This window comes from Bufo gargarizans, chromosome 6 (genome assembly GCF_014858855.1).
Source record: "Bufo gargarizans isolate SCDJY-AF-19 chromosome 6, ASM1485885v1, whole genome shotgun sequence".
NCBI lineage: Eukaryota > Metazoa > Chordata > Amphibia > Anura > Bufonidae > Bufo > Bufo gargarizans.
The window spans coordinates 112,844,968-112,917,056 of record NC_058085.1 but is presented as its reverse complement, the minus strand read 5'-3'; the positions used below and the strand labels follow the sequence as shown (position 1 = coordinate 112,917,056).

Sequence of the window (72,089 nt, the reverse complement as noted above, 5' to 3'; positions counted from 1 at the left end):
TTGTCGTCTAAGATGGGATAACCCCTTTAAAGCTCCATTCACCATTTGTGCGGATAGTCACCTTTCTGAACTGTTTTCAATTAATCAAAATTAAATTCTTAGGGGGGAATTTATCATGAGGGGAAAATTTGAAGTCAGTTTTGCTTGAGTCTGTGTTGGAGTACTTTCAGCCACATTTATCAAATGTCTGATGTTACTTGATTAATTTGTCTTATCCTAAGGGCTCATGCACACAAACGTATTTTCTTTCCGTGTCCGCTCCTTTTTTCTTTTGCAGACCGTATGTGGAACCATTCATTTTAATGGTTCCGCAAAAAAAATGGAAGCTATTCCGTGTGCATTCCGTTTCGCCCAAAAAAAAAATATAGAACATGACCTATTATTGTCCGCATTATGGACAAGGAGAGTACTGTTCTATTAGGGGCCAGCTGTTCTTTTCCGCAAAATACCGAAAGTACACGGATGTCATCCGTGTTTTTTGGGGACTGCAAAATACATGCAGTCGTGTGCATGAGCCCTTAAGGAGGACCTGTCACCATGCCTGACATGCCTGTTTTAATAGCTTCATGCATTCCCCATGTACTAACAATTCTGGAACGTCTATTCTTATGTCTGTATGTTGTACCATCCCTTTATTATTTCTACAAGAAGTTATGAATTAATTACTAGTAGAGGGGAGGTAACCAGTTGGGGGGGGTGTACCTGCACAGACTCGCTCTATCCAATCAGTGCTGCCATTTTCAACTTGTGCAGGTACCACCCCTCTGTACACTTACTGCAGAATTTAGTACATGCGGAATGCATGAAGCTATTAAAAAAAAGGCATGTCAGGAGTGGTGACAGGTCTTCTTTAAACCTAAGGGCAGGGCTTGACACTCTTTCACTCAGCGGATTACCCGCATGGTATCCGCTTGTATGAAAGAGCCCTAACACTTCTGTCTAGAAAAGCTACTCCAGTTTTCCTACTCCACCCTCCTCCTGGAGTGATATTGCGACTTATTAAAAAAGTTGCAATGATAAATCCAGAGTGAAACTCGTTAACATAGCTAACCACACCCACTTTTCCACCCACAATACAAAACTGGAGGGACTGGTATAAAAATGCAAATAGTTGCAAAATTCAAAAAAAAAGTCGCAAAAGCCCTATTTTTTCGACTTTTGGAGGCAAGAATTCTGGAGTAATGGTATGATAAATCAGTGCTTTAGTTTTTTCTTTCCTCAGTCCATTTTCACACAGCAAAATACATTGATGGGTTTTATTCAGCATGAGGGCTCGTTCATACAAACATTCATTTTAATGGTTCCGCAAAAAAAATTGAATGTACTCCATATGAAATCTGTTTCCGTTCAAAGATAGAACATGTCTTATTATTGCCCGCAAATCACGTTCTGTGGCTCCAATTAAAGTCAATGGGTACGCAGAAAAAACGGAACACATCCGTATCCGTGTCTTCCGTATCTGTTGCATTTTTGCAGAACCATCTATTAAAAATGTTATGCCCAGCGCAATTTTTTCTATGTAATTACTGTATATGCCATACGGAAGAACAGAATGGAACCGGAAACACTACTGAAACAAAAAACTGATCCGTTAAAAACAGACCGCAAAACACTGAAAAAGCCATACGGTCGTGTGAACAATCCCTAAAACACACATTTTACATACCGTAATGCTTTTTAAAAAAAATGCTTGAAAAAAGCTTTCCATTGTTTTCAATGGGAACTCTATGCCACAGTTTACATGGGATGTATTAGTATGCCGTGGCATCTCACTTTTTCCAATGCACTTGTCTGCTCTGTGGTATGTATTCTGCAGGCATTTACCGTACGTAGCTGAAAGTGCTGCTGATAAAAGGAATACACCAAAAAAGGCCCCGGATTTCAGAGGCTGGATTCTCTTAAAGGCAGCTCCACATTTTTCTACTTCAAAATGATGCTGTGTGAACATAACCTCAAAATCAGCAACAAAAATGTCTCAAATCTGCATTCCATTGATTTCAATAGGAGTTTTAAACAGGGCTGATTTCATCAGATACCTGAACAAAAGTGTCCTGCCCCATCTACCGTCAGAATTAGTGCCAAAACTAACTCATTAAATCAAAACCAGTAAAATCAAATTCTGATGAGAAAACAAACTGATTTCCGTGGAAGATAAGAAAAATCCATTTAAAAAAAAATGGTTACACTAAGTGCTAGTTCACATGAAACATTTCCCTTTGCAAAAATTTTTTTAGAAAGCCCTCGTCTCATTTGAATGTGATAGACCCTCTGAATGGAGCTAAACGGTGAGCGACACCCGCCACGGTTTCCAGTGGTATCTGTGGCGGGGCTGCTGAAGATAAACTGCAGCATCATCGGTGAGGAATCTGCACCAAAACCTCTGTGTAAATTTTTCTCCAATGTTTATTTTAATGAGAATTTGTCAATGTACATTTTTATTTGATCTCATTCTGTCCCACATGATGACATACCTTCAGACCAAGGCTTCGTGTAGATGATACAAGATACACATCTAGAAATGTGAGAATATCGGTCACATGATCATGTGCTTCCTGCTTTGTCCTTATTAGAAGACACCACCGTGCCGTCTTACTGTGTGCGGGGCCTGTGTGCAGCTGCAGCGCTGCATTGTACTTCTACATTGTTCTTTTTTTCTATTCAGTGTTATTTTAGAATAACATTTGCGCACCGTGTGTCACCATGGCAACACATCTTGGTATAATTCAGCCACAGATACCGACAGCTCAACATCCGTGACATCATGCCTCTCACCAGGAAGTGTAGATGTAGGCTGTGGCAGTTCGTGCAGGAGCCATTGTGATTCTGTATGGCGAGCGTACGGTGAAAAAGGATGCCCTAGTGTCGCGAAGATGTCTGAAATGCAATCATCATCTTCTTTTCCAAGCACATGAAGTGAGCGCACCACAGCCCAATTAACTGCAGAGCTTGTAGCTAGAACCTAGGAAAACAACGCCGATGAAGATGCTCGGGAGAAGCTGACAAAAAGCAGCACTATACAGGTGAAACTCAAAAAATTTGAATACTGTGCAAAGTTCATTTATTTCAGAAATGCAACTTAAAAGGTGAAACTAATATATGAGATAGACTCATTACATGCAAAGCGAGATATTTCAAGCCTTTATTTGTTATAATTTGGATGATTATGGCTTACAGCTTATGAAACCCCAAAGTCACAATCTCAGGTCCCCTTTGCTCAGGGGATATGGATTAATTAGCTGACTAGAGTGTGACACTTTGAGCCTAGAATATTAAACCTTTTCACAATATTCTAATTTTAGGTTGCATTATTGCAATTCCTTTTAAGTTGTATTACTGAAATCAATGGACAATTGCACGATATCCAAATTTTTCGAGTTTCACCTGTATATTATGTGACATCCAAAACTGGCATCCATACGGCACCCCGGCTCAGTCCTCAAGAAATAAGCTGTGTCAACCACCGCACGGAGCAGTGGTGTGGTCAGCACTCCCCCTCCATGTATCTCTATGGACGACTCGGAGATACGCAAGTGCTGTATCTGCGGCTCCCCCATAGATACATGGAGGGGGAGTGTTGACCACCGCTCCGGGCACAAGGAGATCCGGAGTACCATAGAGGAGATCGTGGGGGATCCCAACGGCCAGAACCCCCCGATCAGACACTTATCTCCTATCCTTTGGATATTCATTTGTTCTCTGCTTTTGATCGTCTAATGCTTGAATAAAGCAGCTTTCTTCAACTATATCCGAGTGCCGGTCTTATTCTGTGATCCTATCCTTTGGATAGGGGATTTATTTTCCTATCCCGGAGTACCCCTTTAATATGCAGTGACATCTCAGTAAAGGGTTAATATGCACAGTGACAACACAGTACAGGGCTTATATTCACAGTGCATATTAACACTTTGCATTAACCCTGGCCCAGTTCTCTAAATTGACCCTCCCCACACACACCGCATTTTACTGTACTTGCTATACAGCAGCACATACCTGTCACATCCAGGGCCTCCCAGGTGACGTCTCCTCTGATGTAGATCTTCTCTGTCATCGTCTTCTCCATTCAGTCCGGACACTTCTCTCATCGGCCTCATCTCTGCAGAGTGTGACACACAGACATCTTAGCTTCCTCACATTTCTATCATTATCTCCCAACCTGGAGTCCCCACAGTGTTATCCTGCTGCTCGCTGTGCCCCCCAAATACTATCCTGAAGAAATATTAGTGCTCCCATAGTAATAGTGCTCCTCATAGTCCCACCAATAGTAATTCCCTTCTAGAATGCCCTCATTAGTAACACTGCCCCCTACAGTGCCCCCATTAAGTAATTTGTTTGCCACACTGCCCCATCATGTAATTTGCCCCCCACACTACCCCCATTAAGTAATTTGTCCGCCACACTGCCCCCATCATGTAATTTGCCCCCCACACTGCCTCACAAATTTGCCCACACACTAGTGCCTCATATTATGTAATTTGCCGCCCACCTTGTACTTGGCAAGGACATCAAGGGACATGGCAGAGATACATCTGGACCTGCTGGACGTTTTAAGTCATCCAGTGGTCTGCAAGTTGTTAAAGTGAAACTTTAGAGCGCAACCGCGTCCTCGTGCACGTAATCCTGCGAGACCTGTGACCTCCCGCAGCGGGTCTCTCGGGATTATGCGCTGCAGGACAGATGGTTGTGCAGCGCTCTGAAGTGGCCGATCAGTGGACAGGTATCGGGGGGGGGGGGGGGGGGGGAGAATAGCATTCGGGGCACTGTAACTCAAGCCCCGAATGTTTTGACTTAAGGATACTCCCACCCGACACCGCCGCAAGTACAATTTGTACTTACGGCGGTGTCGGGTGGCAGCCAGAGCGAGGCCCCCACCAGCGCGATGCCTTAGGCGGTGGACTAATGGAAGAGCCGCCTCTGACTGATATTACTGACTAGCCAGAAATGCAAACAATATTTGGCCCTCCATATTTACAAGTATGTCACTGGATCTTAGAATGCTATTAAAATTTTCCATCCCAAGTAGATTTCCAAGATAAAGTTCATTCCTCTGCTTCATCTCCATTATTGTGACAAGTTTAGCTTTAGTGAGCTTTGCTGTTCTATCACATCAGTGACAGGATTAACCTCCTCCCGACCGCCTAACGCAAGGATGCGTCCCGCGGGCGGCCGGGTCATTCCTCCTTGACGCATCAATGAGTCATCTCGCGAGAGCTGAGATGACGCGCAGCTAAGAAGTTGATCTACAGCCTGCCAGCAGCGATCATTCGCTGGCAGGCTGTAGATACGATTTTTTTTTTTAAATCCCAAAATGGTATATTAGACGCTGTTTTGTTAACAGCGTCTAATATACCTGCTACCTGGTCCTCTGGTGGTCCCTTTTGCTTGGATCGACCACCAGAGGACACAGGCAGCTCTGTAAGTAGCACCAATCACCACACTACACACCCCCCCCCCCCCGTCACTTATTAACCCCTGATCACTCCATATAGACTCCCTGATCACCCCCTGTCATTGATCACCCCCCTGTAAGGCTCCATTCAGATGTCCATATGTGTTTTGCGGATCCGCAAAACACAGACACCGGCATTGTGCTTTCCGCATTTTGCCAGAACTATATAGAAAATGCCTTTTCTTGCCCGCAATTGCGGACAATAGGACATGTTCTATAGGCTCTACAAAAAACGCAGTGTTCACCCGATCAGGCCTGATCTTGTGCGCACACTTGCGTTCAGTCCGCCCCACCGCAGTGACAGTTTTTTTTTTTAGGATCTGATCACTGCAGAAAAAACAGTAAAATCGCTGCGGCGCTATAAAGATCCTTTTGAGGGGCATGGCGAGTTCATAGAAGATTTTTTTTTTTTTGGCACAAGTTACCGGAAATTTATTTTTTTGTTTGTTTTTTTCTTACAAAGTCTCATATTCCACTAACTTGTGACAAAAAATAAAATCTTACATGAACTCACCATACCCCTCACGGAATCCAAATGCGTTAAAATGCCCTGTGAAATCCTAAAGGAACTCATTGGAATTTGGGCCCCTTTGCGCAGCTTGGCTGCAAAAAAAAGTGTCACACATGTGGTATCACCGTACTCAAGAGAAGTAGGGCAATGTGTTTTGGGGTGTATTTTTACATATAATTATGCTGGGTGAGAGAAATAACTCAGTAAATTGACAACTTTGCATAAAAACAAATTAAAAAGTTGTCATTTACAGAGATATTTCTCGATATATGTGGCGATACCACATGTGTGACACTTTTTTGCAGCCTAGGTGCGCAAAGGGGCCCAAATTCCAAATTCCATTTTTTACGCATTTGGATTCCAAACTACTTCTCACGCTTTAGGTCCCCTAAAATGCCAGGGCAGTATAAATACCCCACAAGTGACCCCATTTTGGAAAGAAGACACCCCAAGGTATTTCGTGAGGGGCATGTCGAGTTCATGTAAAATTTTATTTTTTGTCACAAGTTAGTGGAATATGAGACTGCAAGAAATAAATAAATAAAAAATAATAAATATATATATATATATATTATATATATATATATATATATATATATATATATATATATATATATATATATATATATATAAAAAAATTTATACTGCCCTGGCATTTTAGGGGCCCCAAAGCGTGAGAAGAATTCTGGAATCCAAATGCCCTCCTAAAAGGTACTCATTGGAATTTGGGCACCTTTGCGCACCTAGGCTGCAATAAAGTGTCACACATGTGGTATCGTCGTACTCAGGAGAAGTAGGGCAATGTGGTTTGGGGTGTCTTTTTACATCTAATTATGCTGGGTGAGAGAAATCTCTGTAATATGACAACTTTGTATTAAAAAAAATGGGAAAAGTTGTCTTTCACAGAGATATTTATCTCACCTAGCATGGGTATATGTAAAAATTTCCGCTAACTTGTGACAAAAAATAAAAACTTCCATGAACTCACTATGCCCATCAGTGAATACCTTAGGGTGTCTACTTTCCGAAATGGGGTCATTTGTGGGGTGTTTCTACTGTCTGGGCATTGTAGAACCTCAGGAAACATGACAGGTGCTCAGAAAGTCAAAGTGCGTAAATTAATTTTTTTGCACCATAGTTTGTAAAGGCTATAACTTTTACCCAAACCAATAAATATACACTTATTGCATTTTCTTTTATCAAAGACATGTAGAACAATAAATTTAGAGAAAATTTTATATAGAAATGTAGTTTTATTTGAAAAATTTTACAACAGAAAGTGAAAAATGTCATTTTTTTGCAGAAATTTCGGTCAATTTTGATTAATATCAAAAAAAGTAAAAATATCAGCAGCAATGAAATACCACCAAATGAAAGCTCTATTAGGGCTCTTTCACACTTGCGTTGTCCGGATCCGTCGTGTACTCCATTTGCCGGAATTACACACCGGATCCGGAAAAACGCGAGTGAACTGAAAGCATTTGAAGACGGATCAGTCTTCAAAATGCGTTCAGTGTTACTATGGCAGCCAGAACGCTATTAAAGTCCTGGTTGCCATAGTAGTAGTGGGGAGCAGTATACTTACCGTCCGTGCGGCTCCCGGGGCGCTCCAGAATGACGTCAGAGCGCCCCATGCGCATGGATGACGTGCCATGCGATCACGTCATCCATGCGCGTGGGGCGCCCTAACGTCACTCTGGAGCGCCCTGGGAGCCGCACGGACGGTAAGTATACTGCTCCCCACTACACTTTACCATGGCTGCCAGGACTTTAGCGTCCCGGCAGCCATGGTAACCATTCAGAAAAAGCTAAACGTCGGATCCGGCAATAGGCCGAAATGACCTTTAGCTTAAGGCCAGATCCGGATTAATGCCTTTCAATGGGCATTAATTCCGGATCCGGCCTTGCGGCAAGTGTTCAGGATTTTTGGCGGGAGTAAAAAGCGCAGCATGCTGCGGTATTTTCTCCGGCCAAAAAACGTTCCGGTCTGGAACTGAAGACATCCTGAATGGATTTCTCTCCATTCAGAATGCATTAGGATAAAACTGATCAGGATTCTTCCGGCATAGAGCCCCGACGACGGAACTCTATGCCGGAAGAAAAGAACGCAAGTGTGAAAGAGCCCTTAGTGAGAAGAAAAAGAGGTAAAATTAATTTGGGTGGTAAGTTGTATGACCGAGCAATAAACCGTGAAAGTAGTGTAGTTCAGAATTGTAAAAAGTGGTCTGGTCATTAAGGGGGTTTAAGCTAGGGGGGCTGAGGTGGTTAAGGCTGCTTTCACACTAGCGTTCGCTGGTCCGCTCGTGAGCTCCGTTTGAAGGAGCTCACGAGCGGACCCGAACGCAGCCGTCCAGCCCTGATGCAGTCTGAATGGAGGCGGATCCGCTCAGACTGCATCAGTCTGGCGGCGTTCAGCCTCCGCTCCGCTCGCCTCCGCACGGACAGGCGGACAGCTGAACGCTGCTTGCAGCGTTCGGGTGTCCGCCTGGCCGTTCGGAGGCGTGCGGATCCGTCCAGACTTTCAATGTAAGTCAATGGGGACGGATCCGTTTGAAGATGCCACAATGTGGCTCAATCTTCAAGCGGATCCGTCCCCCATTGACTTTACATTGAAAGTCTGGACGGATCCGTACTAGGCTATTTTCACACTTAGCTGTTCTATGCTAAAAATAATGCAGACGGATCCGTTCTGAACGGAGCCTCCGTCTGCATTATTATGAGCGGATCCGTTCAGAACGGATCCGCCCGAACGCTAGTGTGAAAGTAGCCTAAAATGTAACGGTCGTTTCATTTTTCTTTTGTTACGTTTGCAGTGCAAGTGATAATTTTGGCGCTGTACTTTATTGATCTCTTAAGTTTTACCTAATGTGTCTTCACAGCACAGTGAAGACACTCCTGGCTCACTGCTAAAACTGGCCATATACACTATAATATATATGTACACACACACTGTCCTGTCTGGCTGACATCGGTGCATTGACAGTGTACTTGCGATCTGCATGCCCTATGCGCTCGCTAACTAACTAGCCACCAGGAGATGCAGATCACTGTCGACTCTCCTGCCCGTTAGTCAGTGCACCAGGCATACAGATCGCACATACACCGCTGACAGTGCACTGATGGCAGCCAGGCAGGGCAGAGTTGTGTGTATGTATGTACAGTTGTGTTCAAAAAAGCTCAAAATCCTTCTAATAGCTTTTATTTCCATACACACAAATCGGGAACACTACATATTCTATTCCAAATCAAAACATGAAGAAAAATATATCAAATTTGTGTTGTTCCTCTAAAAAAAAAAAATTGAAAAGTGAATATTAGACTGTTCAAATTATTTTTTTTTTAAATGCAGTTTTGTATTCTTCTTTACAAACTCAAACATTCACTATATAAACTGAAAAATGATTGAAGGTTTTGCTTTCCTTTGAATCACTTCACTAATATTTAGTTGTATAACCACTGTTTCTGAGAACTGCTGTACATCTGTGTTGCATGGAGTTAATCAACTTCCAGCCCAGGATGATTGGACTACATTCCCCAGTTCTTCTCCATTTCTTGTTTTTGCCTTAGAAACTGCATTTTTTATGTCACCCCACAGGTTTTCTATTGGATTAAGATCCGGTGATTGGGCTGGACACTCCATAAAGTCAATCTTGTTGGTCTGGAACCAAGATGTTGCACGTTTACTGGTGTGTTTGGGGTCGTTGTCTTGTTGGAACACCCATTTCAAGGGCATTTCCTCTTCAGCATAAGGCAGCATGACCTCTTCAAGTATTCTGATGTATTCAAACTGATCCATGATCCCTGGTATGCGATAAATAGGCCCAACACCGTAGTATGAGAACATCCCCAGATCATGATGCTTGCGCCACCATGCTTCACTGTCTTCACAGTGTACTGTGGCTGGAATTCAATGTTTGGGGGTTATCTGACAAACTGTCTCCGGCCACTAGACCCAAAAAGAACAATCTTACTTTCATCAGTCCACAAAATGTCTCTTTAGGCCAGTCAATGTGCTCTCTGTCAAATTGTAACCTCTTCAGCACATGTCTTTTTTCAACAGTGGGACTTTGCGGGGGCTTCTTGCAGATAGCTTGGCTTCACATAGGCGTCTTCTAATTGTAACAGTACTCACAGGTAACTTTAGACCTTCTTTGATCTTCCTGGAGCTGGTTGTTTGCTGAGTCCTTGCCATTTGGGCTAATCTTCTATCCATTCGAATGGTAGTTTTTGGCTTTCTTTTACGTCTTTTAGGTTTTCTTTGCCATTTTAATCATTTTAACTGAGCAGCCTATCGTTTTCCCCTCTCCAATCAACTTTTTAATCACGGTACACTGTTCTTCTGAACAATGTCTGGAACGACCCATTTTACTCAGAATTTCAGAGAAATGCACTGTAACCAGCATGTACAACATTTGCTGCCTTCCTTCCTTAAATAAGGGCAATAATTGCCACCTGTTTTTCAAAGAATAAATGACCTCACTCATTGAACTCCACACTGCTATTATTTTGAACATGCCCCTTTTAATAAGTAATTGAATTACACAGAATGATTAGCATGCATGGCATGACTGTTGGATTTATATTACTCTACTACACCTGCTAGTAGAAATATCATTTCTACCAAAAACAGTGATTGATCAGGTTAGTGATGTCTGACTCGAAAAAACTATATACCAACTATCTGCTGCCAGTGACCAGAGGTGTGTTGCTTTAAATCGACGAAAGTTGAAAGCTCAGTATTTTCAAGGACTGATCATCTTCTACCAGTGAAAATCTCCCGATAAAATAGTGCTACAAATAACGGAGGCATGTTTGGGGAGTAAGAACATCTCGAGGTCTGGCAAAAGGTGAAGTCGATCTATAGGAAAAGTGACTTGCAAGTTATTGAGTAGCGGAACGCCGCTACCTACCCTGTTTAAGCGGGACGCCGCAGTTCCAGGTGTGGGTAAATTGTCATTTGAACAGTGTTTCTTGGTCTCAAATTCATCGGATACTATTAAATTGACTTTCTGCAGGACATTGTGCACAACCGATTTTTATTAGAATCAATTTTTTTAAATCGTTTTTAGGGTATATATCTCTTCTATGGACGTTGGGTCGAAAATTTTATTGAGTATTCACCGATTATTGTATCTGACACACACACTATATATATATATATATATATATATATATATATATATATATATATATATATATATATGAAAAAAGTCCAGTGGGAGCACCACCAGAGTACGGGTGCAAAGTCCAACACAGGGCAGTGGCAAACCCCAAAATTGTATAAAGCGAAGAAGTAGGACTGCACTCCAAAATGTAGTAAAATAGCAGTGATTTATTCACCCATAATATGGCAAGTCTTGCGACGTTTCGGCTCACAAGAGCCTTCCTCTTTAGGAAGGCTCTTGTGAGCCGAAACGTCGCAAGACTTGCCATATTATGGGTGAATAAATCACTGCTATTTTACTACATTTTGGAGTGCAGTCCTACTTCTTCGCTATATATATATATATATATATATATATATATATATATATATATATATATATATATAGAGTCTAAACTTAACAATTCAATTTTCAGTACAATTGCAATATTGTCTATATCCATATGAGGGTGTTATCCATTATATAGAGCTAATTATACATCTTTAGCTACTATTTGTCATTGATTTTACCGTGTGTTGGTTTAATAAAACAAATTTCTTTGTGTACACACATGGTCCCGGATTTCTTTGAGTGCTCTGTCCATATATAATATTTTTCCTCCTTTTTTATCGAGCGAGTGTTCTCGATTGGACGGGTACACCTACTCTGGTGACCAGGTTTCCCTAGTGCGACATTCCAATTGTATTTTGCACAACTGTATATGTAAATATAAATATACTAGCAGAAGGACTCGCACGGGTATATTTCGTCTATTTTATTTAACCTGTAAAAAATATTTAAAATAGACATTTTAAGTATTGCCATGTCCGTATCGACCGGCTCTATAAAAATATCACATGATCCACCCAGTCAGGTGAACGCCGTAAAAAAAAAAAAAAAGTAAAAAAAGACATTTTCTGCTCATCTTGCCTCACAAAAAGTGTAATATCAAGCGATAAAAAAGGCCTACTTAGCCCAAAATGGTACGCCATCTCATCCCGCAAAAAATGAGCCCCCACATAAGACAATCATTTAAAAAAAATAAAAACCAAAATCGATCAAAACTTCCCTTCTGAGTCCTACCATTTGCCCCCACAGCAGTTTATCACCACATATGGGGTGTTGCCGTATTCAGGAGAAAATGGGTAACAAATTATGGGATGCTTTTTCTTCTGTTACCTCTTGTGAAAATGAAGAAATTTGGGGCTGAAGCAACAATTTTATTGGAAGAAACAAAACTTTGATTTTTCACAGCCAAATGTTTCCAACTTCCGTAAAACGCTTAGGGGGTCAAAGTGGTCCCTTTGAAGGGTGTAGTTTCCAAAATGGGGTCACTTTTTGAGTGTTTCCACTGTAGGGGTACATCTGGGTCTCTTCAAATACAGAATGGTTTCTAAAAACCATTTTAGAAAAATCTGCCTCCAAAATCCATATGGCGCTCCTTTCCTTCTGACCACTGCCATGTGCCCATAGAGCTTTTTACCACCACATATGGGGTATTTCTGTAAACTGTAGAATCAGAGTAATGTATATTGTGGTTTATATTGCTGTTAACCCTTGCTGTGTTGAAATAAAAAATTGACTATCATAAAAATTCTACCAAAAAATTATGACATTTCAACTCCATTTCCTTTTAATTCTTGTGGAACACCTCAAGGGTTAACAAAGTTTGTAACATCAGTTTTGAATAATTTGAGGGGTGTAGTTTCTAAAATTGGGTCATTTATGGGTGGTTTTCATTATGTAAGCCCCTAAAAATTCCTTTATAAATGAATTGGTGCTTAAAAAAATGGTTTTGGAAATTTTGTTGAAAATTTCAAAAATAGCTTCTAAACTTCTAACGTCCTAAAAAAATAAAATGTATTTTACAAAATTATGTCAACATAAAGTAGACATATCGGGAATGTTGATTGACATTCAAATTTAGAAAATTGTGAATTTTTCCAAATTTTGGCTAAATGTTGGATTATTTTATAAATAAATGTACAATGTGTCACAAAAAATGGCTTAGTTAAATAAAAGCGTTCTAAAGTTATTACCACAAAGTGACACATTAGATTCGCAAAAAAATCGGTCTGGGATTTAAAGGTCAAAAGTGGCCCGGTACTAATGTCTGTGTGTCATTAAAAGATAGACAGTATCTACTATAAGGCCTCTTTCACACGGGCGAGTTTTCAGCGCGGGTGCAATGCGTGAGGTGAACGAATTGCACCCGCACTGAATCCGGACCTATTCATCAGTTGTGCGTTGCGTGAAAATCACAGCATGCTCTATATTGTGCGTTTTTCACGCAATGCAGGCCACATAGAAGTGAATCGGGCTGCGTGAAAATCGCAAGCATCCGCAGGCAAGTGCGGTGCGATTTTCATGCATGGTTGCTAGGAGACGATCCCTTATGGTTAAAAGGGAAAATAATAGCATTCTAAATACAGAATGCCTAGTAAAATGTCCATTGAGGGGTTAAAAATAATAAACAAATTTAACTCACCCCATCCACTTGGGCGCGTAGAGGTTGTCCTCTTCTTTTTTCAGAACCTGGCAAAAGGACCGTTGATGACGTCGCTGCGCTCATTAAAAGGTCCTTTTGCCAGGTTCTGAAGAAAGAAGAGAAGATCCGCTACGTGACCAAATGGATGGGGCGAGTTAAATTTGTTTATTATTTTTAACCCCTCCATCCCTATTTTACTAAGCATTCTGTATTAAGAATGCACATTTTTTACCTTATAACCATGTTATAAGGGAAAATAATAAAATCTACAGAACACCTAACCCAAACCCGAACTTCTGTGAAGAAGTCTTGGTTCAGGTCTAGGTACCAAACATGCCGATTTTTCTCACGTGCGTGCAAAACACATTGCACTCAAAATCGCATTTTCCCGCGATGCACCCGCCCCTTTAAAAGTGACCTCCACAGCGGCCTGCCCCCTAAACAGTAACATCCACCACTTTATTAGTGACCTCCACAGTGCCCCGTCTCGTTAACAGTGACTTCCACAAAACCCCACCCTCATAACACTGACCTCCATAGCGGACCATCCCCTTAACTGTGACCTGCACCGTTCCCTGCTTCTTTAACAGAGACCTCCACAGAGTCGGCCCCTTTAACAGTGACTTTCAAAGCAGCCGGGCCCCTTTAAAGTGACCTCCACAGCGGTCCGCCCCTTTAACAGTTATCTCTAGAGCGGACACCCCTTTAACAGTGACTTCCACAATACCCCATCTCCTTAACAGTAATTTCCACAACACCCCATTGCCCCAGTGGCCTCTACAGCAATCTGCCCCTTACCACTGACCTCCATAGCGAACCGTCCCCTTAACTGTGACATTCACAGCAGCCTGCCCCTAGGGTGGCCAGAGGTCCGGCTTTCAGACTCCCTGTCCTCTATCCGATGCAAAGCCTGGACGGACACATCACCCTCCTAGCCCTGCAGCTGACAGAAATTGATTTTTACCTTCCTTTTTTCAATCCCCGTCGGCTGCGGAGTGGAAGGGGGTGTGGCTTACAGTGACCTGGGGGCGGGGTTTTTAAGACCATCTTTTCAGAGTGGCCTGAATGGCGACCCCATCGGCCCCCTTAGCGGCAACCTCCAGAGCACTCCACTCCCTTAACAGTGTCCTCCACAGCGCTCTGCCCCTTTAAAGCTGACCTACAGCAGTGAAGAAAAATGGCTGGATTGTTATGAAAACCTGGTGTAAAACTGTGTTTATGTGGAGACTAAGGGCCTGCGAGCTTCTATTGGCTGATAAGGGTAATATGACCAGGCTTCTATTGGCTAATGCATTTTTTGGGAATATCTCAGGAACGGTACGTGCTAGAGAGCTGAGACCCTGTCTAAACCCTTCCCGGACACCTGATATACTTGTGTGCCAAATTTCGTGATTGTAAATGCGATGGTGCGGATTTCTTTAGCGAACATAAACTCAGCTTTATATATTAGATATAGTATTTATGGCCAGTTTTAGCTATATATTAGGGAGGCTGAGAGGGCAGCAGCACTGAGTGAAGTCTTCATTGTTCAGTATTGCTCTGCTTCGTCATGAAAAAAAGCTAAATCCAGGGTGAATAAAAATCAATGATTAAAAAAATAAAAAATAAATCGGATTTCTTTTATTTAAAATCAGATTTTTTAATATAAAATGCTTTTTGAGGAAAATATATTACCATCCAAAGGTTATTTCATTATGAAATAAAGATTACTTTTTTAATTATGTAGAATAAGGCTGTATATGTTGAATTTTTTGGTTAAATTCCATTAATCCATTTAATGTCATGCTCTTCCAGAGGTTTTGTTAGATTATTGGGTAGTTTCTCTGCCTACAAGATATTATCACAGATGCTTGGTTTAATTTTGGAGTTCTCAAAACTGAATTTATAACATGAAAAGAGTTGAGAAAAAGATCTTAATCCTAACTTCTACAAACCTATAAATACAGAATCAACCCCTTCAGTGCTAAGTTTAAAGTTCAGTGAATAGAATATAAACAATATTTCTTCATCACTTTCACTTCAAAATATCACTTTCTTGTGTAGGCTGGGCTGACAGTCTAAGTTTCTTAAAATATATATATTTTCTTTAGCCAAATTAGTTAACAAACATGATTGTTTAAGCAAATAACATGCTGTAATGTTATTGTTTCAGTTGAATAAATCCTATTTAAATTGTTATTATTAAGGTAATGATTATTTTTCTCCTTCCTAAGTACAACAGAAAAATTGTCCAAATATGAATCTTTATGTAAAAAACTATGATTTAAATCAAGCCTTACTGACTAGTGATTTAAAAATCGGTTTGATTTAAATCAAATCCACCCTGGCTAAATCAATCAAGTATATTGGAAAAACTATCAGTAGCTTTAAAATGTTTCTACCGCTTCGTTTTCACATAATTAGGTGTCAGACACTAGCGATCCGCTAGTGTCTGCTCTGCCAAACAATCCTAATATAATAGCTTTTGGGGCGTTTCGCAAAAAATAGAAGTGGTCGGACATTCACTGCGCATGCGCCGAATACAGACACGCACGGCGCATGCGCGAGAAGTCGTCCGCTTGATCGCATTCTGGAGGAGATGGGCGGGCTGGAGGGACGCGCTGAGCGGCGGCATCTTGTGAAGGTAGAGCGATCCTCTAGGTGCTAATGATGCCTCCATAGCACCTAGAGGGTCATTAGCATATCAATATAAGTTTTTTTTTTTTTGCAAAACGGCTGCACAAAAGCTATTATATTAGGATTGTTTGGCAGAGCAGACACTAGCAGATCGCTAGTGTCTGACACCTAATTATGTGAAAACGAAGTGGTAGAAACCCTTTAATATCTATTGGTAAAACACATGCAGCCAAATCTTTCCACGATTGCTTGCGGATGCTTGCGATTTTCACGCAGCCCCATTAGCTTCTATGGGGCCTGCGTTGCGTGAAAAAAGCACAACATAGAGCATGCTGCGATTTTCACACAACGCACAAGTGATGTGTGAAAATCGCCGCTCATGTGCACAGCCCCATAGAAGTGAATGGGTCCGGATTTAGTGCGGGTGCATTCCGGTATTTTGAATGCCAGATCCGGCACTAATACATTCCTATGGGAAAAAATGCTGGATCCGGCATTCAGGCAAATCTTCAGTTTTTTTCACCGGAGATAAAACCGTAGCATGCTGCGGTTTTATCTTTTGCCTGATCAGTCAAAATGACTGATGTATCCTGAACGGATTACTCTATTCAGAATGCATGGGGATATACCTGATCAGTTCTTTTCCGATATTGAGCCCCTAGGACTGAACTCCGTGCCGGAAAAGAAAAACACTAGTGTGAAAGTACCCTAAAATTTTTAAGTTTAAATCCCCCCCCCTTTCCCAATTTTACATATAAAATATATAAACAATAAATAAATAAACATATTACATAGCGCTGTCCAAACTATAAAATTATTAAAAAATATCTCCTATGCGGTGATTATCGCCATTTTTTTGTCTCCTTGTCATCCCAAAAAATAGGATAGGACTGTTCTATTATGGGCCGAATGTTTCATAAAATGCACGTGGCTTTTTTTGGTGTTTTTTTTTTTTTTTTTTGCGCGGTATTGAGTATCGCAATACTTTTTTATGGTGACGAAAGCGAATAAAAATTTTGGTATCAAAACAACCCTATGCCGATCTGATCGGCGTAGCGTTGTCACGATACCAAAATTTTGATTTGGTTTTGATTTGGCGACTAAAAATTTGATTTGGCGACTAAATTTTTCAGTTCAGGAGCCAATGGCTACTAGGTATTTTTTTTAGTCTGGAGCACTGCCTATTTATTGCACAAATTCTGAAGCTGTATTAGTAAAAAAAAAAAAAAAAAAAAAAGTCGGTTAAGAAAGGCAAAATGGCCCCCGTTTTTTTTTTTTTCCCTGATGCATTTCTGAGAAACGGATGTTAAAAACGGTCCCTTTCAATTGTATAGACGCAATAGAACATGTTCTATTTTTTTACGTCCGTTATTCGTGGATTGTAAAAAAAAAAAACTGGAGTGTGAGTAACCCCGTAGACTACCATTGTTCTTAAAGGTGTTGTCTCACATCAGCAAATGGAATTTATCATGTAGAGAAAGTTAATACAAGGCACTTACTAATGTATTGAAATTGTCCATATTGCTTCCTGTGCTGGTGGGATTCATTTTTCCATCATATTATATACTGCTCGATTCCAGATCTGGCACCAGTCGTCGTACTTACACACTATAGGAAAATGTGCCGGCCAGAATCGTGGCAGTGTACATAGGCCGGCACTTTTTACTATAGTGTACAAGTATGACCATCAGTGCTAGACTGTAGGGTGGTCGTAACCCCTGGAAACGAGAAATGTATAATATGATGGAAAAAGGAATCCAGCCAGCAAAGGAAGCAATATGGACAATCAATACATTAGTAAGTGCCTTGTATTAACTGTGTTTACATGATAAATGGCATTTGCTGAAGTGAAAAACTGAGGAGTTGTGACAGCCAATAAAAAAAATAGCCACCACATGTAAATGTAGCTGTACTGGGTGCCCCCATTAGTCTATACTTTCTGTGCCTCTCTAGAATGCAGAGTCAATATGGCGGCCAGTGGTTCTCTAAGTGGACATTTACTGCATGTAGAGAGGCACCAGGAAACAGACCCAGCACGGGAATGGCTGTGTCACACGTGAATTTTGTTTCTTGAATTTTTTTTTTTTACCCGTTCTGCCCCTTTTTAAAGTATTTCTTATCTGCCAGACAGCCCCTTTAAACAGTGTTTAAGAAGAGCATGGCAGCATGTGTTGATAGTTTTTTTTAATAAATTTTTTATTCTGCTGGAAAACAACTCTAAAATGTGAATGTGTCACAGAACAGAATATGGCCTCTTTACTCTTGAGAGAAGAGGACAGCAATGGCGGTAGTGGTGGAGTTACTATGTGACTTGTAAGCCTACTATTTACAGCTGTGCACACCCTGCTAATACTATGCAAACATGATGGAAAGATAAGAATCTTTGCACAAAGGGCGCTTGTCTGATGCACCGCTCAGCTCCTCACCGCACCACATCAGGTATCGCACTGGACGTGCTATTTGCGCAGCACACACATCTTAGTGCTGGTTAGCTTTTAACAAAGTGGAGTATCATCTGCATTCAAGATGGCCAAACACTTTGCCTGAGCCACAAAATTACAGAGGACCATGTTAAAGCAGTTTTCTAGGACTCAGGTACTGATGATCCATCTTCGGATAGGTCATCAATATCAGATCAGTGGGCACCCAATGCCGATGCCCCCCCCCCCCCACTGATCAGCTGTTTGCGGCAGCCACCAGCAATGGAAACTATACAATGTATGGAGCTGGAAGCAGACAGCTCTGTACAATGTATGGTGGCAGCGCCAAGGTACCAAAAATGAGCCAAGCTGCAGAAACTACACAGTGTACGGAGCCTTCTGCTCCTGCTCTTTACCCTGTATAGTTTCTAGTGCTCTGGTTTCCCAAAACAGCCGATGGTGGGGGTGCAGGGTGTCGGACCTATTGTAAAGAATATAAGATACCTACGGTATACACATACATTTTTTATTTATTTTTTGCCCTATAAGACCCCGCCCCTCAAAGTGTGCGTAAAATTTAATGATTTTATGGGGTGTATACTGATGAGCGTGTCCATCATGGAAGTGCTCATTAGTTCAGGAGCGGTGAATGTAGCACTCTGTGCGGGCTCTGTTCTCACCGCTTCCTGGTCGTCTCCTGCAGGCTATGCACAGTGTGAGGATATCGGCACACTCTGTGACTTCACACTGTGCAATGTCTGGTCAAAGCACAACGCAGCAGGAAGAGCTCTGGATTTCAGGAGCAGGGAGAGATGAGTTGACCTTTTTTTTGTGCCTGATTAACATGGGGGTCTGACCTGAGATCTGGGGTTTTTATAAACATTAGTGGTCTGATTGGGGGTCTTATAAACATTAGGGGGGTAATTTATTAAGCTTAAATATGCCTATATTACGCATATTTCAGGTGCAGCTTGTTGCGCCTCAATCTGTGACTTTTCCCCGCTAACGCCAGATCTAAAAAAGTGGAAGGGGATAGGCCAGCAAGCCCGTCTCATTTACCATTTTCTTCACCTGTTTCAGGCGCAGAAAAATGTCTAAATGTCTAGGAAGCTGTCTTAATTTAGAACTGACGGAGGATCCGCCAAAGTTATAATGAGGCAGACGCCTCTTCATAACCTCTGCGGAACCACCGCCAGCTTAAGAGTTTATTAATAAATATGTCCCTAGGAGTCTGATTGAGGGTCTTATAAACATTAGGGGTCTGATCTGAGATCTGATTGAGGGTCTTATTAACATTGGGTGCCTGAGCTGAGGTCTTAAGAATTTTTATTTTCTTATTTTCCTCTAAAACCTAGGTGCGTCTTATAGTGCGAAAAATATGGTAAGTTAATCAATGTAGTCGTTTAAGCCAGTCATCACCTAAAAAGTTGTCCGTGTTCAATAGTTTAGATGAAAGTTCTTATTTTGAAAGATTATTCACAGAAATCTCTCCAGGGGATGGGCTATTCGATTGGATCTGGATAGCCATAGAGCATTTCCTGAAAACAATGGGAAAATAACCGTGAAGGTCTCTATGGTGGGACTCCAACATTAGACAGAATTCTAATTTTTTAACATATTTGTGCGTGGAGAACTATATTACATCAGTCTGTCAGGATAAGGCGACTACTGTCACACTCAAACAGGGATAGTTCTGCCCTAAAACTCCCGGACACGCTATCCCTACCTATTTGCACGATCACCGTAGGTAGTGACCTCACAACTGGACGGCAGTCGCTACACTGAAATACGCATGAGGGCGTAACACATGTAAAAGGTCAAATGCCAGTCAGACAATGAAGTACAAAACCCACCAGAGGCAAAAAAAAAAAAAAAAAAAACAGGAGATCAATACAATACCAAATCATCAGAAGCAAAAAACATAGTGACAATGCCAATCGAGAAAATCCAAGCCAGAGGACAAAAAATTTACCGGAACCTGCACATGCAGGCTCCGGCCTTTTATGCTGAGCGAGGAACAGCTCACGTCTGCGTCCCTGCACGCCGGGTGGAGCTGCCAGCTGAGCTTCCTAGCGCTTTAAGTTCCTGGCGCTCCTCATCATTAGCCTGGGACTCTGATTTTAGACCGGGCCACCCAGCTAACCTGGTTCCCCCAGCAACTGCTACTGCCACACAGAGGCACCGGCGGCAGGGGAACCCTAACGCTATCTATGGTTCATGGAAGTGGGATAGTGATTTAAAAGAGGGTTTATAACAGATTGTATACTTGTCTGAAATGTTTTTTTTTTTATTTGATGGCATTAGGAGTAGGAAAGTGTGGAGTAACGTGGATTTTGGTGTGTAAACAGAGAAATATAACTGCTTTACTAAATGTATGTGAGATAGAACCAACGTGAAGTATATTTTCAAATTTAGCTGTCACAGGTGACAGTCTATTCACTGTATTATTTTCCCTTATAACATGGTTACAAGGGAAAATAATAGCATTCTTTAATACAGAATGCATAGTAGAAGGTCGATATAATAAACATGGGTGGCGTAGTGTGCCCCCCCCAGTATGATAAACATGGGTGGCGTAGTGTGCCCCCCCCAGTATGATAAACATGGGTGGCGTAGTGTGCCCCCCCCAGTATGATAAACATGGGTGGCGTAGTGTGCCCCCCCCAGTATGATAAACATGGGTGGCGTAGTGTGCCCCCCCCAGTATGATAAACATGGGTGGCGTAGTGTGCCCCCCCCAGTATGATAAACATGGGTGGCGTAGTGTGCCCCCCCCAGTATGATAAACATGGGTGGCGTAGTGTGCCCCCCCCAGTATGATAAACATGGGTGGCGTAGTGTGCCCCCCCCAGTATGATAAACATGGGTGGCGTAGTGTGCCCCCCCCAGTATGATAAACATGGGTGGCGTAGTGTGCCCCCCCCAGTATGATAAACATGGGTGGCGTAGTGTGCCCCCCCCAGTATGATAAACATGGGTGGCGTAGTGTGCCCCCCCCAGTATGATAAACATGGGTGGCGTAGTGTGCCCCCCCCAGTATGATAAACATGGGTGGCGTAGTGTGCCCCCCCCCAGTATGATAAACATGGGTGGCGTAGTGTGCCCCCCCCAGTATGATAAACATGGGTGGCGTAGTGTGCCCCCCCCAGTATGATAAACATGGGTGGCGTAGTGTGCCCCCCCCAGTATGATAAACATGGGTGGCGTAGTGTGCCCCCCCCAGTATGATAAACATGGGTGGCGTAGTGTGCCCCCCCCAGTATGATAAACATGGGTGGCGTAGTGTGCCCCCCCCAGTATGATAAACATGGGTGGCGTAGTGTGCCCCCCCCAGTATGATAAACATGGGTGGCGTAGTGTGCCCCCCCCAGTATGATAAACATGGGTGGCGTAGTGTGCCCCCCCCAGTATGATAAACATGGGTGGCGTAGTGTGCCCCCCCCAGTATGATAAACATGGGTGGCGTAGTGTGCCCCCCCCAGTATGATAAACATGGGTGGCGTAGTGTGCCCCCCCCAGTATGATAAACATGGGTGGCGTAGTGTGCCCCCCCCAGTATGATAAACATGGGTGGCGTAGTGTGCCCCCCCCAGTATGATAAACATGGGTGGCGTAGTGTGCCCCCCCCAGTATGATAAACATGGGTGGCGTAGTGTGCCCCCCCCAGTATGATAAACATGGGTGGCGTAGTGTGCCCCCCCCAGTATGATAAACATGGGTGGCGTAGTGTGCCCCCCCCAGTATGATAAACATGGGTGGCGTAGTGTGCCCCCCCCAGTATGATAAACATGGGTGGCGTAGTGTGCCCCCCCAGTATGATAAACATGGGTGGCGTAGTGTGCCCCCCCCAGTATGATAAACATGGGTGGCGTAGTGTGCCCCCCCCAGTATGATAAACATGGGTGGCGTAGTGTGCCCCCCCCAGTATGATAAACATGGGTGGCGTAGTGTGCCCCCCCCAGTATGATAAACATGGGTGGCGTAGTGTGCCCCCCCCAGTATGATAAACATGGGTGGCGTAGTGTGCCCCCCCCAGTATGATAAACATGGGTGGCGTAGTGTGCCCCCCCCAGTATGATAAACATGGGTGGCGTAGTGTGCCCCCCCCAGTATGATAACATGGTGGCGTAGTGTGCCCCCCCAGTATGATAAACATGGGTGGCGTAGTGTGCCCCCCCCAGTATGATAAACATGGGTGGCGTAGTGTGCCCCCCCAGTATGATAAACATGGGTGGCGTAGTGTGCCCCCCCCAGTATGATAAACATGGGTGGCGTAGTGTGCCCCCCCCAGTATGATAAACATGGGTGGCGTAGTGTGCCCCCCCCAGTATGATAAACATGGGTGGCGTAGTGTGCCCCCCCCAGTATGATAAACATGGGTGGCGTAGTGTGCCCCCCCCCAGTATGATAAACATGGGTGGCGTAGTGTGCCCCCCCCAGTATGATAAACATGGGTGCGTAGTGTGCCCCCCCCAGTATGATAAACATGGGTGGCGTAGTGTGCCCCCCCCAGTATGATAAACATGGGTGGCGTAGTGTGCCCCCCCCAGTATGATAAACATGGGTGGGTGGCGTAGTGTGCCCCCCCCAGTATGATAAACATGGGTGGCGTAGTGTGCCCCCCCCAGTATGATAAACATGGGTGGCGTAGTGTGCCCCCCCCAGTATGATAAACATGGGTGGCGTAGTGTGCCCCCCCCAGTATGATAAACATGGGTGGCGTAGTGTGCCCCCCCCAGTATGATAAACATGGGTGGCGTAGTGTGCCCCCCCCAGTATGATAAACATGGGTGGCGTAGTGTGCCCCCCCCAGTATGATAAACATGGGTGGCGTAGTGTGCCCCCCCCAGTATGATAAACATGGGTGGCGTAGTGTGCCCCCCCCAGTATGATAAACATGGGTGGCGTAGTGTGCCCCCCCCAGTATGATAAACATGGGTGGCGTAGTGTGCCCCCCCCAGTATGATAAACATGGGTGGCGTAGTGTGCCCCCCCCAGTATGATAAACATGGGTGGCGTAGTGTGCCCCCCCAGTATGATAAACATGGGTGGCGTAGTGTGCCCCCCCCAGTATGATAAACATGGGTGGCGTAGTGTGCCCCCCCCAGTATGATAAACATGGGTGGCGTAGTGTGCCCCCCCCAGTATGATAAACATGGGTGGCGTAGTGTGCCCCCCCAGTATGATAAACATGGGTGGCGTAGTGTGCCCCCCCCAGTATGATAAACATGGGTGGCGTAGTGTGCCCCCCCCAGTATGATAAACATGGGTGGCGTAGTGTGCCCCCCCCAGTATGATAAACATGGGTGGCGTAGTGTGCCCCCCCCCAGTATGATAAACATGGGTGGCGTAGTGTGCCCCCCCCAGTATGATAAACATGGGTGGCGTAGTGTGCCCCCCCCAGTATGATAAACATGGGTGGCGTAGTGTGCCCCCCCAGTATGATAAACATGGGTGGCGTAGTGTGCCCCCCCCAGTATGATAAACATGGGTGGCGTAGTGTGCCCCCCCCAGTATGATAAACATGGGTGGCGTAGTGTGCCCCCCCCAGTATGATAAACATGGGTGGCGTAGTGTGCCCCCCCCAGTATGATAAACATGGGTGGCGTAGTGTGCCCCCCCCAGTATGATAAACATGGGTGGCGTAGTGTGCCCCCCCCAGTATGATAAACATGGGTGGCGTAGTGTGCCCCCCCCAGTATGATAAACATGGGTGGCGTAGTGTGCCCCCCCCAGTATGATAAACATGGGTGGCGTAGTGTGCCCCCCCCAGTATGATAAACATGGGTGGCGTAGTGTGCCCCCCCCCAGTATGATAAACATGGGTGGCGTAGTGTGCCCCCCCCAGTATGATAAACATGGGTGGCGTAGTGTGCCCCCCCCAGTATGATAAACATGGGTGGCGTAGTGTGCCCCCCCCAGTATGATAAACATGGGTGGCGTAGTGTGCCCCCCCCAGTATGATAAACATGGGTGGCGTAGTGTGCCCCCCCCAGTATGATAAACATGGGTGGCGTAGTGTGCCCCCCCCAGTATGATAAACATGGGTGGCGTAGTGTGCCCCCCCCAGTATGATAAACATGGGTGGCGTAGTGTGCCCCCCCCAGTATGATAAACATGGGTGGCGTAGTGTGCCCCCCCCAGTATGATAAACATGGGTGGCGTAGTGTGCCCCCCCCAAGTATGATAAACATGGGTGGCGTAGTGTGCCCCCCCCAGTATGATAAACATGGGTGGCGTAGTGTGCCCCCCCCAATATAATAAACATGGGTGGCGTAGTGTGCCCCCCCCAATATAATAAACATGGGTGGCGTAGTGTGCCCCCCCCAGTATGATAAACATGGGTGGCGTAGTGTGCCCCCCCCAATATAATAAACATGGGTGGCGTAGTGTGCCCCCCCCCAATATAATAAACATGGGTGGCGTAGTGTGCCCCCCCCAATATAATAAACATGGGTGGCGTAGTGTGCCCCCCCCCAATATAATAAACATGGGTGGCGTAGTGTGCCCCCCCCCAATATAATAAACATGGGTGGCGTAGTGTGCCCCCCCCCAATATAATAAACATGGGTGGCGTAGTGTGCCCCCCCCCAATATAATAAACATGGGTGGCGTAGTGTGCCCCCCCCCAATATAATAAACATGGGTGGCGTAGTGTGCCCCCCCCAATATAATAAACATGGGTGGCGTAGTGTGCCCCCCCCAATATAATAAACATGGGTGCGTAGTGTGCCCCCCCCAATATAATAAACATGGGTGGCGTAGTGTGCCCCCCCCAATATAATAAACATGGGTGGCGTAGTGTGCCCCCCCCAATATAATAAACATGGTGGCGTAGTGTGCCCCCCCCAATATAATAAACATGGGTGGCGTAGTGTGCCCCCCCCAATATAATAAACATGGGTGGCGTAGTGTGCCCCCCCCAATATAATAAACATGGGTGGCGTAGTGTGCCCCCCCCAATATAATAAACATGGGTGGCGTAGTGTGCCCCCCCCAATATAATAAACATGGGTGGCGTAGTGTGCCCCCCCCAATATAATAAACATGGGTGCGTAGTGTGCCCCCCCCATATAATAAACATGGGTGGCGTAGTGTGCCCCCCCCAATATAATAAACATGGGTGGCGTAGTGTGCCCCCCCCCCAATATAATAAACATGGGTGGCGTAGTGTGCCCCCCCCCCCCCAACACCCGAGTATGATAAACATTGGTGGCGCAGTGCGCCCCCAACACCCCAGTATAATAAACATTGGTGGCGCAGTGTGCCCCCCCCCCCTCAATATAATAAACATTGGTGGCGCAGTGTGCAGTGCCAATGAGGGTTAAAAAAAATAAATAAAAAATTAACTCACCTCCTCCAATTGATCGTCTCCTGTTCTTTCTTCAGGACCTGTGGTGACATCACTGTGCTCATCACATCATACATAAGATGATTCATCACCATGGTAATGGACCATGTGATGAGCTCAGTGACATCACCACAGGTCCTGAAGAAAGAACAGGAGACCGGCAGCCACGCGATCAACTGGAGGAGGTGAGTTAATTTAAGTATTTTTTAACCCTCATTGGTACTTCCCACTGAGCCACCAATGTTTCTTATACTGGGGTGTTGGGGGGGGCGCACTGTGCCACCAATGTTTCTTATACTGGGGTGTTGGGGGGGCGCACTGTGCCACCAATGTTTCTTATACTGGGGTGTTGGGGGGGCACACTGTGCCACCAATGTTTCTTATACTGGGGTGTTGGGGGGCACACTGTGCCACCAATGTTTCTTATACTGGGGTGTTGGGGGGGCACACTGTGCCACCAATGTTTCTTATACTGGGGTGTTGGGGGGGCGCACTGTGCCACCAATGTTTCTTATACTGGGGTGTTGGGGGGGCGCACTGTGCCACCAATGTTTCTTATACTGGGGTGTTGGGGGGGGGCGCACTGTGCCACCAATGTTTCTTATACTGGGGTGTTGGGGGGCGCACTGTGCCACCAATGTTTCTTATACTGGGGTGTTGGGGGGGCACACTGTGCCACCAATGTTTCTTATACTGGGGTTTTGGGGGGGGCACACTGTACAGGGAGTCTAAGAAAGAATCGAATGAGTCACTAAGTCGGATCTTTAGATTCTTTTCACCTGTGACTCATTTGATTCTTAGACTCCCTGTACAGTGTGTGACCCAGACTCAGAGCTGCTAGTGCTTGCCTCAGCTCTGATTGGTTGGTGGGTGGGGAGGGGCTGGCAGAAGCAGCTTCCACTCTAGGATCAGATTACACTCCTCCCGAGCCCCTCCCCTCCCTGCTGCCAGCGGCTCTGTGTGCTGTGACTCACTGACTCAGACTGAGGAGAACATCGGCGGCGGGGCAGAGAACTATCAGCTCCTGTGACAGTCGCTGTTCTACTGCAGAGCTGCCGCGGAGGGTCTAGTCGCAAATGGCGACAAGACTAAAAAGTCTTGTCGCCATTTGTAAATTCTAAGTCGCATTGGCGACCATTTTGGTCGCCATCTGGAGCCCTGATAGGGCATTCCAAAACGAGTAGCGGCGCAAGTGCAGACGCTCTGCTTACGCAGCAGAGACTGTACATACACTGCAACACTTCCAGGTAGCAGAGAACGAACAGTCGCTCACTCTTGTGGTCGCAACATGCATGCCTGTCACTGTTGCTCTCCGATTCCATGTACCGGACACACAGGAAATGCCCCCTCAGCCAGCAGGGGACCACTGCAGCCTGTAAATGGCTGAATGGGAGACTCCTGCTAGTTCCTCTGTTTTCATGTGGGAACAGGAAAAGGAGACCAGCAGGGACTAGGCGAGCGTCAGGAACCTTTATGCGCCTTCTAAAAACATTTTAGCCTGCCGGAACTCCCCTTCAAAGGGTTGGCTTGTTGGTAAATACCATTGCAAATAGGTCGTAATCTATTCATTGCGTGACGTTCATTTGTATGTCACATACCACATTTTTTTACCTATACTGTACCACAAAAAGGTTAGTATATAAAATGAGAATGCTCGGACTGGGAGAAAACGTCTGTAAGTGGGTAAGTAACTGGCTCAGTGATAGAAAACAGAGGGTGGTTATTAGTGGTACACACTCAGATTGGGTCACTGTCACTAGTGGGGTACCTCAGGGGTCAGTATTGGGCCCTATTCTCTTCAATATATTTATTAATGATCTTGTAGAAGGCTTGCACAGTAAAATATCAATTGTCGCAGATGACACTAAACTGTGTAAAGTAGGTAACACTGAAGAGGACGGTATACTGCTACAGAGGGATCTGGATAGATTGGAGGCTTGGGCAGAGAAGTGGCAGATGAGGTTTAACACTGACAAATGTAAAGTTATGCACATGTCAAGGAATAATGCAAGTCACCCGTACATACTAAATGATAAAACACTTGATAAATATATCATGGGTCAGTACAGAGATCTCTCCCATCATCTATTTATCCCAGGACTGTGACGAGGGGACATCCTCTGCGTCTGGAGGAAAGAAGGTTTGTACACAAACATAGAGGAGGATTCTTTACAGTAAGAGCAGTGAGACTATGGAACTCTCTGCCGGAGGAGGTGGTGATGGTGAGTACAATAAAGGAATTCAAGAGGGGCCTGGATGGATTTCTGGAGCGTAATAATATGACAGACTAGCTACTAGAGATGGGTCGCTGATCCAGGGAATTGTTCTGATTGGAGTCTGGAAGGAATTTTTTATTTCCCTAAAGTGGAGAAAATTGGCTTCTACCTCACAGGTTGTTGTTTTTTGCCTTGGATGGACAAATGTCTTTTTTCTGCCTTATGTACTATGTTACTATAAGACGCACCTAGGTTTTAGAGGGGCACAATAAGAAAAAAATATTTTTCATGACACCTCAGGTCAATCCACCAATTAGACCCCTAAGGTTAATAAAAACCCCAATAAGACCTCAGCTCAGACACCAATGTAAATGACCCCCAATCAGACCTCAGATAAGAGCCATATGCCTCATACATGACCCCAGTAGTCTCTCTTCAGCCCCCAGCCGCATCCATCAGCCTCAAATGAAATAAAAAATAAATAAATAAAAATATACACTCACCTTTCGTGCTCCGGATGCCGCTGCTCACCTTGCAGGCTCGGTCTTCCCCCCTCTTTAGTCTGCTGTGCTGTGACCGGCACCGTGAACGCTCCCAGGTCTGCACCTGCATGCTGTGTAAACAATCACCACTCATCCCTGCTGCGTCCATAGGGCACAATATGGTGGCGGTGACATGATTCACCCCCATCACCACTGGATGGTCTACCTGTCCAGGCGCAGAACAGAGGTGAATAACATCACTGCTGCCATATTGTGCCCCATGGACACAGTGGGGATGAGCGATTGCTGCTTTTGTTGGGAGGCGTGCCATAACCCCTTGAGAACAAGTCGTATATTTGGTTTTGCTGATAGCTCTGCTGTTTTTCAATGGAGACAGAAACCAAAAAAATATAGTGGCAATTCTGGAGGAGCTGCTCAACCCCTGACACTGTGGCGTGTCTTTTATTGGGGGAGCAACCCGACCGCATGTGGACCGCAGTAATCGACTAACCCCAGCAAATTATGCATACAATGGAGGATGTCGGCGCGGTCCACATGCACCACAAGAGCAAACTACACAGAATGTAGCAATTAATCATATAAAACACAGAGAGAGAATGCACCAAACAGATATAACACTGACTATGCTGGCAAGACATAAATACAGGTATTAAAAGCTGAGACTTTTGCCAATATATTCCAGTCATGGAGATATCGGAGCCCATCATGCACCACGTCACGGTTCTCAGCATGGCAAGGGGTTCCTAACCGCTGCTCTAACTATGGTGTGAACACGGTCTGAAGGTGATATAATTCAACTCGCAGCCAAGCTTCCCACAAATGCCCAGCATGTATACTGCGGTAGTACTATGTGAATGAAGCCAGGCCGCGAGCCACACCCACACCAGACCATGTGATGGAGGTTACCAGGTGCAAAAGAGTGTTAGAACGCCAAGTAAAGGCAAACGCACTCAAATCTAACAAGGCAGAAACCAAAAAACAAAAAAATAATATTGTGGCAATTCTGTGGCCACTATATTTTTTTGGTTTCTGCCTTGTTAGATTTGAGTGCGTTTGCCTTTACTTGGCATTCTAACACTCTTTTGCACCTGGTAACCTCCATCACATGGTCTGGTGTGGGTGTGGCTCGCGGCCTGGCTTCATTCACATAGTACTACCGCAGTATACATGCTGGGCATTTGTGGGAAGCTTGGCTGCGAGTTGAATTATATCACCTTCAGACCGTGTTCACACCATAGTTAGAGCAGCGGTTAGGAACCCCTTGCCATGCTGAGAACCGTGACGTGGTGCATGATGGGCTCCGATATCTCCATGACTGGAATATATTGGCAAAAGTCTCAGCTTTTAATACCTGTATTTATGTCTTGCCAGCATAGTCAGTGTTATATCTGTTTGGTGCATTCTCTCTGTGTTTTATATGTTTTTCAATGGACCCTGAGTTGTCTTGTCCTCATATAATCATCTCAGGAATACCCCAGGACTCAATAAAAGGAGGTGAACCCTCTACTGTCAGCATTCACATGTTCCCTGACCTAACTGCAATATTAGGAATGCTGATCTGAACAGTCCCCTAACCGCTTGCCAACTGCCTGTTAACTATACGACCACTGGTGCCAGCTCTGGAATCGAGCAGTATATAATGTGATGGAAAAATGAATCCCGCCAGCACAGGAAGCAATAAAAACATCTGTGACTGCAGCTGTGCGAGTGGGGAGTCCATAATAGTGACCTCCACATCGCCCCAAAAACTGGATTTTTGTACACACCGTAAAATCCTGTTCTCATAGGATGCATTGGGGGACACAGTACCATGGGTATACGCCCAGCTGACAGCCAGAAACCTCATTCACACATCAGTGGTCCATGGACAGCACACATCGCCATTCATTGTAACGTATGGATCACACCCACTATAGCCTATGGGTCCGTGAAAACCACAGATGCAAAAACAGACACACGGACCCTTTCCAGACATTTTCACAGGGGAATCACTTACCACCTTTTCATGGATTTGAGCACAGACACAGACGTGTGTATGAGGCTTAAAGGGGTTATCCAATCCCTAAAATAACCCCCAGAATGCCCGGCCTCTCCTCCAGAACATACTTACCTGCTGCCTGGCACACAGTGCACCCCCCACAACAGTGAAGAAAAATGTCAGTGTTGTCATAGAAACCTGGAGTAAAAATGGGAACGTCATTGCGGCGAAGATGAAGGACCTGCCAATAAGGGTCACGTGACCTTGCGTCAGAATCTGAATGATCTGCAAGCTCCCATTGGCTAATACGGGTCATATTGCTTTTTTTTTTGTGAATTCCTCAAGAAAGATGTCCTAGAAAGTTGGAACACTCTAAAACCTTTCTAAGCATCTGATGTACCATGTGCCAAATTCAGCGCAGACATGTATTTATATATAAATACCAGCAGGAATTCATGAATGACCAGGACTCTTCTCAGGTGGCCAGGACTCTTTTCCAGGCCTAGTCTGCAATGATTGTGATGTTGGTTCTCGGCAACCACTTACTATTAACTTATAAATGACAGACCGCTGAAATCATCTGTACCTTATTCTGCCGTTAGTATGGGCAGCATAAAGATGATGACAGGTTCCCTTTAAGGGTATGTTCACACCATGGTGTGATGGTAGCGACACCCTTCTAGGCGTGGCTCCCAGGTGACATTGCAGCCAGCTAGCTACATGGGGCCCACTGCATCTGAAAGGTCAGCCAGTGTGAACACATCACTAAGCATTGCGTTATCCCGAATGAAAAATGTGCCCCCAATACCTGGGCCATAGACTCTCCCTGCAAACCTCAAGGACACACGAGGGGCTCTGCCTTCAGAATACACTAGTGCCTCAATTACTGACGTGAGAAATGACGCCAGTGCACACACCAGCCGCAGTAACGTCTCCTCATCACCCTGTCATTGACACCAGGGCGCCATTATCCGGCACTCACTGACATCCTTTACCGCTGACGCTTCTCCCCTTCCCGCCCAGACTCACTTCCTCCCCTCTCCCGCACTGCTGCACCCGATGACGTCACTGCGGTTGCTAAGGCGACAATGAGCTCACCCCCTTCCCCCCTCCTTCTCCCGGCAGCCGCTGGTCCCGCGCTGAGAGACGGGTGATGAGAGGGGAGGGGCTTGTAGGAAGCGGAAGTGGCGGCTAGAACGGAAGTAGAACGGCGTTGAGTCTGCAGAAGGGACAGCGAGGAAGCAGAGCTCGCTCGGGTTAATATCAGCACGTTATCACCGGACAGCAGGTTCTCAGGTGCGGGGGGAGCTCAATGATAGGAGGGGGGATGGGCGGGGCGCGGGCTTCCGGTGAGCTCAGTCAGGGCTCTCGGGGAGTCGCTGCCTACAAGGGCGGGGATGCTAGCGGCCTGCTCCTGGTATTCTCATCCCCTGTCACCTCCGGTCGTCTGTCGCGTCCACCTCGCCTCCCCTGTCACCATGGACGGGTGACACATATGGTTTCTGTCATATGTCTGTACATTTATGTGGGGGAATGGCCCTAATTATTGTTCCCATCCCCCAGAATGTAAAGAGTTAATTCAGTAGGAAAATGGGGCTTTGTGAAGATTTCCATTGATCCATTAGGGCGCGTTCACACACGCAGCAGATTTTTCATTGTCCCCTCCATTCACCTGAAGGGGACCTGCAGCAATCCATGTGCTTATTGCCAAAACATCCCCATCCAGGTGAATGGCACTGATCTTCAGTCACAGTGGACTCTGCCATGTGTGAATGCGCCCTTATTGCAGGGTTCGCTGCGGTCGGAGGCATCGAGCCTCCGGTTTGCGGTTTTCTCCATGTAGTCATTTCTGGGTAGCGTTATGGCCGGGAGTTGGAACCCCACAAATCCTGAGGATAGGCCATCAATGCTGCCAGAAAGAATCCATCACCAGCGACCGCCCTATCCAACTGTTTGCACAGACACATAGCTGTGGTTCTCCTAATTAAAACGCTGGATCCAAGGCCATGTTACTGAGATATGTAAATCAGGCCTTTGGTGCAATAAGGGTGTTGCCATTGCTCTTGTTAGACCAAGGATCCCCTCCTTTTTGTGGTTGACCCCTCCCTCCCTGCTTTGATTGACAGGGCCTGGCATTGGCAAAGTAAAGGATGGGCTGAGCACAGAAATGAGTGGGGCTTGGGTGTAACTAGAGCATTAGTTATGTACTCATTGCACCAAAGGCCTAATTTCCATGTAAAGAAAAGGTATATCTCGGTAACGAGGCTTTTGGTCAACAAAAGAAATAAAGTTTTTCAATCAGACCCGCAACTACGCAAGCGGTTGGATAGGGAGGTCGCTGGTGACAGATTCCCATTAGGTAAGTCTCCAGATATAGAAGCAGCCAGAGCACAGAACAGTTGCAGAAAAGGATCCGTATGCCATGGGCTACATGTCCCGTGGCTATAGATTGCAGTATTGCAATGTGAAGTGTCCACAACACACACATTGCCATAAATCCAGCAGCTTTGGGTCCCCCCCCCCCCCTCCCCGTTTCGTGGCTGCAGCAGCAGCTTGCATTCACTTTTATGAGGTTGCAATTCATTTCAGTGGGGACTGTAATGCTGCTTCTTGCCTGTGGTGGCACTGTAGGGGAATTGAATACTTTTTATAAGATTCCTCCACATATTCCAGTCAACTGCTGGGCGTCCCAGCTCCATGACACTCTTTCATCAGTTTAGGGCCTCATTCACACGACCACGTCTGTATTTCAGTCCACAAACCATCGATCCACAAATTATGGATACCTTCTGTGTGCACGCCGTTTTTTTTTTTCGTCTCTCATCACTAGAAATGACAAGAATAGGACATGTTCTGTAAGGGTACTTTCACACTTGCAGCAGAGGATTCTGGCAGGCATTTGTCAGATGGATCCGGGTGCAAATCCGTCTGACAAATGCATTGAAATACCAGATCCGTCTCTCCGGTGTCGTCCGGAAAAATTGGTCCGGTATAACATTTTTTTGCATTTTTTAAAGGTCTAGGCATGTGCAGGCCGGAACACTTAAAGGGAGTCTGTCAGCACATTTGCCCCTTTTTAACAGTTCCCATAGCACTGTAGCCGCAACATGATGATTAAAACGGTACCTTTATATGCTTCAGTGGACTTGTAAAACTGCCAAAAACGAACTTTGATGCATATGTTAATGAGGGCTTGCAAGTGCCCAGCTCTGCCTCTTCGGCTCTTATCCCCGCCCAGCCTCGTCCTCTGCCCGCTCATCTGTTTTCTCTCCCCCTCAGCGAGATTGCGCGCTTACTTCCTTGCCGGGGCATGAAAGTAAGCGCGCAGGCGCGGGATCTTGCTGAGGGGGAGAGAAAACAGATGGGCGGGCAGAGGATGAGGCTGGACGGGGATAAGAGCCGAAGAGGCAGAGCTGCCTGGGCACCAACGCGGTGGACGCGGCCCTGGGCACTTGCAAGCCCTCATTTACATATGCATCAAAGTTCATTTTCGGCAGTTTTACAAGTCCACAAAAGCATATAAAGGTACCGTTTTAATCATCTGTGTTGCGGCTACAGCGCTATGGGAACTGTTAAAAAGGGGTAAATGTGCTGACAGACTCCCTTTAATGCCGATCCGGCACTAATACACTTCAATGTAAATTAAAGGGGTTCTGCACTTTGTTTTAAATGATCCTCTGGATAGATCATTAGCTTCTGATCGGCGGCGGTCCCGGGTGCCGCGGCCTTCTCACTGTACACCGGCCCACTGACGTGACGACTAGTATCAACTAGCGTGGGCGGGGCTAAGCTCTGTTCACTTGAATGAAGCTTAGCCCCGCCCAGGCCACTTGATACCAGTCGTGACGTCGGTAAGCCGGCGGTAAACAGTGAGAAGGCAGCGGCACTGCTAGAGCACCGCTGCCTTCAAAAACAGCTGATCGGCGGGGGTCCCGGGTGCCGGACCCCCGGCGATCGGAAGCTAATGATCTATCCAGAGGATAGATCATCAGTTAAAACAAAGTGCAGAACCCCTTTAATGCCGGAGTCGGCATTCCAGCAAGTGATCAGTATTTGTGGAAGGAGAGAAAACTGCTGCAGGCTGCAATGTTTTCTCCGGCCAAAAAACGTAAGCGGGACTGAACTTAAGACATCCTGATGCATCCTGAACGGATTGCTCTCCATTCAGAATTCATTAGGATAAAACTGATCATTTGTTTTCCAGTATTGAGCCGCTGTGACGGAACTCAATACCGGAAAACAAAAACGCTAATGTGAAAGTACCCTAAGTTTTCAAATGGACATACGGATGTGACTGCACATAGCCGGCATCCTTATGCTGTTTTTTTTTTTTTTTTTTTCTGTGGACACAGAAATGAATGGGATTGGATGCAGAATAAAATATCTTGGGGTCTTTCTAAAAAAAATTGTTCAATAATTGTCCCTTCTTAATGATTATGCAAAGGTGATCACCCATGACATCTGTCAGCAGATTTGTACATATAATAAAACTGGCTGACCTGTAGTAAGTGCACTTGGCAGCTGAAGACATCTGTGTTGGTCTCATGTTCATATGTGCCCGCATTGCTGAGAAAAATTATGTTTTAATATGCAAATCGGCCTCTAGGATCAATGGGGGCGTTGCCGTTACACCTAGAGGCTGATTTGCATATATTAAAACATAATTTTTCTCAGCAATGCGGATACAAATGAACATGGGACCAACACAGATGTCTTCAGTGAGTTTCATAGGTACAGATCTGCTGACAGATGCCCTTTAAAGGGGTTGTCCTCTTTTTAATACTGATGACCTATCCTCAGGAGGGTCTCTACCTCCGAAGGTCTACATATAATATGGCCGCCCATTGAATTCAGTGAGTGCTGTAAAAATACTACATTTCCTCTGTTTGTTGAGTCACTGCCAGCTTCCTTCCCCTCAGTATCGGCTGTTCTTAAAGCAGCTTTACATTGGGGGTGCTGTCACAAGAAGAGTTCTACTTTAACCCCTTCCTGCAGCATGTAATTGGCACATCATAAAAGGAATCTGTCACCACGTACCTGCATATCAATCCAAACAAGTTGTCAGATGTGCATTGGTCTCCTGAGTAAAACACTCTTTTTCCCATCCAGATTGGTGCCTGCATTCTGGAGAAATTCTTGTTTTTATTGTAAATTAATGGGGTTATCCAAGAGGTAATCAGACCTCCAGACGTGGCAGACCCTCAGTCGATGATACTCACCTGTGATTGGCTGAGGCGGTCATGTGTCCCACTGTCAATACACGTTGATGCCGGCACAGAGGAGAGTAGAACTATCGCACTTCCCGTGCATAAAGTAAACAGGACGGATCCGTTTTGCAGCCCATAGACTTCTGTTATGACGGAATGCCTCTAAAGGCATTCCGTGATAGAATTGCGTTATGGTGCATGGTAACGGAATCCATAACGCAATTCACATTTTACCAGTGAACGAATTTCAAAATCTGAAATTCACTCATCTCTACTTATTACCCATATTGCTTCCTTTGCTGGCTGGATTTATTTTTCCATCACGTTATGCACTGCTCGTTTCCATGGTTACAGACCACCCTGCAATCCATCAGTGGTGGTCGTTATTGCACACTGTAGGGAAAAAGTCAGCCTCTCTGGTGGCTGGGACCTTGGCAGCTCACGTAGACTAGTGCTTTTTCCTAAATTGTGCAAACACGACCACCACTGATGGATTGCAGGGTGGTCTGTAACCATGGAAATGAGCAGTGCATAAAGTGATGGAAAAATGAATCCAGCCAGCAAAGGAAGCAATATGGACAATCGCAATACATTAGTAAGTGGCTTGTATTAACTTTTCCCCTCAACGGCACTGACGGGATGGTACTCCCCGCCCCCAGGACAGGAAACAACACGGAAGCTCACACTTTAAAAAGGCCTCCTCTCCTTACCTAATCAGCGTTGTTTCCTGTCCCAGATAGCGTGGAAGCTCCTCCTGTGTTTCTGAGTAGGTTCACTGTGAACATGGCACACGGCCTGGTCTCTTTCCCCACTAGTTGGGAGGGCCGTTGCAGTGGTCAGGGGCTCCGGAGCCATGCAACCTCCCTTCCCTGTACCTTTGGCATGAGTCCTCGTGGAAGGCAGCCTCAGGCTTTATTCTGCTTGCTCAGTTTGGGGAGCGCAGCAGTTTCCTTGTGGTATCTAGTGGGCAGAGACTCCCTGGAGGGTGTCTCGTTCTGGGCAGGAGTTGCGTGCGTCGTGACATCATTCCACTGCGATGCATGTATGTATGAACGTCATGACATCACAGACGTCTCTCAGGAGGCCGGGAGATTTAAATGGAGGCCAAATTCAGGGAGCAGCGACAAGTGCTGTTCTTTTCCCTGCAATGTCGGCGCCTACTGACCCAGATACCGCCCGCAAGCCTCTGGATATGACTGCAAGCACCATCAGTCCGGTAAGCCTCCTCTCCTGACTTGGGTAGATATGGGTGATGTTACGCCTATCCACCTTGGGTGCCTGGTGCTGGTGTCTATTCCTGAGGGAGTTCTGAACCCTATTTATTTTTGTAGTGTAGAGACACCTCCAAGGCACCTGGGTCTGATTCTAGTCGCAAAAAATGCGCCATCTGCAGGGAGTAATTTATATCTAAAGCCAAGAAATAACTTTGCCCGAAATGTGCTGAAAAAATGGTGGCTGGAGAATCTCCTTCCTCCTTAGACTCCATGCGGAGTATGATTCGTGAAGAGGTTAATGCTGCAGTGCAGTCTAGGTTACTTCCCTCTTCACCGTCCGCAATCCTCTGTCTCAAATATCCCAGAATTCCCAGTTATTCGGGTTGGATTTGGATGAAGGGAAAATTGCTTCCGACATAGACTCTGATTCATCTGACGACAGGCAGGGGAGACCATTGTTTCTCCCTGAAGATACAGACAGTCGCTTAAAAACTATAAGAGCTACTATGCACCTGGAGGAGTCTAAATAAAAGTCGCTCCATCCAGAATCAAATGTTTCAGGGTCTAGGAGAGAGAAAAAGACTTGTGGTTTTGATCCATAAAAATGTCAAGGCTTTAATTTTGAGGGAGTGGAAGGATCCCGAAAAGAAAACGTTTTCTGACTCTGACTCCAAAGATTGATGCTCCAGTGGCACAGATATCCCAAAAAATCCTCCCTCCCGTTTGAGGACATGGGATTACGTTGTGATCTCATGGAAAAGAAGTGTGAGAACTTTCTAAAAAAGGCTTGGGAAGTTAATACAGCCATGTTCAGACTAAGCATTACATCCACCTGTACTGCCAGATCCCTATCAGTATGGCTTAATCAGCTAGAGGATCATCTTGCAGCAGGAACCCCAAGGGAAGAGATTTTGGCCTCACTGCCCATGCTTAAACAGGCCTCAAATTTCCTGGCCGACGCCTCAACATATTTGGTCAGGTTGTCAGCAAGATCAGCTGCTATTTCTAATGCCACCCGCAGGGCCGTATGGCTCCGCTCTTGGTCGTGAGATGCTGGTTCAAAAAAACTGTTATGTTCCATCCCATGTGAGGGGGATAGGCTTTTGGGGTCAGAGTTGTATGATGTTTTAGACCAGACTTCCGATAAGAAAAAAGGTTTTCCCACTAACTCAAAACATTTTCATCAGAGACTCCTTTCGTAGTCAAAGGAAGCCTAAACCAGAACAAAAGAAGAGAGAATACTCAGGAAGATGGCAATAGTCAAGAGGAAGAAACAAGGGATTCTTCTTCAATCCTGATAACCACTCAATGACGCCAGAGGCCAGTTGGGAGCAAGATTAAAAAAATTAGTTCCACATTGGAGAGATATAGGATATGGATACTAGCTGACATTCAAAGGGGTTTCATGCTAGAATTCAGTACTTGCCCACCAAACCACTTTATCGTCAACAAACCTTTGGCCAAGAAAGAGTACCAGTCATCCCTAGAGACAGAGAGAACCAAATTGATTCAGAAAGAGGTCCTACTACTAGTTCCAGAAAGCCAACAACAGAGAGGATTTTATTCCCCAGTTTTTTTCATAAAAAAGCCAGGGGGATCCTTTAGGCACTTGTTCAGACTCAGACTTATAATTAGCCTATCTTACAAAAAGTTCAAGATGGAGACCATCAAATCAACAATACATCTGCTTCCTCAACATTGTTACGTGGGGACAATGGATTTCCAGGACGCATACTACCATGTACCCATTTTCAAAGATCATCAAACATTTCTCAGGATGGCAGTATTTGAGAGGTCGCCTCTGTCACTTTCAGTTTCAAGCGCTCTTCTTTGGCCTGTCATCAGCTCCCAGAATTTTCACAGAAGTAGTGGCAGGAATAACCAGTTATCCTTATCTACAGGGTGTTCTAATTGTTTCGTATTTAGACGACTTCCTATTAACAGAATCAGAAAATCAGCTTATGGTACATCTTTAGTTCAAAAGACCTTCACGGATTTGGGATGGATCATAAATGTAAAAAATCCAACCTCATTCCGGCTCAGCAAAAAGTCTTTTTAGGGGTTCTTCTCGACTCTTGCTTACTGATGTCCTGGTTTCCCCTCTTACTCAGGCTATCGCCAGAAATATCCTGGACCCTACCAGTGTTACCAGGGCGCCTTCAACAAGAGCCAGTACACCATCCAAGGGTCCCTCAGCTAAAGTTGACGGCATGGAGATTGAACGCAAAAATCTGAAAAAGAAGGCTCTCTCTGACCCTTTAATCTCTACCTTACTAAAGAGTAGGAAAATCATAACCTCCAAGATCTATCTCAGAAGGTGGAAGGCTTTTATTTTCTAGTAACAGTATGCAGCAAAGTCCCTTACTCAACATACCTGTAACTTTAAGCCATCCACCCTTAAAGTTCAGATCTCCACTTTAGCAGTTTTTCTAGACACAAATTTATCAGACCATCCTCTAATCAGGTGATTCATTAAGTGAGTAATCGGAGATTCCTCCAGATTACACTGGGACTTGAACTTAGTCTTTACGGCGCTGATGGACTCCGTTTGAGCCTATTGAAGGAATTTCTCTCAAACTCCTGACCTTAACGACTACCTTTCTCCTAGCCATAAAAATGGCAAGAAGGGTGAGGGAAATACAGGCCTTCTCTTGCTGTCGTCCTTATCTTAGGATCCTAGACAATAATATAATCTTAAAGGGAGTCTTTCACCTAATCTTAGCGTTTTAGACCGCTCAGATCACGTTTTAGACTCTTTGACCCTTATTACAATGGTACCTTTCTTTTCAAATGAGCTTCTGAAGGTGCCCAGGGGCGGCGTTTCTGGGCGATGTGCCCAGAAAAACACACCCCTTTCAGCCCGCCCTTCTGTCCTATTACCTCCTCCAGCCGGTGGATGTCACGAGCGGCAAGAGAAGAAGTCAGGCTAGGAACTGGCCTGCACCTGCACTCTGCTCTGCCCATTATGGGCAGAGGAACATCTTTTCATATTGCGCATGCGCCGGCCAACTAAAGACAGCCGGCCCGTCGTCCTCTGGTGCCGCTCGTGACTTTCGCTGCTTGGAGGCGGAGGAGGTAATAGGACAGAAGGGTGGGCCAGAGGGCTGAAAGAGGTGTGTGTTTTTTTTGTTTTTCTTTTCTGGGCACATCCCCCAGTAACGCCGCCCCTGGGCACCTTCATATCTGGATGAGAGACACAGAAAAGAAAGGTACCATTGTAATGAGGGTCAAAGAGTCTATAACCTGATCTGAGCAGTCTAAAATGCTCCGATTAGGTGAAAGACTCAATCACCTTCAACAGACCTGGAGAGGCGCTTTCATAACCTAGATGTGAGACGTTGTGTGCTTGCCAACTTAGGCTACTTTCAAACTCGCGATTGGTGCGGATCAGTCTTGTATCTGCACAGACGGATCCGCACCGATAATGCAAACGCTTGTTTCCGTTCATAACGGATCCGTTTGCATTATTCATAAAAAAAAAGTCTTGACTTACATTGAAAGTCAATGGGGGACAGATAAGTTTTCAATTGCACCATAATGTTAGTGAAAAACGGATCCGTCCCCATTGACTTACATTGTAAGTCAGGACGTATCCGTTTGGCTCCGCATCGTCAGGCGGACACCAAAACGCTACAAGCTGCGTTTTAGTGACTGCCTCAAAAACACAACAGAGACCAAACACAGCCGAATTGATGCATTCTGAACGGATCCTTATCTATTCAGAATGCATTGGGGCTGAACTGATCCGTTTTTGGCCGCTTGTGAGAGCCTTGAAACGGATCTCGCAAGCGGACCCAGAAACGCCAGTGTGAAAGTGGCTTTAAAAATCTACAGAGAAGATAGAAAATCGGATCGCCTCCTCCTTCAGTTTCAGGGGCCTAACAAAGGTCAGGCAGCCAGTAAAGCCACCATTGCAAGGTGGCTAAAGCAGGCAATTTCTCTTTCTTATGCTCAAAAGAACCTAGATCCTCCAAAGGGACTCTGCCCGTGTTGAATGGGCCCTATGTCGACCTCTTGGGCAGAGAATGCGGCCATCTCGATTAAACAATCTGTAAAGCAGCTGGGGGCAAATCCAATGACTTCAACCATTATAAATTAAATGTCATGCATAATCAGGATTTATCCTATGAGCGCTGAATTCTTTCTACCGTATTCCCACCCTAGTAAAACTCCTGTTATTCCTCCTGTCGGTGCCGTTGGGGGAGGGTAAATTGCTCTTACCGGTAATTGGATTTTCCAATAGCCTCCCCAACGGCACTTAAAAAGGACCTTTTCATTACAATAAAAAATCTAAACTAAGTATGCTGACATGGAGAGCGGCGCCCAGGGATCTCCCTGCACTTACTATTATAACTGGGCGCCGCTCCGTTCTCCCGGTATAATCTCTGCCAACTTCATATTTTCGGCTCAACTGGGAGGAGCCTGCTCTTGTTCTCCCAGGCTGGAGTGCTGGCCAATCGCAGCACTCAGCTCATAGCCTGGGAGTAAAAAAAAAAAACTCTCAGGCTATGAGCTGAGAGCTGCGATTTGCCAGCACTACAGCCTGGAAGAAGGAGACGCCGGCAGGCTCCTCCCAGTTGAGCCGAAAATATGAAGATACCGGAGCCTATACCGGGAGAACGGAGCGGCGCCCAGTTATAATAGTAAGTGCAGGGAGATCCCTGGGCACCGCTCTCCATGTCGGCATACTTAGTTTAGATTTTTTTTATCGTAATGAAAGGTCCTCTTTAACCCCTTAGGGACCCATGACGTACCGGTACGGCATGTTTCCCGAGTCCTTAAGGACCCATGATGTACCGGTACGTCATGAGTTTAAATTGAGATTGTGGCGCCCCAGGGGTTAATCCGCACAGGATGCCGGCTGAAATCATTCAGCCGGCATCCTGTCACAACGCCTGGGGGGGTCATATGACCCCCGTATCGGCGATCGCAGCAAACCGCAGGTCAATTCAGACCTGCGGTTTGTTGCTATTTCTGCTGTTTCTGATCGCCGCGGTCCCTGACCGCGGCGATCAGAAACTTTAGTGTGGCTCAAATATATAGTGATCACCCCCCCCTGCACCCCTGCATGATTTTAGCCTGGTGGGAGGTGCAGGGGGGGGGGGGGTGTTGCGGGCGGTGTGGGCGGCGGGCGGTGCGGCAGGCGGGATCGCGATCCCCCGCCCGCCTCCCGCCGAATAATCGTTGGCTTCTAGTGGGTATAAGCACCCTGGTATAAACGGCTGACATCTGTGAATGGATGTCAGCCGTTTAACCCTTTCCATACAGCGGTCCGTACGGACCGCTGTATGGAAAGAGTTAACAGTAAGATGCGGCTCCCTCCCTCTCCCATCGGGGGGCTGCTGTGCCTTTGCAGCCCCCCGATGGGAGAGGGAGAGAGCCCCCAGACAGCCCCCCGAAGCCCCAGTCCTTACCCTTCCCCGTCTGCAAAGTTGTGGCAGACGGGGAAGGTTCCCATGGCAACAGGACGCCTGCCCAGGCGTCCTGCTGTCCATGGTGCTGAACAGATCTGTGCTGAAAGCATAGATCTGTTCAGTGTAAGTAAAATACAGTACAGAACCCTATATAGGTTCTGTACTGTATTATGCAGACACCAGACCCACTGGATCTTCAAGAACCAAGTGGGTCTGGGTCAAAAAAAAAGTAAGAAAAAGTGCAAAAAAAGTGAAAATCAAAAAACACTTATCACTAATTAGAAATGAAAAAAATAAAATTCCCTACACATGTTTGGTATCGCCGCGTCCGTAACGACCTGATCTATAAAACGGTCATGTTACTTTCCCCGCACGGTGAACGCCATAAAAATAAAAAAATAAAAACTGAGAAAATTTAAATTTTGCCCACCTTACTTCCCAAAAAAAGGTAATAAAAGTGATCAAAAAAGTCGCATGTACGCCAAAATAGTGCCAATCAAACCGGCATCTCATCCCGCAAAAAATGAGACCCTACCCAAGATTATCGCCCAAAAACTGAAAAAACTATGGCTCTTAGACTATGGAAACACTAAAACATAATTTTTTTTGTTTCAAAAATTAAATCATTGTGTAAAACTTACATAAATTAAAAAAAGTATACATATTAGGTATCGCCGTGTCCGTATCGACCGGCTCTATAAAAATATCACATGAGTTAACCCCTCAGGTGACCACCGTAAAAAAATAAAAATAAAAACGGTTTAAAAAAAGCAATTTTTTGTCATCTTACGTCACAAAAAGTGCAATAGCAAGCGATCAAAAAGTCATATGCACCCCAAAATAGTGCCAATAAAACAGCCATCTCATCCTGCAAAAAATGAGACCCTACATAAGATAATCGCCCAAAAACTGAAAAAACTATGGCTCTTAGACTATGGAGAAACTAAAACTTTTTTTGTTATAACAATGAAATCATTGTGTAAAACTTACATAAATAAAAAAAAGTATACATATTAGGTATCGCCGCGTCCGTGACAACCTGCTCTATAAAATTACCACATGATCTAACCTTTCAGATGAATGTTGTAAATAACAAAAAAAAAAACTGTGCCAAAAAAGCTATTTCTTGTTACCTTGCCGCACAAAAAGTGTACAATAGAGCAACCAAAAATCATATGTACCCTAAACTAGTACCAAGAAAACTGCCACCTTATCCCGTAGTTTCTAAAATGGGGTCACTTTTTTGGAGTTTCTACTCTAGGGGTGCATCAGGGGGGCTTCAAATGGGACATGGTGTAAAAAAACCAGTCCAGCAAAATCTGCCTTCCAAAAACCGTATGGCATTCCTTTCCTTCTGCGCCCTGCCGTGTGCCCGTACAGCAGTTTACGACCACATATGGGGTGTTTCTGTAAACTACAGAATTAGGGCCATAAATAATGAGTTTTGTTTGGCTGTTAACCCTTGCTTTGTTACTTAAAAAAATATATTAAAATGGAAAATCTGCCAAAAAAGTGAAATTTTGAAATTGTATCTCTATTTTCTATTATATCTTGTGCAACACCTAAAGGGTTAACAAAGTTTTTAAAATCAGTTTTGAATACCTTGAGGGGTGTAGTTTCTTAGATGAGGTCACTTTTAGGGAGTTTCTACTCTAGGGGTGCATCAGGGGGCTTCAAATGGGACATGGTGTCAAAAAACCAGTCCAGCAAAATCTGCCTTCCAAAAACCATACGGCGCACCTTTCACTCTACGCCCCGCTGTGTGGCCGTACAGTAGTTTACGGCCACATATGGGGTGTTTCTGTAAACGGCAGAGTCAGGGCAATAAAGATACAGTCTTGTTTGGCTGTTAATCCTTGCTTTGTTAGTGGAAAAAATGGGTTAAAATGGAAAATTAGGCAAAAAAATGAAATTCCCAAATTTCATCCCCATTTGCCAATAACTCTTGTGCAACACCTAAAGGGTTAACAAAGTTTGTAAAATCAGTTTTGAATACCTTGAGGGGTGTAGTTTATAGAATGGGGTCATTTTTGGGTGGTTTCTATTATGTAAGCCTCGCAAAGTGACTTCAGAGCTGTAGTGGTCCCTAAAAATTGGGTTTTTGTCAATTTCAGAAAAATTTCAATATTTGCTTCTAAAGTTCTAAACCTTGTAACATCCCCAAAAAATAAAATATCATTCCCAAAATAATTCCAACCTGAAGTAGACATATGGGGAATGTAAAGTCATCACAATTTTTGGGGGTATTACTATGTATTACAGAAGTAGAGAAACTGAAACTTTGAAATTTGCAAATTTTTCCAAATTTTTTGTAAATTAGGTATTTTTTTATGCAATACCAGTGTCATGAAGTACAATATGTGACGAAAAAACAATCTCAGAATGGCCTGAATAAGTCAAAGTGTTTTAAAGTTATGAGCACTTAAAGGGACACTGGTCAGATTTGCAAAAAATGGCCAAGTCCTTAAGGTGAAATAGGGCTGAGTCCTTAAGGGGTTAATTATGGTTTTCCTTGGATTTATAATTTCATGTTCATTCTTGTATTTCAGTCTGATTAATATAATGTTGTTCTTGCATCACTACCGTGTACTTTGTTATTTACTGATTAGGTAAGGGGAAGAGGCCCTTTTAAAGATTGAGCTTCCGTGTTGCTTCCTGTCCTAGGGGCAGGGAGCACCCTCCTGTCAGTGCCATTGGGGAGGCTATTGGAAAATCCAATTACCAGTAAGCATAATTAACGCTTTTTCTACATGATAAATGCTACTTACTGAAGTGAGACACCCCCTTATAAGTGTTCAGTGCAACACGGTGGTCAACATTGCACTGAAAGCCATGCACCTTACTGCCTGAGGACGGCTGTAATACACAGTCATACTCTAGACACAACAGCTGGGATTGTTCTCTAACCCTGGTAGTTAACTCTCTCAATGATGTGATCACAGCATGAAAATATGAGCTCTTCTTTCAAAGACGGTGCCACTAAACTATGGAGCTGAGCTGCAATACTCAGCGACAGCCTATGAGTGGCACTGTTCTTGAGGGAAAACTAAAGCAGACACCTTTATTTTGATCTCATACAAGCCCTTCACATACACCTTGCAGCCCTACATTCTGTGCAGATCAATGCATTCAGCTACAGGAGGCCGGGGAGACAGTGACGAGTGACACTTCATGGCACTGAGCGCTGTATCGCCACACAGTCCTCTTGTTAGGTTAAGTGCCATGTAAGGTTTGTCTCCAGCATGCCATCCATTATGACGCCATCCCCTATGTGGCCTTCCAGTGCCTGAGGAGCAGTGATCAGATGACAGCTAATTGTCTACATGTCACCAGTAAATCCTCTCAGGGCAAGTCCTGCTAATTACATTTGATCCACGATTCCACACCATACAAATCCATGGCCTAACATGATCAGAGAATTGCTGCAGGGAAGAAATCTTGTCGCATACATTGGCTTGAAATAATTTCACTGAATCCGATTCGTTTTATTTCTTGTATCCTGGTTTACAGAATCTTTTATAAAACGGAATATCCATAATTAACCATTTCTAGATCGGTTAACCGCTTCAACCGTCTGACTGGTCCACACCTCACTCTGCAAGAGGGTTTCTGAACATCCCTGTTGAGCCTGCTGCTGCAGGGAAATTGTGCAGGGGCAGGTTCTCAGAGACAGCCAGAATCCCCATAGGGAAGGCAGGGGCAGTTTAAGGCTACTTTCACTCTAGCGTTCGGGCTTTGCTTGTGAGTTCCGTTTGAAGGCTCTCACAAGCGGCCCCGAACATATCCGTACTGCCCTAATGCATTCTGAGTGGATGCGGATCCACTCAGAATGCATCAGTTTGGCCTCCGCTCAGCAGGCGGACACCCGAACACTGCTTGCAGCGTTCGGGTGTCCACCTGGCCGTGCGGAGGCAAACGGATCCGTCCAGACTTACAATGTAAGTCAATGGGGACGGATCCGTTTGGAAGGTGACACACTATGGCTCAATTTTCAAACGGATCCGTCCCCCATTGACTTTCAATGTAAAGTCTGGACGGATCCGCCTGAGCAACTTTCACACTTAGAATTTTTTCTAAACTATAATGCAGACAGATCCGTTCTGAACGGATCCCATCGGCTGCATTATAGGAGCGGATGCGTCTGTGCCGACACCAAGCGGATCCGCTCTGAACACAAGTATGAAAGTAGCCTAAAACAGTCCCCGCCTTTCTGGTTGCTGCATGCATGGCACTCGCTGAGCACAGTGTGTACAGATCAGTAAACGGTCATGACGCTTTCTGTGTTTGTCCCGGTGATCACTGGGTTGCTGCTGGGTCTTAGCAGGCCCTGATCAGCTCTGCAGTGCATGTCAGGGAGCTGTATTCCGCTATAACTGGGGATACTTTTATTATATATATATATATATATATATATATATATATATATATATATATATATTAGTATTGAAGTGTAATATTAAATGGGTTGTCCAAGTTAACTGAACATATGCCCCATGCCATTAAATCCAGGTATACTGCACGTCACCGCTGCACAGAGACAGGTAAGTATAGGATTTTTTATTTTAAGGCAGTTAAGTGGCAGGGGGAACATTTTAGGTTGAAGGGGTGACCCAATATCATATACAGCCCCAAGCACGGCCTCTATCTGATGGACGGCTCTGTGCTCCCCAGAGCTTTGAGCACAGTGGTCTTTTCAGACAGCTGATAAGCGGGGGTCCCAGGTGTTGGACCCCTATCGATTTGCTATCGTCAATAAAAATAGGACAGCCCCTTTAACTGCCTAAAATGATGTTATTCCCACCCGTTTCTCCAGCACTGATCTCTGCGGCTCTCGTCTGGTTTACAAACAGCAGTGGTGATGTGGTGGTATACGGCAGATGACCACTGCAGCCGATCACGTGCGGTCCACCTACATTGTCATGTGCACAGCAAAGTGCAGGTAGACTGCCGAGCACGGTGATTTGCTGCAGTGGTCACATGCTGTATACCAGCACATCACCGGAGCTGCTTTTGAAGAGAAAGGCATTGAAGAAAGGGAGTATGACCTGTTTTTCATATATTTTTTTTATTCTAGGCAATTAAAGGGCTTGTCTGAGATTTCTAATTACCTCAGACAACCCCTAATTTATTTTTTTTATGTGTTTATTTCACCTATTGTCAGATCTTGCTGGTATGTATAATATTAATTATCTGTTTCCAACAGCACTTTTTCCTTGTGTTTTTTCCAAAGGCATGATTGACCACCACAATGTCTCCTTTATAGGATATTCATTAAGAATCTGGTTCTTTGTTTCCATTAGATTTCATCATGGACAAGAGTGAACTGGTACAGAAGGCCAAGCTGGCTGAGCAGGCTGAGCGTTATGACGACATGGCGGCTGCCATGAAAGCCGTGACCGAGCAGGGCGGCGAGCTCTCTAACGAGGAGAGAAACCTGCTTTCTGTCGCCTACAAAAATGTCGTAGGTGCCCGCCGATCCTCTTGGCGCGTCATCTCCAGCATCGAGACGAAGACCGAGGGGAATGAGAAGAAACAGCAGATGGCACGAGAATACCGTGAAAAGATTGAGGCCGAGCTGAAAGATATCTGCACGGATGTTTTGGTAATATGCACAGCACTGACATAAAACTACACCGCACATAAGCTGTAGTGAAGGGGCACGGTATAGAGGTCTCTGACCAGCACCCAAGCTTTGCTGACCCCCGCCGCCTCTTGGTTTGTCACATTGTTCAGGCCCCAGCTCATGTCTCGCCACTCGTCTTTGTGGCAAGATCCATGAAGATGTTATAGAAAGTGCTGAAGAATATTCACTTTCTCATATAAGATGAAGGTTTGAAAAATGCAAAATGGCCACAATTGTGTATCTGTGAGTAACTTTTAGCCTCTTACACACTTTTATCACAGGCAAGAGATCTGCAATGTTCAGGAGGGAGTCTCAGTAATGGCTGTTAATGTACCTAAATCTATCCATACAGTGCCACAAGTCTCCGACTCTGTGGTCTATAGCCAGACATACACTTGTTCAGCCGTCGGCTATTTCTCCCCCCCCCCCCCCCCCCCCCCCCCCCAGGGGAATCTTCCCCTGCCAGACACCTGAGACAGAATCTCTCCTGGGGGGAGGGGGGTCAGACATGTTGAAATTTGAGATGATTTATACCAATATTCTATGAATTTTCTTATTTAGATTTTTTTAATCCTACACAAATCTGCTGAAAATGAATGTTTATTGTTAACGTGTATTTTTTTGTGTAAATCTTTCTTTTTAATTTATACTTAAGATTTTGGTGTTTTTTTATGTTTTTGTTTTTTTACTATTAGCCCCCTTAGGGACTAGAACCCTTGTCCTATTCACCTTGGTGGATCTCGATCAGGGTGAATAGGAGCTCACACTGTCCCTGCTGCTCTGTGCTTTGTGCACACAGCAGCAGGGAGGCTTACACTGCTGGGGCTCCGATCACAACTGCCACTGAGGAGAAGGGGAGAGGGGATCCTGTGGCAGTTGTGGAGGAGAAGGGGGGGGGGGGGCGCACTGCACCACCAATGTCTAATATTGGGGTCGGGGCGCACTGCGCCACCAATTAAAATAACTCTCTCATTCATTCATATACAGGAGGCGGGAGTTGGCTGCAGAATCACATAGCCGGCTTCCGACCTGTATGACAAGTAGCTGCGATCAGGAGCCTGGGGCTCTGACACGGTTACCATGGCAGCCAGGACGCTATTGAAGCCCTGGCTGCCTAAGGCTACTTTCACACTAGCGCTTGATCGGATCCGTTCTGAACGGATCCGATCATATTAATGCAGATGGAGGCTCCGTTCAGTACGGATCCGTCTGCATTAATAACTTTTCTTTTCTAATAAATTTCTAAGTGCGCAAGATGCCTGAGCGGATCCGTTCAGACTTTCAATGTAAAGTCAATGGGGGACTTGAAGATTGAGCCATATGTAAGTCTGAACGGATCCGCTCCATTCAGACTGCATCAGGGCTGGACGGAGGCGTTCGGGTCCGCTCATGAGCTCCTTCAAACGGAGCTCACGAGCGGACCGACGAACGCTAGTGTGAAAGCAGCCTTAGTCGGCTCCCTGCAGGTTATAAGGTAAAATAATAGCATTCTTAATACAGAATGTTTAGTAAAATAGGGCTGGAGGGGTTAAAAAAAAAAGAAAAATAATAATAATTAATCCACTTGTTCGCGCAGCCCGGCTTCACTTCTTTCTTCAGGACCTGGGTAAAAGACCTTTGATGACATCACTGCGCTCATCACATGGTCCATCAAATGACCCATCACCATGGTGATGGATCATGCGACAGACCATGTGATGAGCGCAGTGACGTCACCACAGGTCCTTTTCCTACTGCACAGCAAAGATGAAGACAGAGAAGCCGGCTGCGCGAACAAGTGGATTTAAATTATTTTTTATTTAATTTTTAACTCGAGCCCTATTTTACTATTCATTCTGTATTTTACTATTCATTCTTATGACCATGTTATAAAATATATGATCGAGTCCCCATCCCGATCATCTCCTAGCAACCGTGCGTGAAAATCGCACCGCATCCGCACTTGATTGCGAATGCTTGCGATTTTCACGCAGCCCCCATTTACTTTTATGGGGCCTGCGTTGACGTGAAAAACGCACAAAGTAGAGCATGCTGCCATTTTCACGCAACGCACAAGTGATGCTTGAAAATCACCGCTCATGTGCACAGCCCCATAGAAGTGCATGGGTCCAGATTCAGTGCGGGTGCAATGCGTTCACCTCACACATTGCACCCGCGTGGAAATTTCGCCTGTGTGAAAGAGGCCTAAGTGTACGAGAAAGGTCTATTCTCATACACTTTGCTGGAATTGTATTACACTGCGGTTTTTGCACATCGCAATCTACATGGAAAAAAACTTGTGAAGGTATCCTAATGCTGCCCTTGATTTCATGGTCCATGGCTCAGTTAGAAAAAAAATATTATATATATTTATATAAAATATACACATTTTATTTAAATTTTTTATATAAAGGTGCAAATAAGGACTTAATGGCTATGTACACCTTTGGCGGCATGTTTTTTTTTTTTATTGCATTTTACTCATTTTGGAAAAAAAAAAATCACTTTTTTTTTATTGGTCTTTATTAAAAAAAATATTCGCAGTTGTGTAGCAAAGGGTTAAAGTGGTTATCCAGTAAAAGATATTTATGACTTATCCTCTGGATAGGTTATCAGTATTAGATCTGCAGGGGTGCGACACCCGGGACCCGAGCCGAGTTCTCCCCTGCATAACGGAAATGGGACGGATCCGTTTTGTAGCCCATAGACTTCTATTATGACGGAATGAATAACTGAATGCCTCTAAAGACATTCTGTCATAGAATTGCGTTATGGTCCGTGGTAATGGAATCCATAACGCAATTCACCTTTTACCACCCAACGAAGCATGAACGAATTTCAACATATGAAATTCGCTAATTTCTAGTTACTAGTAAAACTTAGCCATGTCTGCGCATTTAACATGTAAATTACTTTAGCCTTCTGATCAGCGGTGCCAGCAGCTGTGAGCACCGTCCTATTGTTAAAGGGAACCTGCTATGAACTGACCTCACGGAGGGCAGGATAAAAAAAAGACAGAAATGCTGATTTCAGCAGTGTGTCACTCATCAGCCAAAAGTCAGTGGTTGCTGAGAACCAGCATCATAATCATTGCAGCCCAGGTCTTGCAAAGAGTCACATCTACCTGAGAAGAGTCCTGGTTATCCATAATCTCCTGCACTCTCACCCACCTGCTGATGGCTGGCAGGTCTCTCCTAGACAGAAAGGGAGAAAACTAGGTATAAGACTGTCAGTAATTAGCAGGTGGGCAGGGAGAGCAAGAATTCATGAATAACCATGACTCTTCTCGGGTGGCTGGGACTCTGTTTTATCCTCCCCCCCCCTGAGCCTTTTCCTAAATATAATGCATTTTCTAAATCTTCTAGCTTTTTAATAAAATTGAAAAATCCAATTGAATTGTTTATAGTCGCTGCCCATGGATACGGACACCGATCGCCGTCCTCATCCATGGGCCGCGCCTGCGCACCGCTTACCCTGGTGATCTAGTGGCCGGCCTGTATCCAAATCAGGTGAACGGTGTAGGAACTACAACAGTTTGCATATGTGCCTCCCACTTGTTAAGGGACCAAAAGTAATGGGACAATTGGCTTCTCAGCTGTTCCATGGCCAGGTGTGTGTTATTCCCTCATTATCCCAATTGCAGGTCCAGAGTTAATTTCAAGTGTGCTATTTGCATTTGGAATCTGTTGCTGTCAACTCTCAAGATGAGATCCAAACAGCTGTCACTATCAGTGAAGCAAGCCATCATTAGGCTGAAAAAAACACAACAAACCCATCAGAGAGATAGCAAAAACATTAGGCGTGGCCAAATCAACTGTTTGGAACATTCTTAAAAAAGAAGGAATGCACCAGTGAGCTCAGCAACACCAAAAGACCCGGAAGACCACAGAAAACAACTGTGGTGGATGACCGAAGAATTATTTCCCTGGTGAAGAAAACACCATTCCCAACAGTTGGCCAGATCAAGAACACTCTCCAGGTGGTAGGTGTGTCAAAGTCAACAATCAAGAGAAGACTTCACCAGAGTGAATATAGAGGGTTCACCACAAGATGTAAACCATTGAGCCTCAAAAACAGGAAGGCCAGACTAGAGTTTGCCAAATGACATCTAAAAAAGCCTTCACAGTTCTGGAACAACATCCTATGGACAGATGAGACCAAGATCAACTTGTACCAGAGTGATGGGAAGAGAAGAGTATGGAGAAGGAAAGGAACTGCTCATGATCCTAAGCATACCACCTCATCGGTGAAGCATGGTGGTGGTAGTGTCATGGTGTGGGCATGTATGGCTGCCAATGGAACAAAAGCAGCAGAATGAATTCTGAAGTGTTTCGGGCAATATTATCTGCTCATATTCAGCCAAATGCTTCAGAACTCATTGGACGGCGCTTCACAGTGCAGATGGGCAATGACCCAAAGCATACTGCAAAAGCAACCAAAGAGTTTTTTAAGGGAAAGAAGTGGAATGTTATGCAATGGCCAATTCAATCACCTGACCTGAATCCAATTGAGCATGCATTTTACTTGCTGAATACAAAACTGAAGGGAAAATACCCCAAGAACAAGCAGGAACTGAAGACAGTTGCAGTAGAGGCCTGGCAGAGCATCACCAGGGATGAAACCCAGCGTCTGTTGATGTCTATGCGTTCCAGACTTCAGGCTGTAATTGACTGCAAAGGATTTGCAACCAAGTATTAAAAAGTGAAAGTTTGATTTATGATTATTATTCTGTCCCATTACTTTTGGTCTCTTAACAAGTGGGAGGCACATATGCAAACTGTTGTAATTCCTACACCGTTCACCTGATTTGGATGTAAATACCCTCAAATTAAAGCTGACAATCTGCAGTTAAAGCACACCTAGTTGGCTTCACTTTAAATCAATTGTGGTGGTGTATAGAGCCAAAAATCTTAGAATTGTGTAGATGTCCCAATATTTATGGACCTGGCTGTAGAATGTAGCCATGTGCTTAAAGTGCTCGTGCAAGAAGGGTGGGTTTGCAAACTTTTTCACCCAACCCAACTTGTGAAGGTAACATTACCTACCTGCTTCCCGGCGCTGGCTCCCTGCTCCCTCTCCCCGGCCTGTGATGTTCCACTGGGCTCCATTGCTGTATGCATCCAGTTTGACATTGCCACAGCCAATCAGTGGCCACAGCGGAGATTGAAGTCCCTTGCAACATGTGACCATTTGTCATGACATAAGGGGAGCCGGTCACCGCTGCAGTGATGTCAAACCAGATGTTGACATCAAGGGAGCCCAGCAGAACATTGCAGACATGAAGGAGAAAGACTGTGGAGCCTGGGAAGCGGGTAAGTAATCTTCCCTTTACAGGTCTGGCCAAGTGGGGGGGGAACGTTACCAAACCTCTGCCTCCATTCTTGCACAGCCCCTTTCTGAGGAATATTTTATGCAAGTTGCAATGCTTCTAGATTAGGGAAAGCTAGAAGGCTTTTTTTTTGGGGGGGGGGGGGGGGGGGCAGGGGTTGTATTTGTTCACTGAAAATAAATGGGATTAAAAAAAACATGTACCATCTGCATTGTGTGTAATCAGCCTAATTGTTACTGCCGCCGATTCCCACTTGTGTGGCCTCTTAATAACTGCAGTGCCACTTAGTGGTCTGACAGCGTTACTGCAGCTCAAGACATTTTATTTTTTGCAAACAAATCTTAGTGTAAATTTTTACCTCTCTTGACTTTATTCATTGGGACCTCATGGACACTGAATTTCTTTCTGCAGGACCTGCTGGACAAGCATCTGATTGCAAATGCAACATCACCGGAAAGCAAGGTTTTCTATCTGAAAATGAAAGGGGATTATTATCGGTACCTTTCAGAAGTAGCCAGTGGAGATCAGAAACAAGGTAAGGCTCTGCTGGCAAAGTGTATTAGGCTAGGGCTACAATAATTGTGTCATGCAACTGTTTTAGAACTATTTTGCGGTAAAACACACAGCCATGGAGACTTACATTAAAGTCAATGAAGTAAAAGTTGTGCACGACTACACAAAATCAATCAGACCTGGATTTTTTTACACAATGATTAGATCAAGTGTTGCGCGACTTTCTTGTCGCCGTGTAACCCCAGCCTTGCATCAATGGAGGATTGCAGGCCTTTTCGCAACGGTTGTACATGCAACGTTTCATGGTTTTTCAGAACTCAAGTAGTTTGAAGTATTTCACGTGTTTAGTTTGAATGTGACCAGCATTTGGCTCTTAAAGTACTGGTACACCAGCAGATGTCATACAGATCACAATAAACTATCGAAGATGTAGCGACTCGTTAACTCTGAAAATTCTGCTTATTATGCACATAGATAATCGTTCGTACTTGCGGTCGTTACTCATTCGATTTTAAATCCTTCCTTGTTATTACATGTAGAGATGGGGGACCGATGCTTGGTCAAAAGTCATGTATGAGGCCGTTAGCGAGTAGACGTCTCCATATTATATGAACGGATCTATTGAGGAGCGATAATTTTTTAGCATGCTGAAAGATCATGGACAAGAAACAAGCGCTTTGTCGCTGGTCTTTGAATCGTTCATACTTATTACATGACATAAATCTTGTTCATTTTCACTCGCATGCATGAGAATCTGCACGATATTCGGTCCGTGTAATAGGGCCTTTACTGTCCTCTGTCAAATCTGTGTTTGGTCAGCGATTTCCATCAGTGATTGTGAGACAGATACAGATTTAGAGGAAGGTTAAATGGCGATCATAGGGTAGAGTTACGATATTGAGAGTTACGAGATAGAGCTGGAAATACTAAACTTGTACCTTCGTGTAATGAATGGCTTTGACTAGTGCCGTGTTCACACGGTCAGTGTGTGGTCATTATTTTTCATCATTATTAGTAAGCCAAAAACCAAGAATGAAACCTGCAGAGAAAAGATATGATGGAAAGATCTTGTGCCTTATCTTTATGTTGGACCCACTCCTGGCTTTAGCTTACAAGTAATGATACAAAATACTGACTAAATATCCTTACACAGTTTTCCAGGCCAAATAAAAAAAAACAACAAAAAAAAACACATAAGATAAGAAGTAGAAAAAGCCCATACTTTTTAGATCTCCCTCCAGCCTGTACTGACATGACTGATGCAGATAATGATTGCCTGGGTTGGTCATGTCCCTTTAGGAAGGTGAATTGTGAGTGGTGGTGGATGCAAGTATAGGGTTTAAGTCTGTGCACATTCTGCAGCAGGTTATAGTACAATATGTGGGTGGGGTTTTGAAAAAGCAAGCATGCTACGGATTTTCACCATGGATTAAACCCCTTCAATATATAGTGGTGAAATTTGCCACAGAATCCACATGTAGAACATTTGGAAAATGCCATGTAATTGCCATAAATGTGTGGTAGGCTTGCACGATATATTGCCAAAGCAATCGTATCGCGTTAATCGCTGATTGCGATTTGGCCGACCCAAAAATGCTGCGATTATTTTACTTTATAAGACACACTGTGCGTCTCATAAAGCGATGGTTGACTTTTTACGTGGCTGACACTGATGTATCGCCAGCCGCTATGCTGCACAGTGGCCGGCGATACATCAGTTACAGGGAGGGGCAGGAGGCAAGTCACGGCGGGCCCCGCGCACATAACTGTCTTTGTATGCAAAGTCTTTCTTTACTGCTGAAACAATCGCTCTCCTATTGATAAAATCACCAGCCTCTGTACTCACTATGAATGCACTGCAACGAGTGGGCCGGCCGGCGCATGACTTCAGTTAGTCGCGCTCCTGCTTTATTAATTCCCCCATAACAGTGCCATCCAAAGAATCCCTCATAAAAGTGTCATCCACAGATCCTTCATAACAATGTCATACCCAGACCACCATTAGTTCAAAATCCACCAAAAGCACACCTGGTTCAAAATCTTTTTTTCCCTCCTCAAAAACCTAGGTGTGTCTTATAATCAGGTTAGTCTTAAAGTAAAAAACGGGTCACGGCAATGGACTTCTGTGGTGAGATCAGCAGCTCATATGGGAAAATCCAAGCAAATAGACCTCTACCACAATTCCCTTTAAAATATTGCATTGCATATCGTTATCGCAATTTTTAGGGGCCTAATCGCAATCGCACAAAATGCCCTAATGTGCAGGCAAGATCCACAGCAGAAAAATTCTTCCACGTGGGGCTTCACCTCTAGAAAAGTCAATGCTAGATGCGTTTAAGTATTGAGGTATGTTCACATGTGACATATATTTGTTGCAGTCTTTCTACAATTGAAATTGCCTTCCCTAAATATGAAGTTGTTTGAGAACGGGGTATGACGGAGGGAGAACAGCTGAGCTCTGTAATGTATACAGTCCGCTTTACTGGGAATCTTGTCACTAGCCTTTTGTACCTTAAACCACAAGCATGTTGTCCTGCTAGTGAGCAAATAGTGCAGTATGTAAAGTAGTAGAGAAGACTCCTGTTTTATCCACGGACACTGCTAGGTTGAAAATTAAAAGGGTTTTCCAGGATTTTACTACTGATGACCTATCCTCACGATAGGTCATCAGTATCTGATTTGTGAGGGTCGAACACCCGGGACCCCTGCCAATCAGCGGTAGTGCTGCATCCTTCTCTCTGCTCATCAATGTCGCAGTACATTGTATAGTGTCTGTGCGTGCGTGGTGTCGCAGCTCAGCCCCATTCACTTCAATGAGACCAAGCGGTGCCTAGGCCATGTGACCTACAGTCATGATGTCACTGGCCTGCGAGAATCCCGCACCGCTACTGTGAGCTTCGCTGCCTTCTGAAACAGCTCCAAAGAATAGATCTTCAGTTAGAAAAAGGCAGACGGTGGCTTTAATGGTGTTAGATGACCGTACCCCTAGCATTGTGTTTATTCTAATATCTAAATCCCAATTCTAGTAAGCCCTATGGGACTTTTAATATATTCAAATGTTAACTAAATGCTCCCCCTAGTGGCTGCTGGGAGCTGGGATGAACTGTCAAGATGCCCTGGATTAAAGTGGGTTCACACATGGGTTTTTAGTGGTGTTTTCTCGCCCATTTTCCTTGGGGGACACAGACCTTGGGTATAGCTCAGCTCCCTAGGAGGCGTGACACTAAGTAAAACTGTTAAGCCCCTCCTCCATCAGCTATACCCTCAGCCTGGAGATAGAGGCTACCAGTTTTAGCTTAGTGTCCAAGGAGGCAAGACACTCCCTGCTACTGCAGGGCTGTTTTCTCCTTGATATTTTATTTTTCTAATTTTGTTATTTTACTTTTTCCTAGGGATACCAGAGACGCATGGACCTCTCTGCTCTCCCGGGGTTGAGCTGCGCCAGTGCCAATTTATCTGCACTGCTGCCTCCCCCACAGAAGCAATAGGAGGATCTGGGCAGCAATGGCTCCCCTACATCCCGCCAGCTAGGGGGTCGCCCGCACGCCAAGCCCCTCTACCAGCTTCCTGCCACTGCGGTGCCAGTGGCTGAAGGGGCGACCCTGCTGGAAGGAACTGAGGGTGAAGACGTCGTTCGGTGAGATGGCTATTCCAGCCCATACCCCGTCCCTATTTGCAGCACCTACCCCTCTGGGTAAGGGGGGCACCCGTGGTCGCTTATTCTGAGCGCTCAAGCAGACCCTCCCCAGCTCCCCTCAGGTTATCCTCAGCAGGGGGGCCGCCTTCCTCCACGCCGTTCCCCCCACGCTGCTTTCTTCAGCCCGGCATTCTCTCTCCCTCTCCCTTCCCGCCGCCGCCCGCTCCGTTCCGATCGGGGGGCGGGGCTTATGCCCGACATGGGCAGATCGCGGCGGAGCTTGTTTCTCGGCGAAACAGGGGACTTGGTGGCAGAGGGTCACCCACCTGGGCAAATCGCCGCACTCCAGGGGCCTGCGGGCCCTTTATTTTCTGGCATCTGGCTTCTTCTTAGCCCTGAGAGCATTTTCGGCAGCAGGGGGCGTGGCTTACGCGCGCGTCCTGTTGGGGGCGGAGCAAGCGCTGGAGGGGGCGGAGCTTGTTTTCCCCGCGATTCTGCTGAGATTTCCCGCGCTTCCTCACTCCTGACAGGAAGCTGAGACACGGTGGGGGACTCTAAACTCCTGTGTACATCGCTCGGCTTCTGTGGGCGCTATCTGCTGGCTCACTGTTGTTGCTGCTCTCTGCTGCTGCTGATCTGCTCCATCTCTACTCCTGACGTTCTTCTGAGGCACTGGTAGGACAGTTAACCCTCTCCTAACCCTCCTGGTCATAGCTGCTATAACCCTTTGTGGTCTCTGTATTAGAGTACAACCACCTTTCAGCATGTCAGATCCCACGGGTGCCCCCAAACCCTGGTACCATGCCTGTACCGCCTGTAAGGAACTTTTTCCGCGTGGACAATCTGAGCCGCATTGCCTTGCATGTCAGGCCCCGATGCAGGGCCCGCTTCCCGCTGCGACCCCCGGTGCCTCTGAACCCCCTGACTGGGCTAGGTCTCTGTCTCAGGCAGTGGAAAGCCTTACACACGTAGTGGGCCGTCTCGTGGATAGACCGCCTCTCCCGCAGGCTGCCACAATCCCTGTCGCACCCGCTGGGACTACCGTTTCTGCCGCCCCCACTGGTTCCCTGCCTCCCAGCGAATCTTCCAGGGCCCGGCATACTCAGAAACGTTCAAGGGTTGAGCGCACATCTTCTCCAGATGCTTCGCTCTCCGCCATGCGTGCGAGCTCAGTCGAGTCTATCCTCTCAAAGGGATACGCTTGGCGGATTCGGACGTGGACATGGACTCAGAGCTTCCGTCCAAATTGGCGTCCGCGGTGGGGCATCTTATCGCTAGCATCCGTGATACCTTTCAGATACACGATGACCCCCCCAGCTCCGAACAGGCCGGCGTGTCCTTTCTCCGCCCCAGACAGGCCTCCAAGGTTTTTCCCATACACGCTGATTTTTCTTCTGTGGTATCCAAGGCTTGGACCCGGCCTAACGTCCGCTTTATTACACCCAAAAAGCTGGACATTTGCTATCCCTTTCCAGCGGATTCTGTGACCACGTGGACATCCCCGCCTAAGGTTGATCCTCCCGTGGCTCGCCTGTCCAAAAGCACTACTATTCCGGTACAGGACGGATCTTCCCTCCAGTCTGTTGAGGACCGTCGTACGGAATCCCTCTCCAAGGCCATATTTACTGCCTCTGGTTCGGCCCTTAGACCGGTCTTTGCCTCCGCCTGGGTTGGTAAAGCGGTCTCTGAATGGGGTTTGCAACTGGAACGGGAGTTAGGGTCGGACGTCCCTGTTCAGGACCTCCGCTCCTTAGCCCAACTAATTGTTCAGGCCGGAAAATTCGTCTGTGAGGCCTCCCTTGATGCGGGTGCCCTCATTGCCCGTTCCTCTGCCCTGGCAGTTTCTGTCAGGAGGGAACTCTGGCTGAAGGTTTGGGCGGCGGACGCCGCTTCCAAACGCTCTTTGGCCGGCCTACCATTTACGGGTTCCCGCCTGTTCGGGACCCGTCTGGACGAACTTATATCAGAGGCCACGGGTGGGAAGAGTACTCTCCTCCCCCAGTCCAGGCCAAAGGGCGCCCCCCGTGGTCGCGCTGGTTCGTCCCGGTTTCGGTCCTTTCGCAAGACCACCGGGTCTAGACCCGCGGCCAGTTCTTCTTCCTCTGGCCCAGCCCAAGATAGGCGCAAGAAGCCGTTTTTTCGGACGCAACCTACCTGGCGCAAGTCCCAGCCTGCACGGGCTCCCACAGGCCAGCAGCCCTCTGCCTGAAGGTGCGCCACCACCCACCCGGGTGGGGGGCCGCCTTCTCCTGTTCAGGAACGTATGGCGGGCCCACATCTCAGACGCATGGGCGCTCGAGATTGTATCTTGCGGATACAAGATCGAATTTGCGTCCATTCCGCCAGACCGTTTCTTCCGATCCCGTCCTCCGCGGGATCCCGTACGAGCGGCCGCCTTCTTCGCGGCTATTCGCTCTCTAATGGACAAGGGTGTCGTCGCCCCCGTGCCTCCGACGGAAAGGTTCAGGGGGTTCTACTCGAACCTCTTTGTGGTTCCCAAGAAGGAAGGCTCAGTGCGACCGATCTTGGACCTAAAACGCCTGAACCGTTTTCTCCGACTACAGAGATTCCGGATGGAGTCTCTCAGGTCCGCAGTGGCCTCCCTGGAAAGAGGGGATTTCATGGTTTCGATCGACATTCAGGATGCATACCTCCACGTTCCGGTTGCTCCATGTCATCACCGCTTCCTGCGCTTCGCGGTGGGGGACGATCACTTCCAATTCGTCGCCCTTCCCTTTGGTCTGGCGACGGCTCCTCGGGTGTTCACCAAGGTCCTGGCCCCTGTCTTGGCCCTTCTACGTTCAAGAAGTGTTTTTCTTCTCCCATACTTGGACGACATCCTGGTCAAGGCACCCTCCTTCTCTCAGGCATCCGGCAGTGTGGACCTCACCCTGGAGACCCTGACGCGGTTCGGTTGGGTTATCAACCACCCCAAGTCTTCCCTTATCCCCTCCAGACGGCTGATCTTCCTGGGGATGCTCCTGGATACAGAGTTGGCGGAGGTCCGCCTCCCGTCGGACAAGCGTCTGGCCCTTCGCGGGTCGGTTCACAGTCTCCTCCGTCATCGCCGCCCTTCCCTCAGATCCAGCATGCGGTTGTTGGGAAAGATGGTTGCCTGTTTCGAAGCGGTGCAGTTCGCACAATTCCGATCCCGCACCTTTCAGAGGGCAATTCTGTCGGCCTGGGACAAATCACCGGGGAGTCTGGACAGGACCTTTCTTCTGCCTCCCCTGGCTCGGGCTTCCCTCAGCTGGTGGTTGCATATCCCTCTAAGGGGGAAGTCCTTCCTCCCACTGAACTGGCTGGTGATTACCACCGATGCCAGCTTACGGGGGTGGGGGGGGGTTTTCCCTCCCCGGTCCGTCCAGGGCGTTTGGTCTCTATCGGAGTCCAGACTTCCAATCAATATTCTGGAACTGAGGGCGATTTTTCTGTCCCTCAGACACTGGACCCATCTACTGAAGGGCCACCCTGTTCGGATCCAATCGGACAATGCCACGGCTGTGGCATACATAAACCATCAGGGAGGCACTCGCAGCGCTGCAAGAGGTGACCCTCATTCTCCTCTGGGCGGAGACGCACGTGCCGGCCTTATCTGCGATTTACATCCCGGGGGTGGACAACTGGGCGGCGGATTTCCTCAGCCGGTCCACCATCGACCCGGGAGAATGGTCCCTGCACCCAGAGGTGTTCGAAGCCCTTTGTCTTCGCTGGGGTCGCCCCGACGTGGACCTCATGGCTTCCAAATTCAACCACAAGGTCCCCCTATACCTGGCCAGGGCACGGGACCCGAAGGCATACGGCGCCGACGCGCTCGTCCTTCCGTGGCGCGAATTCTCCCTTCTGTACGTCTTTCCTCCTTTTCCCCTCCTGCCACGGGTTCTTCGGAGGATCGCGGCAGAGGGCGTTCCCGCGATTTTAATCGCCCCGGATTGGCCCCGCCGGTCTTGGTACGCCGACCTAATGTTGCTGTTGGCAGACGCACCGTGGCCACTGCCCTCCAGGGAAGACCTTCTCTCTCAGGGACCGATCTTCCACGAGCATTTAGGCTCGCTACGTTTGACGGCGTGGCTATTGAGACCGCCGTCTTAACGCGACGGGGTTTCTCCGCGGACGTAATCCGCACCATGATCCGTGCTCGTAAGCCTGTATCCTCTAGGATCTACTATCGGGTTTGGAGGTCCTATCTGGGGTTCTGTGAGTCCCGGAGCATCCCTCCTCTCCGATTCTCCCTTCCCACACTCCTGTCCTTCCTCCAGTCGGGTCTGGACCTGGGGCTGAGCCTCAGTTCTCTGAAGGGACAGATTTCGGCGCTGTCTATTCTTCTCCAGCGTCCCCTGGCCCCTCTAGGGCCCATTAAGACCTTCTTACAAGGGGTGGCTCACTCTGTTCCGCCGTACCGCCCTCCAGTTCCTTCCTGGGACCTGAATGTGGTGCTCTCGGCGCTCCAATCCGCCCCCTTCGAGCCTTTACGGGAAGTCTCCCTTCGTCTTCTGTCCTGCAAGGTCATCTTTCTTGTGGCCATCACGTCTCTCCGACGGGTGTCTGAGTTAGCGGCTCTTTCTTGCTCCGACCCTTTCCTGGTCTTCCACCAGGATAAGGTTGTGCTTCGGCCTGTCCCGACCTTCCTGCCAAAGGTGGTTTCTGCCTTTCACATCAATGAGGACATCGTCCTTCCGTCGCTCTGTCCCTCTCCTTCCCACCCCAGAGAACGGGAACTGCACCGTCTGGATGTGGTCAGGGCGTTGAGGATTTACTTGGAGGTCACCGGATCCTTTCGGCGCACGGACTCCCTGTTTTTGGTTCCGGAGGGTTCGCGCAAGGGTTTGGCGGTCTCCAAGGTGGCTATTGCCCGTTTCATTAAACTGGCGGTGTCTGAGGCTTATCGAGCCAAGGGCAGAGCTCCGCCTTTCGGCATCACTGCTCATTCCACCAGAGCAGTCGGTGCTTTCTGGGCGCAGAGGCATCGGGCCTCGGCTGAACAGTTGTGCAAGGCAGCCACTTGGTCCTCTCTGCACACTTTCACAAAGTTCTATAGAGTGCATACGCATGCATCAGCGGATGCTGCTTTGGGCCGCCTGGTTTTGCAGGCAGCGGTTTCCTGATGCTCTGGTGGTGTTCCGCCTTGGGTTTGTGGTCCCTCCCTTCTTGGACTGCTCTTGAACGTCCCAAGGTCTGTGTCCCCCAAGGAAAATGGGCGAGAAAAGGAGATTTTTGTATAACTTACCAGTTAAATCTCTTTCTCGCTCTTCCTTGGGGGACACAGCACCCACCCTTCTGTGTTTGGTTACAGGGTTATGGTTTGGCGCCCCGTTGGGTTGCTGGTTGGTTGTTCCTGTTATTGGTTGTTTTCCTTTCACTACTTGGACACGCAACTGGTAGCCTCTATCTCCAGGCTGAGGGTATAGCTGATGGAGGAGGGGCTTAACAGTTTTACTTAGTGTCACGCCTCCTAGGGAGCTGAGCTATACCCAAGGTCTGTGTCCCCCAAGGAAGAGCGAGAAAGAGATTTAACTGGTAAGTTATACAAAAATCTCCTTTTTGTGCACTTTTGCATTTTTTGTGATATTCTTTGCATCTATGTTTTGATTTTATTTTTCAGTTAAAACTCCAGCTCCAGATGTTGGCTAAAAGTTTTGGGAAATATGAAGTGCAGCCCTGTTAAAGGGTTTCTACCACCAGATTTTGACATATTTGGCTGACTGACACTAGCGATCTGCTAGTGTCTGCAGTACCTAACAGTGCTCTTGTATCACCTCTGTCTGCTGCTGTTAAGCTTAAAAACGTACTTTTATTGATATGCAAATAAGACCTCTAGGTGGTATGGGGGCGTCTTTTCAGCACCTAGAGGCTCCGTCTACTCACCATTTCTGCCGCCCACCGCATTCCTCCAGCCCGCCCCGCTCATCTTGATTGACAGCCAACCTCGCTCCATCTCAGACGAATGCCTGCGCCGTGCGCTTCTGTATTTGGCGCAGGCGCAGTGACTGTCGGACCGCTCCCTGCATTGGCATTTTCACTGCGCCTGCGGCGCAGGGAGCAGTCCGACAGTCACTGCGCCGAATACAGAAGCGCAGGCACGGGAATTCGTCCGTGATGGAACGAGTTTGGCTGTCAATCAAGAGGAGCGGGGCGGGCTGGAGGGACGCGGTGGGCAGCAGAAATGGTGAGTAGACGGAGCCTCTAGGTGCTGAAAAGACGCCCCCATAGCACCCAGAGGCTCATTTGCATATCAATAAAAGTATGTTTTTAAGTTTAACGGCAGTAGACAGAGGTGATACAAGAGCACTGTTAGGTACTGCAGACACTAGCAGATCGCTAGTGTCAGTCAGCTAAATCTGTCAAAATCTGGTGGTAGAAACCCTTTAAAGCTTTTGGCATTCACACAGTTTTTTGGTGAAAACATGCCCTACCAGTTTCATATGTGTAGTGGCCCTTATAGCTTTAATTTAGGGGCTTTTTACTTTGTCAGTGGGCTGAGGGAGGAGTGAAGCCTGTGTTTTGGGTTAAAGGGCTTATTTGACTCTTTGTAACTCTTTGTAACTGATGACCTATAGGTCTCCAGCTCTGATCGGTTGGGATTAGCTGTTAGCTGAGAATGCCGCTGCCTTTTCTCAGGCCAGCGAAGTCACAGTTGGCCCCTCTACGATCAGATGCTGATGACCTATGCAGAGGACAAAGAGTCGGATAACCCCTTTAAGGAGGTTGTACCATTATCTCTGCATCCGACTTAAAGGATTCATTTCTCAGGACATAAAAACATGAAAATACATTCTTATTTGTTTCCTTTAGTTCTGTATATCCATAGTAATATTTCATCCTGGATTACTAGAGTGACTTGTGGTGCCACTGATTGTGGCCAGTAAGTAGCATCTTCTGAGGGAGCAGAACAAGCTGTTTATGGCAAGATGGTGAACAAAGGTGAAAGGCTCCAAAGATTTGATCTGGACCCCATTTCCACATGCTGTATATAGATGAGCTCATCTAGGGTATTAGTCGCAGGCGTTACTGCCCCTGCAAATGATCAACTACTGTGCTCAGTAGAGAGTTAACCATGTGCACACCAGAAAAGGCAAAGGAGGTCTGAGAGATAGCAATGGGAGCAAATCAACCTGCCAGACCATAAAATACAATGTGAGAAAGAAGCATTATCAGTATTACCTTTAATTTACCAGATGTAGACCTAGTCCCTGTTAAATTGTCAATGATCCTAAAGGTTGGCAAAACGTCACTTTCTCGTCTCTACTCTTAAGTCATGACAAGGCATCGAGTTGTCCTGCTTTAATCAGTCACTTACGGTGACAGATGTACCGGATAATACACTGTACAGGCTAATGCTTTCTTTTTCCTCATTTTCTAGGTACTGTAGGCAGCTCTCAGCAGGCCTACCAAGAAGCTTTTGAAATTAGCAAGAGTGAGATGCAGCCGACACATCCTATTCGACTTGGACTGGCCCTAAACTTCTCAGTCTTCTACTATGAAATCCTTAATTCCCCAGAAAAGGCTTGCAGTCTAGCAAAATCGGTAACTGCATCCCAGTGTTGAATCTCCTGTGGTTTCATTTAGCTTTCTACTGTTTTTCTTCCGTAGCACTTTGGCAACTGGCACTGTGAAGCCAATTTAAAGGGTTTCTGTCAGTAGAAAAATTGGTATTAACCTGGCTGACATTAGTGATGTACTAATGTCAGCTGAACATAACTATATTAGTGCCATCTCACTTCGTGCCACCGTAATTGAGAAAAAAAAATACTTTTATAATATGCAAATGAGCCTGTAGGTGCAGGGGGGGCATTGCCCCTGCTTCTAGAGGCTCTGTTCTCCCACCTCTGGCCGCGCCTAGCTACACTTGATTGACAGGGCCAGACAGCGTTGGTCTCCGCCTGCCGGCCCTGTCTCCTGTGGAAATCTCGTGCCTGCGCTGTCCCGTTCAGTATTCGGCGCAGTAAGTGAAGGACGCTCACCGGCTTCACTCGCTGCGCCTCCGCCAAATACTGTGCTTCCTTTTTGGCCAACATTGCGTAATGGTGAATAATTGTGTCTTCCAGGCATTTGATGAGGCGATAGCTGAACTGGACACGTTGAATGAAGAGTCCTATAAAGACAGCACTCTTATCATGCAGCTACTAAGGGACAATCTTACAGTAAGTATAATCCTGCCAAGAGGCTCTCAAGTAAAGCGTGATATATGAATTCCATTAATAAAAGGGAATATTAACCTCTTGGTGCCTCTAATCTACTAGTATGCCAGCAAGGTGTATGGAGCGGGATCATGAGCTGGTTGCGCTCCATATGTGGCTAGTGCCGACTGTGTAATAACACAGTTGGCACCCGGCTGCAGTGACCAGCGATGATGCCCATCCCAGTCATTTTATTAACCTGAAATACACCTATAGTCTGCAACTTTTTGCCGCTCACGCCAGGTCTAGAAAACATGTGGGCGGGGCCGGCACGCCTGCCTCATTCATCATTTTCTATGCCTGTTTTAGGTGTAGAAAATGGTCTAAATGTACGACAGCTGGGGAAGCTAGCTTACATTTAGACTGGCACTGGATGCGCCAAAGTTATGTAGAGGCCAACTCCTCTCTGTAACTTCTGTCTATCCACCGCCAGAACAGTGTTTTTTTTAAGACCAGAGTCTAAAACGCCGGTCTTAATAAATGACCCACTTAGTCCTCAGATGCTGCGGTCAATATCAATAACGACCATGGCATCAGATGGTTAGACATGGAGCCCCCATGTCAAAATTTCAGTGCTACAATTGGTTGCAATTACAGCCTGGGGCCTTGTGAAGGCTGCCTGCAGAGCTGGGCTTGGTAGAATCCCATAGCCTGGAATAGTATACTATTGTAGTTTATGGCGCTAGTGATCAGACTATCATATTTTCAAGTCCCCTGATGGGAATAAAAATAAAAAATTCTAATAAACCCCCCCTCCGAATTTTTTATATGATACAAAAAACATAATAAGTATCGCTGCTTCAGAGAGTATCTAAACTATTAAAATATAAAAATATTGTTTTTTTTGCACAGTGAATGCTGTAACTTTGCCACTTTTTAGTCACCTTTCCCCTCCCAAAAAAAGTTTAATAAAAAGTGATCAAAAAGTTGCATGTACCCTAAAATGGAAAATTCAAGGTATACTTAAATGGTGCCATTAAAAATAAAAATTACAACCTCAAAAAAAAATAAAAAAAAATCATATTGATATGTGAACGGAAAAGTAAAAAAAAAAGGCATTGGTGTTGGAAGACTGGGAGGAAAAAATTAAAGGACAAAAATGAAAATAGTCTGGTTCCTTAAGGGGTTGATATAATGTTACGCAGAATAATATCAAGTCTGCTAAGTTAGGCTACTTTGTCAGGGTTGGATCCATTCGGAAAATACAGCCGTCTGTATCCGTTCAGAATGGATCCGTTTGTGTTATGTTTAACATAGCCAAGACGGATCCGTCTTGAACACCATTGAAAGTCAATGGAGGATGGATCAGTTTTCTATTGTCAGTAAAAACGGATCTGTCCCTATTGACTTACATTGTGTGCATTAGAATACAAACTGATCTGTTTTGGACCGCTTGTGAGTGCCCTGAACAGATCTCACAAACAGAAAGCCAAAACGCGAGTGTGAAAGTAGTCTTTTTTTTGGAGGTGAGAGCTGCCTTGCAGAATAACTAGCTGGATTTAAAAGGCGGTTTTCGAGATTTTTTTTTATTTTATTTACTGACAAACCTATTCTCTGTATAGGTCAGTAGCTGATCGGTGGGGGTCAGACACCCGGGACTCCAGCCCATCAGCCGTTTTAGAAGGCAGCAGCGCTCCTGTGAGCCACGTGGCCTTCTCTCAACTTTTCCTGTGCCAGTGATGTAGTTCATAGTTCACGTGGCCTAGGTGCAGCTCAACCCCATTCAAGAGAATGGGCCTGGTCTGCGACACCAAGCAGTGCCGCTATACAATGCACTGCGCTGTGCTTGGTGAGCTTCCTTCTCAAAACAGCTGAATGGTGGAGGTCCTGGGTGTCAGACCCCCACCGATCTGATACTGATGACCTATCCAAAAGAGAAGTCATCAGTAAAAATAAAAATCTCAGAAAACCCTTTTAACATTCAGGAGTGTAGGAAAGCTTGGTGCTGACACATCTGTTCATGCCCAGAAAACTGTAAGGTAAATAACAAACGGCTAAAGAGAGCAAAGAACAAGGATTTTACTGGTGATTTTTTTTTTTTTTTTTTTTTTTTTTTTTTCCAGCAAATAACATTTGTTTTATTAATGCAGCAAAAGTTCCAACACATTAGGCGTTATCAATACACCAAATATAAGAGTATACAGTACAATCAACATGTCAAGATGTACATTTAGGCTCCATTCATACGTCTGCAAATGGGTCCGCATCCGTTCCGCATTCATTCTCTATGGGGACACACAGTGTGCTATCCGCTTTTGCGGAGTGCGGCACCGATCTTCGGGTCCGCAGCTGCGGACAAGAATAGGCATTTCTATAGGGGTGCCGGGCGGGTGTGTTGCGGGTCCGCAACACACCACTGACGTGTGAATGGAGCCTTACAGTGGATTGATATGTCTAAAGTTAGATAGGCAAGCTAACAGAGTGTTGTATTTACTAATAAACGTTATCATTTTATACAATTTTATGACTGGAGAACCTTCATCTGAACACAAAACCGAACGTTACATAAACTAAGCCTGATTCAGCCTGGAGGAAAGAGAGAGGGGTCATGTGTATATAGAGCCGTGTGTATATAGCATACAGCTAGTGTCTAATTTCTAGCACTGACAGGGTTATGGTGAAATGCAATAAATTGTTGAAGTTCAAAGATCGCTTCTTGTACAGCTGTAAATATATCTCTCCCTGCGATTGTCGGCGTCTGTTCCCAGCCCAGCGGGTGGCTTTTAATAACTCCACTCTATAGAACAAGAAAATATGGCTCCAAAGGAAAGGCAATGTGTACATCATTATTATATTAAGGCAATTGCCCAGGTAATGCCGATGTGCTCATGCATTTACTGGCAGGAGGACAGCTGTGATACACAGCTACATGCCTACTGCAAGGATCAGCAGCGAGCCACCTTAGACCCCCTTGTAGCGATAGTCATTGACACACACACCGCCACCACAACCACAGCTGCCACCACCAGAAGGTCCTGAGCCAGGAAGACAGGTTGGTGCAGCCAATAGTAGACGAGGATGAGACTACCTAGCATCACGGGTGAACAGGGTTCAGCAAACTCAGGACTAACCCAGAAGTGAATGGAGCATGCTGGGAGTCGTAGTTTCACCACAGCTGTGGCGCACTGAAGGTTGCTGACCCTTGGTGTAGAGAATACAACTTGTCCCAAAAATTTTGTGTCTTTTGTAAAAATAATTTAGTTTGGGATGGCGTTGTGAAAATTCCCCAAAAAATGTGTGGACCTGAAGACCAAAAATGGAGGGGATAAAGTTCCACTTTAATGTAAAATTTGCAGTTTTGAATTGTCCCTTCTGCTAATGGAAGTGATTCTGTTCACATATGTCAAGTCATTTCTAATGATCCAATTAAAGTAACCCACATTGCAGTCATTGGCTGAGGAGGCAAGATCACGCCATTGTAACGTGCACTAACAGGCGGTTTGTTTTCCAGCTATGGACTTCAGAACACCAGAGCGAGGAGGCCGACAACGTAGAGGGAGACAACTAACAACTGCCACGCATCCAGTTTTGTTTTTTGTTTTTTCCCCCCCACTATCACTCTGTATTGTATACTCCCCTCGTGCGACCAGTAAATAGAATAGTACATCGACTTTCACAACCTCCGTGTAGCAGAATAATTTGTGGATGTAAGGAAAAATTTCAGGTATTTTACCGAACAAATCCATTCTAATACTTCTGTATATATGATATATTTGTACTTGTATATCATATATATAACTTAAATATGTAATTATGTCTTTTTTTAACTGAACACTGTGATTACGGGGTTTTGTAACATTCTAAGTGAGGTTTTTCTCCCCTCCCCCGTCGCCCCCCTCACTTTCAACATTACAATCTATTTTAGGACAAAAAGTCGAAGTACAATTCTGCTGTACCTGTTTTACAGGATGTTGGTGACCATACTTGTAACCCCCGGGGTGAGTTGGGTCCATACCATGATGTTTGGTTCCTGTATCAATGATCTTGTTTGATTTAAGTTTAACTATGACAGATGGATCTTAATTTGAAAGCCTGGATATAATAATCAAATTTTTTTTTTTTTTTTTTTTTATATTTAGTCATATTGCATTTTTCTATTAGTGTGATGCGCACTATTTTGCCACTATGTGTTAAAAGAAAACATACACGTTATTACATCAGGGGCTCAAACAGAATATACTTACTGTAAAGTACAACTATATTGGTAACTATTGTTCGTAGTTTTAAAAAAAAAAAAAAACGACTGTCAGATTCTAAAAGGAGAAAATCGAGCGTATGTGTAAGGTCTTCCCATCATTTCTGTTGTGGAGTATCTTAGAAACCTGGTCATTTTCTTTCTTTCTTTGCCATAGTATTTTAACTGTTTACATTTTGTTTATTTTAATGAATTCAACGCATTGTCCTTCTCAGAACTCCTTCCTGGTGGCTTTTGGATCTCCTGTTCTTCATTTTTTTAAAGAGGTCCTCCTCCTAAAGATATTAAAATCTGATTAATAACACTGACTTGTTTGAAAATTAGCCACATGCAGCCCTTCCATAGTTTAACTGAACTGAACTTTGATCAGGGATGCCCAACTGCAGCCCTCCAGCTGTTGTAAAACTAAAACTCCCACAATGCCCTTCTGTAGGCAGTCCAGGCATGCTAGGAGTTGTAGTTTTTGCAACAGCTGGAGGGCCGCAGGTTGGGCATCTCTGCCTTAAGATCATTATCGATCAGGTTTGTTTCAGTTGAACCTTAGGGGGTCCGAGTGTTTACAGATGCCTGAAAACGAGCCTTAGGTGTGGAATTGACATTGCTCGGCTGCTACAAAGCTGCTCTGTTCCTTCTGTGCTGTCAGCACAGTGCCAATCCATTGCTGAATATAGTAGAAAGACTTGTTGCTAGGGAATCGCAACCCTTAGTAACAGATTTATCAGATTTCTCAGATCTTCAGTTCAACACTCTAATGCTACTAGAATAAGGACAGAGAAGGAGCAAGGGAGCTTGGCAGTAATGAAGTATAGTTTGTGTCTCTTACTGCCTTATTAATCAGATTTTTCTTGAAAAGGTGCTGAACCTCTTTAGTCCAGTCTCTTCAATGCATGGCCCAGTTTGAGACACTTTCACACCCCACATCTTGTTTTTCGTTCACCTGATTTGGATGTCAGTCTGTTATCTTTCACCAATATTCTAGGCATTTTTGCAGTAAGACGTCTGTATATCTATGACATCGGTTGTAAACGCGCAGAGTACTGTATTTAGTTAGTCACTGTTCAGGCTGTCACAGCATCATTCCGACTTTTTACATTCCACCCAGCTGTATCTTTTTCTCAGTGTCTGTCCGTCTGTCTGCTTCAAGACAAAAAAAATAAATAAAAAATATCCATGCACTGATCTTTCAGTCTCCGAACAAGACGTACCGTTAATACTTGCGCTTTCTAAATGCAGTAGTGAATGTGGAACTGAGCCTGTCTGTATATCTGGTAGCTCTTTATTTTTTTATTATTATTGTTTTGGCTTTGTTTTTACTGACCAGTATTCTGCCTAAAGGTTTGCTTCTGTGTTGGATTGATTACCTAGCACACATGTGGTTGTGAAAAATTTAGTCTAGCGCAAAAAAAAAAAAAATTCAAAAAAAAAAAATAATGGTTATTGATGTACTCAAATTTGTGTATGTATTTTCAACAGTTCTAGTTTCACCCTACACAGAATAATCAGGAACATGTAACAATTCGAGCAAAATAAATAATCCGTGTTACCTGCGTGTCCTGTTGTATTTATTGGTGGATGTATATGCTGCAACTTCACCAAAAAAAGGAGGGGGTTTAATGACTAAGGCCTCATGCACACGACCGTTGTGTTCTGTTCTGCAAAATGAGGTTCCGTAATTTGTTTCCGTGTGACTTCCTTTATTTTTGGAGGACCACCAGACATAAAGGAAGGTAAAAAAAAGTCTGACAGGTTTGCCATGCAAATGATTGGAATAAAGCAGGCGCAGATGACAATCTTGTGTGCCTCCGCCTTTTTTTTGCAGTACCATTGACTTGAATGGGTCCGCGGACCGTTTTCCGCGGACAAGAATAGGACAGGTTATATTTTCTTTGACGGACTGGAACCATGGACGTGGATGGCAAACAGTGCACTATTCGCATTTTCAACGGCTCCATAGAAATGAATGGGTCCGCATCTGAAACGCTATAATCAGCGGAACGGATGCGGAGGCAAACAACGGTCGTGTGCATGAGGCCTAAATGCAATATTTCTGAATGCCTGCACAGACTTTTACTATAGTAGTTTGCATTGCTTAGACCTCTTTCACACGAATGATACGGATTGTGTCAGG

At 45.7% G+C, this 72,089-nt stretch overlaps 1 protein-coding gene across 1 annotated transcript; it reads left to right on the top strand.

The window, feature by feature from the left end:
• Positions 1–31,811: 31,811 nt before the first annotated feature.
• YWHAB (tyrosine 3-monooxygenase/tryptophan 5-monooxygenase activation protein beta) lies at positions 31,812–71,504 on the top strand. Its single transcript, XM_044296084.1, has 6 exons — positions 31,812–31,969; positions 47,809–48,110; positions 53,851–53,974; positions 64,950–65,113; positions 65,635–65,730; positions 69,218–71,504. The coding sequence occupies exons 2-6, from the start codon at positions 47,817–47,819 to the stop codon at positions 69,272–69,274; spliced, it is 735 nt and encodes a 244-aa protein (XP_044152019.1). The 5' UTR covers positions 31,812–31,969; positions 47,809–47,816; the 3' UTR covers positions 69,275–71,504.
• Positions 71,505–72,089: the final 585 nt, after the last annotated feature.

Bases quoted from the DNA above. Each gene is read 5' to 3' on its own strand.
- YWHAB (XM_044296084.1), top strand. From the start codon at position 47,817: ATGGACAAGAGTGAACTGGTACAGAAGGCCAAGCTGGCTGAGCAGGCT. The intron at 53,975-64,949 runs GTAAGGCTCTGC...CTCATTTTCTAG, and splicing joins CAGTGGAGATCAGAAACAAG to GTACTGTAGGCAGCTCTCAG. The intron at 65,731-69,217 runs GTAAGTATAATC...TTTGTTTTCCAG, and splicing joins TACTAAGGGACAATCTTACA to CTATGGACTTCAGAACACCA.